This window comes from Sinohyriopsis cumingii, chromosome 14, assembly GCF_028554795.1.
Source record: "Sinohyriopsis cumingii isolate HCF-2022 chromosome 14, ASM2855479v2, whole genome shotgun sequence".
NCBI classification, from domain to species: Eukaryota; Metazoa; Mollusca; class Bivalvia; order Unionida; family Unionidae; genus Sinohyriopsis; species Sinohyriopsis cumingii.
Window position 1 is genome coordinate 44,030,693 of NC_142974.1, and position 72,089 is coordinate 44,102,781.

The 72,089-nt window shown below is 35.1% G+C and overlaps 3 protein-coding genes across 8 annotated transcripts; all 3 read right to left on the reverse strand.

Moving 5' to 3' along the window:
* Positions 1-3,558: 3,558 nt before the first annotated feature.
* On the reverse strand, positions 3,559-13,364 carry LOC149783664 (perforin-like protein 1). 2 transcript variants are annotated; one of them, XM_089931904.1, is made up of 6 exons: positions 13,161-13,364; positions 9,520-9,597; positions 8,059-8,264; positions 7,303-7,418; positions 6,713-6,801; positions 3,559-5,550 (listed from the first exon to the last, which is right to left on the reverse strand). In XM_089931904.1, exons 3-6 carry the CDS (start codon positions 8,203-8,205, stop codon positions 3,932-3,934), a joined length of 1,971 nt encoding a protein of 656 aa, XP_089788030.1. In that variant the 5' UTR covers positions 8,206-8,264; positions 9,520-9,597; positions 13,161-13,364; the 3' UTR covers positions 3,559-3,931. The 2 variants fall into 2 exon arrangements, with proteins under 2 accessions (XP_089788030.1, XP_089788031.1); XM_089931905.1 differs by lacking the exon at positions 9,520-9,597.
* A 12,310-nt stretch (positions 13,365-25,674) lies between these two features.
* LOC149783665 (perforin-like protein 1) lies at positions 25,675-35,367 on the reverse strand. Of its 3 annotated transcripts, XM_089931906.1 has the most exons (6): positions 35,163-35,367; positions 31,621-31,698; positions 30,168-30,373; positions 29,346-29,461; positions 28,756-28,844; positions 25,675-27,593 (listed from the first exon to the last, which is right to left on the reverse strand). In XM_089931906.1, the coding sequence occupies exons 3-6, from the start codon at positions 30,312-30,314 to the stop codon at positions 25,975-25,977; spliced, it is 1,971 nt and encodes a 656-aa protein (XP_089788032.1). In that variant the 5' UTR covers positions 30,315-30,373; positions 31,621-31,698; positions 35,163-35,367; the 3' UTR covers positions 25,675-25,974. The 3 variants fall into 3 exon arrangements, with proteins under 3 accessions (XP_089788032.1, XP_089788033.1, XP_089788034.1); XM_089931907.1 differs by lacking the exon at positions 31,621-31,698; XM_089931908.1 differs by lacking the exons at positions 31,621-31,698; positions 35,163-35,367 and having other exon boundaries at positions 29,346-29,406; positions 30,168-30,268.
* Positions 35,368-45,546: 10,179 nt separating this feature from the next.
* On the reverse strand, positions 45,547-56,273 carry LOC149783666 (perforin-like protein 1). 3 transcript variants are annotated; one of them, XM_089931910.1, is made up of 6 exons: positions 56,080-56,273; positions 52,888-52,965; positions 51,435-51,640; positions 50,623-50,738; positions 50,033-50,121; positions 45,547-48,874 (listed from the first exon to the last, which is right to left on the reverse strand). In XM_089931910.1, exons 3-6 carry the CDS (start codon positions 51,579-51,581, stop codon positions 47,256-47,258), a joined length of 1,971 nt encoding a protein of 656 aa, XP_089788036.1. In that variant the 5' UTR covers positions 51,582-51,640; positions 52,888-52,965; positions 56,080-56,273; the 3' UTR covers positions 45,547-47,255. The 3 variants fall into 3 exon arrangements, with proteins under 3 accessions (XP_089788036.1, XP_089788035.1, XP_089788037.1); XM_089931909.1 differs by lacking the exon at positions 52,888-52,965; XM_089931911.1 differs by lacking the exons at positions 52,888-52,965; positions 56,080-56,273 and having other exon boundaries at positions 50,623-50,683; positions 51,435-51,529.
* Between the last annotated feature and the right edge of the window lie 15,816 nt (positions 56,274-72,089).

Sequence of the window (72,089 nt, forward strand, 5' to 3'; positions counted from 1 at the left end):
GCGTTGAAAATCCCAAGTTGAAATCTGGATTAGCACCATGAACAACCGGCCACAAAGCAGCATCAGCGGTATTGTCAGCATTTCTTGGTCGTCTTATATTATACTGATCGCTTTCAGGGTGACCAGAATTATCTTTTGCAAAGATCATTGTGGTACCTGCTGATTTTGTATAATCATCAGAATATCTTGCTAGACCAATTATTGTTGTAGCAACGTCGACATTATTCTGAATTGATTCAATATTTTTTCCATTGATCATATATGTGGCGCTATCAAATAATGCCATAATACCATTGTTGACAAAAACAACTTTTACTACATCTGGGTAATTAGTATCGTTTTTCCTTACAATTGTACCTTCTAGCTCAATAAAAGCCTCAGAGGGTAAAAAGTATTTACTTGTGTCAGGAACTTGCAGTTCAATTCTTCCTCCACGTTGATCTGGTGTTCGTGCGTCATAAGAATAAAACTGATAATCACGTACCGATTCATCTTTAATGACAGGTGCTTCCATGTCAAATGCTGTGTCGGATACGCGCTTGAACATTTTATTATAATTATTTCCGTCTAACACGTTGATTACCGCGTTCGGGAAATTCCACCTCGGGAAGTTCCACTTCGGCAAGTTCCACTTCGGCAAGTTCCACTTCGGGAAGTTCCACTTCCTGATATTAAACTTTAAATATTATTTCCCGATTCAACGAGCCCCCGATCTGCTAACGCTGCTAGTTTTTGATTTGCAGCTTGATTTATTATTTTGCTGACATCTGCGGACATAATTTCAGTACTTGGTAATTTTACTGGTTGTTGTTTTCATCTTATTAATCGTGCTAGTCTATCTTTGATCGCCAAGAACGCTTTACCAGCAACATTGATAATTGCACCAGGAGCTTTTTCACGAACAATATCAATAGCTTTCATCGATAATTGTTTTGCAATAGGCACTGCTTTTGGAGCTATCCTTGTAAATAATCCCCGTACAACATCACCAAGTCCATCTCCGTAAATTGCTCCATAGATTGGTAATCGTGAGTTTACCGCTCTGACCTGTACGGATTTACGATGATTATTGTGTACTATCATCTTATTTTATTTACCATTTATCTAATCGCGGTGACTAATCATCAACGAGCTCATCAGTAAGTTCCCGGTAAACGCCAATATCCATGATACCACCTTGAAATAATCGCCGACAAATATCAGCTGCTTCATTGGTTATTTCTGGTGAGTTATTTCCGGCACGTTTTCCCCCTATGAGAACTTCTAACCGTCACACGTCATTGAAAATATTATCAGGACAAACAAAATTATTTTCTCCTGATGTAATCAGAAAACCACTTCCTACAGCGTTGGAGGATCATCATCATCCTCCCCTGCCAACATCCGTTCTCTTTCTTCTGTTGTTTTCTTAAATAGTCTTAAGGTGATTTTTTTTTTTACTTTTTCTAGTAGCTTCTCAGACCTCTCAAGTTCCGACATCAACCTTTGCTGCGGTGAAGAAGATTGTTGTTGTTCTATTTGTTGCAGAGGTGGAGGAAGTTAATATGAAGGTTCCTGCTGGGAGAGTTGCTCTTGTTCTAGTTGTTTTATTCTCTCTCTATAAAGTCTTTTTACTTCTTTATCAAGATTTTTATATTCTGAATCTCTGGCTTGCTTTTTGTTTCTATATACGCGATATATCCATTTAATAAGATTATCATCACTTAATTTTTCATGACGGGGTTTTAAAATATAAGATTTATTAAATATACCAAATAGTATTATTTCGGGTAATTTTTCTCTTGTAGTATTTCTAATATCTTCAACAAAACCTTCCCTAAATCTTGCAATCAATTCTAAGTTTTCTTCTACTGGTTTGGGTTCAGATGCAAGTTCTTTTCTCACGTCGGCGACTTCAGTACGAAGTTTTCCAAAATTTTCAAGTATTTCTTCATCGACAGGTGGAGGTTGAGCTGCAGCTATGTCAGTTGGAAAGTCTCGTAAAATCTTTTTTGTTTTCTTGGTTCTTCTTGCTATTTTTTCAGTCTGAGCTGCAGTTTGTTCTAATACTGGAAAAATACCCTTTTTTCTCTTCTCATCTTCCTCCTCAATATCTCCCCATATAGTTTTTTTTTCAACAGCCGCTGCAGCTTTCTTAGTAGCTGCAGTGACGGGTTTAAATAGTTTTATAGTGTCCTCTTCGTACTCAACTTGTGCATCCTGCTGCGCTTGTAAGTTTTTTTCTGAATGAATCTCTAACAGGAAGAAATTTTTTGATTGCTTCTAATCGTTCTCGAGCTATCCTTGCAGTATGAGATTCCGGATATACCATTGTATTATAACATAATGATTTAATTATAGCAGCAGAGGGGGCAATGACCTCAAGTTGGTTCATTTTTTGCAATATAATCGCCATCGCAAGTTTTCAGTTGGAGAAATAACATGAACTAACCTAGGGACTCTAGGGACTCTTTGAGAGAGGAGCCTCTGTAGTTAGTTATTTTGATTTTTAAGGTTATTAATCCTTTTTTTAAGAAGGCTTATTTCGGTTTTTGGACGCTTCCAAAGTCGGTCTTTTCGCCGCCTCTGCTGCTGCCTGCCATTTACTTGGTAAATTTACTTAAGGCTAATCATCCTGAAACTTTATGAAATTGTATGGAAAAGAGTAACCAGCAATATATACTCTCTATATCCCTGCTCTCTGGGTCATCCAGAAGCTATTTGGTTACGTCCTCTACGTTAGTTTATTTACATTAGTAATACACAAAATAGTGCCGGTTAGTCTATGTTGAAACCTTACATATATTGCACTAAGGTGGGTAAGTGTGTCGTATAAAGCGATTGAGGTCATTCAGTTATGGTAAAAATGGCGTACTGTTTAATGCATACATGTAAAATATGCGAGAATTAAATGTTGTCTTAGGCCAGACGAGTGAGGCCAAACCCAACGGCCATTTTCTCAAGGGTCGCCAAATATATCGGAAAGCAGCTAAATTGTATACCGATGTTACGGACAGGTTTGTCAGCAAACGGATCCTCGATTTTATCAATGGGTGCTATCATACCCACAAATCGTCCATCAGCATCTGCACAGATTTGGGTTTATGATATACCGACAAATCATTCATGAGTCTCAACACAAATTTGGGGGTCTAGACGTGCTAGTTTTAGATAAACTCGGTGTATATAAAAGATATATCAGAATTCAGGTGCACTCTACACTAAACTATATCATGTCTGAGTTAGTATGGCTTATTAATGAGAGAGAGAGAGAGAGAGAGAGAGAGAGAGGGAGAGCATCGTTTATGGATGTGTGTACGTTACAACAACAGAGGAAACATCTTTCTCGCAGCTCGGCCAAAACAGTCTTTACTATTGCCCTTCGTTCCGTCTTTCTCGTGCTAAGATTTAGCCAATGATATTTATAGGACCGGTGGAAAAACATCAGCATGCCAAGATGGTGTGAGTGAGGTCACATTTGGGCATTGGGGTTTAGGAACTGTAACAGATTGCGAACAAGAGGCTGTCATGCATGTTTCTACTTGGGCAGTGACGCGTAGTGAGGGAGAGGAAGGCTAATTATTGGCCATAACAATTTTAATGGCTACAAAATCTCATTTAAGTTATACAGAATTGTTGAATACAAAAATAAGAACTATAACTGCTGATTATGAGGGATAATCAAATGAAGTATCCAAACACAAAATACAAAATAGCAATGCAGAGGCAATCGCTGTATCTTTTGTCACGTCAATAATCTTTGAAGTAAGCATATTACACTGCAGTTTTAGACCTAAACAGTTTCATCATGTCATTTCATTGTATATGCGGTCGCCGTTTTATTTGTGCAAAATCCTATAATACAAAATCACAACTTTGAAAGTGAAATCGATTTGTACGTAATGGTTTATGTATATTGTATATATCTCTTGATATAATTAAAAGTGAATGTCTAGTTTCCCCTTGTGCTTGCTCTTAACTTATCGCTTGATGTAATATTGCCAGCGGATGGGCCGGAAGTTGGCGTTGCTGAGGTAGGGTAGATGTCGTACACTGATTGTGGCATATTTGATATAAAATATGTATCAGTTCCCCTTTCTGTCTCAAGCTGGTTAATCCCTTCCTCACTGTACAGGTCACAATTTCGTGCTTTGTTCGGACATTCGCAGAACGCAAAGGCCACACAGTGTGCATCGTCTAAACATCTTGTCAGACAATCCTGGACGTTCTTTGTTCGCACATTCATTGTTTGATTTGCAATACGTTCTCTTCCAACAATTGCCGTGTCACTGAATTTTAACTGTTTATTTATTTTCGGTATTATGATTGTAGTTTCCATACCCTTTGTCTTCCTTCCAGTGATGTAAATCGTTTCAACATACATTTGGCATGAGTTATAGTTGTAGTCGTTTGTTGTGCATTCTCTACAGAAGCTAATTTCCACACAAGAATGCCGCTCCAAACAGGCCTTGATGCAACGGGAACGATCAAGTTCCTCCACAATTGTTGTTCCACTTAAAGCGGTTTCTGTCAATATTAATCCCTCCGTCAGATCTTGACAAGTGTCAACCAAACCTTTGTTTTGAAGGAAGCTACAGTATTCTTTTTTGTTTCTTTGTATTCTCTTTTTGATATCATCGTATCTGACACCCAAATATTCCATATACTCCGAGCAAAATAGTTCCTCTATGGAAGTCAATGACAATTTGGTAGGAACGGGAGTTTCCTTCACCGTTGATGCCCAAGCCATTGTATCGCCGTTGGCTGGCGGAGGGGCACCAATTGTTATAGTGTTTGTTTGTACCTCACTCTGAAAAACGGATGCTTGTTCTCGTTGGGAAAAACCTAAATTAAATCCACCACCGACGCTGAACAAACCAGAGTAACTGGCCGACACAGCTACATTTATTCCTTTTTCTTGCATTTTAGAGTAGCTGGATGACGACATTTTGTGTTCATACGTAAAAGAAGCACCAAATGTGGCCTCATCGACAAAATGTGTCCCATAATGATCAAAAAATGCCATATATGTATCTTTATCTTCTTCATAGCTATTAGAAATTGTTCTGCTTAGTTTGTGAACCCAATTCAAGAAAGCTGGATGGAAAGGCGGTGGTGTACTCTTCTCAAGTTTACAATAGTAATAATTACATTTTGCACTGGAGTAGATCATGATCCATTGTCCACTGGCCACAGTGGACGACGCTTCCTTGTATCCAGCACTCGCAGAGAAGCTGACTCCCCAGCCACCGCCTCCTACGTGAGCCGAGGCTGAGAGTGATTGATGTAGTTCATACTGGGTTTGGACTACTTTGGAGGTGAATGAAGTAATACAGGAAACATCGGGGATGAGAACTAGACCCTTGGGAACACTGTACTGACAATCGGCAGTCTGATCGTTATTACTATAGTCGGCACGGAATATTGGGTATGTAAATCCGGGATCATGCCCGATCGCTACCGGGTAACCCCTAAGGATGTTGTAGCCCAGTAGTGCATAATCCATATCGGGAAAAGATCGCTTTAAATCGGGTCCATGACATTCCTGGAGGTTGACATCTTCTCGAAGCGCTGTAAAAGGACATATAATTATACATCGTAAACCTTTCTTAAACTTTCCAACAAATATGAAGCAATCGCGCAATCCCTTATTCGTGTAGAGAATTGATAAACAGAAGCAAATAAATAATCTTTGCAATTCAAGTTCGTAAATTTGGGAAATGAACAATTTGAAATATATATATATATATATATATATATATATATATATATATATATATATATATATATATATATATATATATATATATATATATATATATATACCCGTGTGTGTGTGTGTGTGTGTGTGTGCCGGCGGCACCTGTTTATCAAATTTAATTTGTCCATGAAGTATTTCAACCTGAAAGATTTACTTCTTTTATAGTTCTGTTCCTTGTAAATGTGTTGTCGGGAAGTGCAAAATAACCATCGAGACGGGTACAAATTGTAATGCTCTCATATACCAGTTTTCAAAGCTAAACCATCTGTATCATGTGTTTTGTTGCTACGCGTCCAATAAAATTGCAGGAGGACGATAAGGGAGGCAGAAGTCTGTTTGGTTTCCACACAGTACTTTTAAACATATTTCATATTGCCAAAAAGACTGTGCTTTCGCAGTTCATTCGAATCCATTACAAACTCTTTTTAATACAGTTCAGGCTCTGCTGAGCTTCTAGCCCTACTCTACCATCCAAAATCTATTGATTTTAGGATTATTGACATTGAAAATAAATGTATGATTTATCATCCACTTCCCTTTTGGCATCCATTAAAGCTGATTATATTTTGTAAGAGACATGAAGGTCAAAGTCAATGCTTATATGAACAACATAAATAAACAAAATATTACACAGATTATCTTTCGAAACTATTTTTGAAACACCACGTAGCACATTTATCTATTTTCTATGTATGTACATGCTTGCCGATATTGGGTCAGTAAGTTGAAGGTCAACCGATAAGATCACGGTTACAACAGTATTTTTAAGAATGGGTCCTTATGCACAACTAACCCTCGTTTGTCGTAATGTCAATCTTCTACGATACTTCATTTCATAAATAGATAGTTTATTTTATTTCTTATGTAGATAATCTATTATGATGTTTCATCGGATTGCAGTAACGTGCGGATTGAGGTGTGATATTTAAAACGAACGATATGTTTGTCAAAGTTTTTCAAGGATATACTTACATATTGCAAGACGTTTCTTCTGTTGCAAATTGTCGATTGCAGCTTCTAAGGATTCGTGTTTTAGATACGTTTGGAAATCCGTAACTTCCCTGTAAAAAATTAATGCATTTGAATAGATTTCCAAATTACATCTATTATAATAAAATTAGCTTTTTGTCAGTACAACTGCTTTTGTGAACATGTTTTTACCTTTAATATAATTGTGAAACCAAAATGTATGTCGCCAGTAATTGTATGTTTACTCAAATGCCATAGAGGTGTTTCAAATCTCTCGTCAAGCTGTTTTTTCAATCAATTTAACGGATTTATTTAATACTGACACTTACGCAAGACGTTTCCTTAAAAGTTAAAAAGGTGACATAGATGGATACAAAATATCCCCAAAAAAAGCAAATGAAAATGACAAAAATAAATAAGCAAACACACTCCTCCTAACACCCATTACGATTTCATGAAGTACTTTGTACAGTAGGAATGTAACGAATTCCTATTTGAAAGGAATATAATGCATGCAAAGTTAAATGTGTGACAATTGAATCATTTGCCGATAAAATATCGTTTTATTTAATGAACATCGTTTCAATAGATACCCATTGGCGTCTTTCAAATGGGACATAACAACTACGACGGCAATGGCAACAAATATGAACACTAGAAATATGGAGACGAGGAGAGTATTCATCAAGCGACCTTTCCATTTAAGTGACTATGGGAAGAAACAAAGGGTATACATGGACCTAAATATTAATATATTATCTTCGTACCTGGCGCATTTTATCCATAAACTGCACAGAGTAAGTAGAGTGTTGACGTGTTATCAAATATGTATGTATGTATGTATGTATGTATGTATGTATGTATGTATGTATGTATGTATGTATGCATGCATGCATGCATGCATGCATGCATGTATGTATGTATGTATGTATGTATGTATGTATGTATGCAAGGAAAATAATAAGAAAATATTGCAACTGATTGTTAGCTAACTGTAGCAAGGAACAAAATAATAATAATTAAATAATAATAATAATAATAATAATAATAATAATAATAAACTTACAGTTGACTACACGTCTTGTCCAATAAACGCCTCGATTTGACACGAAATGTTAAAAGTAATAAATACTATGCACGTCCTTAAGGTACTTACAATAGTTATACCAGTAAATAGTTAAACAACTTTATCATACAAATGCAAAAAAAAATAAGACAAAGAATATTTGCAAAAACTGAGTTATAACTATTTGTATGAGACTGCATTTACGTTTATAGTTAATGAGATGTACAGAGAGAGAGAGAGAGAAAGAGAGAGAGAGAGAGAGAGATAGGGAGAGAGAGAATACTTTGTTGTGGTATGTTGCTTTCTGAGTATCAAACTGCGGTCCTTTGTCTAACTGAGTCTTCAGTGTTCTATTCTCTTCTCGTAATTGATTGTTCATTTGGTAGATTTCACGAAGGCTTATCTCTGCCTGCCCATCAAAATCTGCCATGGTTTCACGTCTTCGTTCAGTGTAAAATTTAGAATATATTGTGAATTTGTGATCCGATCCTGAAAATTCACAAAACCAAATTAAATGTGATAATTAGAATTCCATTTAATCTGTATGCATTTCCATGTAGAGTTTTATTGTACTCTCCATTCCTTTAGGCTATTTGAAGCCACCCGGTCTAGAAAGGCCACATAAGCTGATTGCGTTTCAGTTTTAGAGGGTTCCTCTAAGGGAAAACAGTGAGTGTCATAACATAAAATGTCTTTCAGTTTTAGAGTGCGGTGGCTTCGACTCAATGGTTTAAAAATTTGCTTCAATCATCGAAAACATTTTCGGGAATAGAGAAATGATGCGTATAGTATCACCAAAAGCATACATTATGCATTCAGATTTGTTTACCTGAATTTGCCATCTGCTGTTGTTTCATCTTTACTACAAGGTTACAATAAATATTTCTAAATTCTGAGGTATTTAGAAAACGACAACTTTACAGCATTTAACACTGGTCTACATCCTTCAATCAAGGACACCAAATCCAGTTCTTGAACTATTTAAAAGTTAGGTTCCTTGTAGCTCGCTCAACTGCTACTACTACCAGTAATAAATAAATAAATAAACAAAAATGATAAACGTCGATGGTTTGAATGATTCTCATGTGTATCAAAAATACATAGTATAGAATGGTATCATTTGAGACCTTAATTTGCGCTCTAAGATCTTCATCCTCCATCAGCTGTGACACAGAGGAATTCCCTGACATAAAAACATCTATTGCTACAGATTTTTCAACAACATTATATGTAAGTGTAATATCTGTATGCCGTTGGCTCAATGATTTCGAATCATGTATTCAGATGAATAATCATCCTAATATTATCCATGATTGCCATAGGAACTGCATAGTACTAGAGGTGGGGGTGGCACTCATGCTCGAAAAGTGGCAGGGGTGTTCCACTGCAGGTTCATGTCCTTAAGCACCTCTAGACATGGTTCAACGACTTTGATTTTAAATACGTCATATAATTATGGTGTGAACTAAGCCGACAAGACAACCTTAAATTAAAGTTCTTTTGGCGATACTTTAGATTTATACATTTAAAACATTTTCAGGATCATGCTGCCATTTTTGGGCCAACGTACAGATAAAACCTAATATACGCTTATCACTTTCCTTACCAAAGTTCAAAATGTGTATTGTCTCTGTCTTCATGAATTAAATCACAATACTTTGTTCCTAATAAAAACCTCGTGTGTGTGGCTGTGTTTGTGTACGTATGTCTGTGTACAAATTCTACAAAAGTTATAAATATTTACCTTTCCACGTAGGCTATGAAACAGACATGTATGATTGCCCTCACTCATTTAGTTTAGAAAAGATATCATTTCGGCAATCTGTTGAAAATACAATAGATTTAAAACAGTTCATAATTGTTGGATTAATTGTTAAGAATGACTAGTACCGAATACTAGATTTGATATACACTTTATTAGTACCGATTACTAGATTCAGTACGCTTTATGTCGTGACTTAACACCAGATTCTAAACATATTAGGACGGAACAATAGATTCTGTATAATTTATTAGGACTGGATACTATATTCTATACAAACTTATTAGACCGAATACCGTATTCTATATAATTTATTAGGACTGAATCCATATATCCTATGCAACATATTAGGGCTGAATACTAGATTATATGGAATTTATTAGGACTGGATACTAGATTCTATACAACTTACTCGGACTCAATACCGTATTCTATATAACTTATGGGACTGAATCCCTAGACCTATACACTATATTATGACTGGATACTAGATTCTACTCAAATTATTATGACTGAATACCGTATTCTATATAACTTATTTCGACTTACTGCTAGGTTCTACACAACCTATTAGGAGTGGATACCGGAGTCTATATAACATTTTAAGACCTAGTATTAGATTCTATGCAACTCCAGGACTGAAAACTAGATTATATGCAATTTATTATGCCTGGATTTAGTGGAATATACAGAACTGAATTCTAGTTTATTGCAATTTATTAGGCCTGAATACCAGATTATATGAAACGTATAGGACTGAATACTGGATTCTATGCAACTCCAGGACTGAAAACTAGATTATATGCAATTTATTAGGCCTGAATACCAGATTCTATGAAAAGTATAGGACTGAATACTGGATTCTATGCAACTCCAGGACTGAAAACTAGATTATATCCAATTTATTAGGCCTGTATTATGTACAATATACAGAACTGAATTCTAGTTTCTGTACATGTTTTTAAGATTGTTACGTATGTTTGATTTAATTTATATTTTATTTAATTTGTGTTTGATTTGATTTGGATGCTTGTGGGTTTTGGAATCTTTTTATTTTCTTTGCATGTCAACTTAATATAATTTTGTTTCGAAGGAATTTGATAGTTTCCATAAAATTCAGTTTGACCTGAATCTTTCCATAAATACCTATTAATAGAAACACTTGTTTCTATTTTTGACTTAGTTTCTGGCCTTGATTGAGGGTCAAGTTAACAACTTTTATTTTCGGAGTAAAAAGATTGGTTCTTATCAAGGACATATAGGGGCTACCTAATTTTTACATGATCACGTGATCCTTTATTTCGCAATTAGGCATTTCCAAAATTGCGAAATACTTAATATTAATAATGATGTTCAGAGAGATCTCAGAGTTTTTAAAACACTTGGTGTCAAGTTGTTTTCTTCTTTCGTGACTAGTTTCGAGTTTTTGAGTTCTATGTTAATTTTTCTTCAGATTATTTGGACTCTAAAAGATTAATTCGTTTCTCTGGAGATATTGTATTCATATAGAATTCTTGAACAAGGACATTTCTTAAAATGTTTATTTTGATTTCCGAAACCGGTGGATTAATTATCGTGTTTCTGCAAGGAAATGAAAACTTCAACACATTACAGGTTACATTATACGTCATCGCCTTCCATCTTTTAGAACTTAAAATCATTACAACATTTTATTATTAGGACTTCTAAAATATTATTCGTGGATAATTCTTGGATTATTTTTAGATTTGATTCTTAAAACCGCAAGTTCATATTTTTTCATTTTTACAGTATTTTTCCAGGGAAATAAATTATTATATTTTTAAAGCTTGCTGTTTTCACTGTTTCTTGTGTTACTGTTTATTCGAGCCTAAACACGTAACATAATAAGAATGATTACTAGATTCTATACAATATATCAGAGCCTTCGCCTCGGATGGGAGGTCGAGGGTTCCTATCCCGGCCAAATCAAAACAAAGTCTTATAAAAATGGTACAAACATCTCACTCGCTTGGCCCTCAGCACTATGAGGTTAGTGTTAAGACTGATCGGCCTGGTATAAGGATATTGACTGGGTGGGACATGATACTATATGGCTGATTCTGACAAGGTTTGTGGAACCGATATACTGCGCATATTGTCTTATTAATTTGGATGTAGCATGCGTTTAAAAATGTCAGGTAAAGGCCATGTCTGTTTTCTAGGCAAATATAAAAAGTTGTCGTTGATTCTTGGAATTATCAGCATACTTTATTTTCATTAAATTTAATTCCATGATATCACGTCATATTTTCACAGGTGTTCTAAACTAGAATGCTGAATAAACATCATACTCATTTGTGATATTCATGTAGGAAGTTACCAGTGTAAATATGAATAGTTTTAACCTTAATTATTGAGAGACCTATGTTTAAGACATTTTCGAAAAACAAACGATCGCGATTAAAATATGAATTAAGACGAAAAGGCAAAGCTACCCAAAACATGAAAGATTCCGACAGTCTGTACACGTAAACTACGGGTCCACCGACCTTTAATTATATTTATTATTAGGGGTTCTCTTTTTTGAGACATCACACAAGTAGCGGCAAACAAAAAATAAATAGAAAATTTGTTCGCCATACACGTTCTTTATTGTTAGCAAGGAATAGGATAACTCATTCTTAGCTATGCGCATCATTATTATTCACCATGGCAAACTGTCGACAAATATGTTCTCTGTAGTTAGGACATGATTTTCATGCTTGCTTATTGTGCTTTGGACCCGTCGGGTGGCCTAGTGGTTAGAGCGTCCGCCTCGGATGCGGGAGGTCGTGGGTTGGATCCCTGGCCGAGTCATACCAAAGACTTACAAAAATGGTACTAACAGCTATCTCGCTTGGCGCTCAGCATTAAGAGGTTAGTGCTAGGACTGGTCGGCCTGGTGTCAGGATAATGTGACTGGGTGAGATATCATGCTACTTGTCTGTGGCATGATACCCCAGTACTAGATATCACTATAATCTGTCACACTGCAGACATCGTAGCGATATGAGTAATGTTTTTTACAGCTACGTTAAAGATCCATATCACACACACACACACACACACACACACACACACACACACATTGTGCTTTGTTGACAGCATATTATGACACACGATGCATCTTTAGCATAATACAAAGGAAACGCTTGAACATTGGATATAAAAAATACTTTCCTTAAAGGGACGTTCAACATACCACTGGTAGAATGTTGTTAATAGTGTATCCCAACATTTATACTCTTTGATTAGAAGCGTATCATCTGAGACGAACCTGAGTATTACTATATTTAATGTGGTATAATTTAACCTTCAATAAACTCTTAATTATGCAGCCAAATGTAAATGTGGCTCAACATGAATATAAATATTCCTACAGCATATTAGGATCTGAGAACTCATCAATTGTGTTCTGTTCTATAATTAGGTGTTTACCATAAAACTCTTCCATGCACTAAAAAAGTAAAATGAAGACTAATCAGTCGTACAATGAGGCCTGTTATGGTAATTTTTTTTTCATAGTTTAATAATTAATCTAAGTCCGAAAACAAATTTTCCCCACAAGCTCCTATACATCCCCTGTACACAAATATACACATGCAGTTATTTCAGATACTTACATCAGACAAATGGAACAATATGAACTTCAATGATGGTCTCTGTTATTCCGAAGCTTTTTTTAACTGCAGTACTTTTTAAATGTGATGGACGTCTGCTTCGGACATACCGGCATCCTATCGAAATTCAATATGACTTTATAAAGCTGTTGTTTAAATACCTATCGCTCTATGTAAGTGTCAGTTTCTCGAGTGTATTTAAGTGTTACATCTGTAATTCTTAGATAAACAATAAACCCAGGTTGAAAGTGCAGAGGAGGATATATACACAGCTAAAGTTAAACAACGTAAGAATTAGAGGTTAATTCATGTATGGATGGGATGTCTTGCTAACTCTGACGCATATATAACACACTACAAGTGTCTTATATTAAGTTATCAACAGTAACAGAGATATTCCTTTAGTCATGTATATACCAAGTATACCAGCAAGCGCAACAACTTATTGACATGCACGTTATGTATTTGAATATGCCTTTCTTGAATTTGGTTGGAGCACAGTTAAAAATATAACCATTTACGAAGTTTACAACCGTGCGAATTAGACAAAAATCATGTAGACATTTAAAGGTAAGGTTTTTGCGGTATCAAGATTTAACAAAAAATTATATCATATAATTTAGGTATTGCAGATAAAATCTATGCATATAAGTTCCTTTGTCATGCAGGTTGTTAACTGGGGTTAGAAGCTGCTTACTTGTTTTTAAACATTTACTTAGATGCATTACCGTAATGACAAGCCAATATAGTATGAGATGACTGTAACACAATAATCTTATAATACATCTTACAGACAAACCAAGACAACATGAGATAAATGTGGCATAGAACATATTACAGATAAGCAAATATAGTATTAGCTGAGTGTGGCACACGACATCTCGCAGTCAGATTAATACAGATTGAGACGAGTGTAGCACATTAAATCGTACTGACCAGCAAATACAGTATGAGATGATAGTGACACAGGGTATCTTGCAGGCAAACCAGCACAGAACGATATGAATGCGTCACGTTACATTTCACAGTATATATTACAGATAGGTCAATACTTTACTAAATGAATGTGGCGAGGAATATTTTATAGGTAAGCCAATATAGCATTAGTGTGGCATAGTAGCATTTTACGGATAAGCCAATAAAACAAGATATGAGTGCTGCACAGGACATCTTAAAGACAAGCCAATGCAGCATGAAATGAATGTGGGGCAGTACAACATACAGGTTAACCAATACAGTATTAGCGTTTAAAGCCAAGTTCATCTTAAAAAAACAAGCCAGCGCAACAAAAGATTAGTGATGGACAGAAGATCCTACTGACAAGCTGATAAATGTTTAGATATGTGTGACACAGGGCAGCCTAGAGATACGCCAATACGGTATGAGATATGCGTGTCACAGCAAAACATTTAAATAAGCCACTTATGAGAGTGACCCAGTACACTCTGCAGACAAACCCATACAATATCACTCAGGAAATTCTGTATACATGTTAATACAGTATGAGATGATTGTAATACACGAATTCTTGCGGAAAAGCCATTACATTATGAGATGAGTGTGGCACAGTAAATGTTACAGATAGGCCATCTTGGTAGGAGATTAGTGTAGCAAGGTACTTTTATGAAGATAGGCCAATACAGTATGGGATGAATGTGGTAAAGGATATCTGGCAGGAAAGTCAATATATTAGGAAATAAGTGGGAGACAGTACATCTTATTTATAAGCCAATGCAGTATGAGATGAGGTTGGGAGAGTACATTGCAGCGGTGTGAATTTTGGAAGACGATTATTGTGCTATACATGAAGTGAATCTTGTTGTGATCAGCGTGACACGTAACAACAAACATTGACGTATCGGCTAGGCTGGCAATAAATCGCTGCCTGCAAAGGACGTGACACTCTTATTTATGGGTATGATTGATTTTTTATTAGGAACTGCTCAGATAACGGTTAGAGATAAAGATTAGACGATGTTAATACTGAGTTAAGTAGCGGGAAATGTCAAACCTTTATATAATTCTGAGCCAATGTTCGTGCCAGATTGAAATGAGTGCCGTAAAATTAGTTTTTCAATAATAGGTCTTAACAAAGGTGGAGTAGAGAAAATTATTTTAGCTTCGACTGGCGTGTTAAATTTTTGGCGGTTAAATGAAGTTACTCCTGATTGGCTAAGTTACAATAGTAGTTGTACTTCCCAGATGAAATTCAATGTTTAAAGTATTCTATCCCGAACGTTTTGGCAGTCCAAGTTCTCTGTGGAAGGGGAAGAAGGACTCTGAGGAAAAATAGCAAGTATTTTTTCTCCTTAAAATTTTGTCCAAGGAAGGGGTGTATGGAAGTGAGAGATACGGAAAGATATATTGGACTTCATAGAAAAGAGAGCGAGTATCAGAAAGCACAAGTTTTGTCTTAATCACCATGATATGTTCATTAATATAAGTGTGTTATTATTTGCTGTATTTATTGTTTTAAATTCATACTACATTTTTTATTGCCTTCAGAAGTTAATTGCGACATTTATTTGTTTTGAATGTTTTATGACTCATGCATTCTAAGAATGTCATCCTGTATTTCAATGATATGAATTTGTTTAAATTTCCTTGTTTAGATGTAAAAGGAATCTTGTATCCTGAGAATTCCATGCGTTACTTCTGATGCAAATTGTGTGAATATGTGAATATATATGTCTTAAATAATCTGTATCATATATGCTTATAATTTATGTTACTATGTCTATGTCAATGAATTGGTACTTAGCAAATAATGTGGTTAAGACAAGACTCCATCAATTCAGTTGTGAATTCCTTTAATCGGGAAATCGGCAAATGCCGATTGGCATTGTTCAGTTAGTAATTTATAGCCCAGAGTAGGACGTAATATTTCATTAAAGAGGTCTAGTTACGTCATATTTGAACTAGGAATGTTGAGTAGTCGCTAGGAAAAAGATCTTAATTTTATGGTTAACAGAGTTGAGTGTTTCATCTGTCAGTTGCGAACTGATCAATATTAGCCTTAGTTCTGTTGAGTTACGATAAGACGATATCATACGTAAAAAGAGTGGAGGATATTGTTTAACCTCAGAAAGAAAAACATAACAAATATTTAGGTTGTGTTTTATTTATTTGAAGGAAACAATAGCTCCATAGGTACACCAACACAATAGTGAAAGAGAGTGAACAGCCAGGTTACGGTTGATGACTCGGAAGAGGCTTGATAGATAGAGAGAAAAGGAACAGTAATATGGTTACTCTGACCTGTCACCAGCATTAAATTTGGCAGGACCGTAAGCAACCGGGTTGTGCCGGCACGCCGAGCAATGAGTTCGATCATTTTCACGATTCTATGATGAAATTTGGTTTATCGGTATTACAGAAAGTCTAACTGAATTTCTTTTAAATTTGGTAATTTTATTTAGAAGAGAAAGTAGATCATTGAAATGTCATATTCAATTTCATTTTATGTAATTTATTGCATTGTTATATTTTACATACAGGGCTCAAATTGCTCTACTCAATATCTCTGCTTAGATATATGCTATTCCATCCATTAATTTCATACTTATGGATTTTGTTTACTCGATCCGGACAATAACACCGTGGTCTATCATCTCATAGTCTAGATAACGATAACCAAACAAATCTACCATCTAACAAGTGGTTCTTCCCTAACATAAATCTTACTGATAAGCCAATACAGTATGAGATGAGTTTGGTAGAGAAAATCTTCCAAAGTAAGTTGTACAGTATCAACTGTGCTTTGAGCAGGAGAACATGCAATATGTTGCAGAGAATGGGGTGTGTGTAGTAAACTACATCTTACGGTAAATCATATAGATAGGTAAATAAAGTATGAGATGTGTTATGACTATGGTTTTAAATTAAGTAAAAGAAAAGAGGGAAAACCAACAAGTTTTGTAAAATTCAACAAATAATGTAATTCACTAGAATAAAAAGTAAAACTTTAAAATAAACTTACCGTATTGTGAATAACATTTAAAGTAATCCTAAACGTTCTATCACAATTCATACTGTATCAAGTTATAATTGAATTCCAGTGGTGTTCCAAGTAAATTCCAATATTGAATGTGCTGATGTGCTTGTAGTCTCGAATGTGCTAATGTTCAAATGGCCTGGAATGTGGCAATGTATTAACAGTCTTTCATGTATCATAACAATATAGTCCAAAAGGTAACCTAGACCGAATTCGCTATAATTCCAAATCAAAGATTTAGTCCAAGAAGTATTAATGTGCACTTTATAATTCCATTGAATGATTTAAATAAATAAATTCACCCAAATTAAAAACTATACTCAATAATAAGACTGATTCCGAAATCATGGTAACGTTGGAATGAGTAATTTGTTTCAAATAAACAACATTGACATAAACAGAAAAGTCACAAAAGTAGGACCAGAATGGTAGGTCAGTTTCCACTCTAAAAGATTCATAGATGTCAGCAGATTTAGGAATTTCCAAGTGGAAAACTAATAACATAGACTCAGATTCTAAAAATGATGCTAACATTCATCACTAGTATCTGAATATTTAATCTGCAGTCATAGGTGATATTAGCTATGTATAACGTTGTTTACCAAAAACATGTACCTAGTCATGTAGGCCATTAACTTGATCCTGGACAAAGGGCAATTACAACACGATATGGCTGGAGAAGAAAAGGCACTTAAAAATTCGTACAACTACTAAAATAGTATCCTCAGTATCATATTGTATAATGAGACGTTTATTTGTTTTTGTAATCAGCAATTAAATAATTATTTGAAATGATAGGAATATTGATAGTGGGAAATTAGCAATATCTTGTACAACAAATTCATGTCACCATATTTTTCTGAATAAAATGTTGAGATTCCCATCATGTTAAATGTTGCTTCCCATATGTATCTTTGGCGCGTGAGTGTGTGCCTGTGTGTGTAAATTAAATATGTATAGACGTGTCAGTAGTTATCCCTCATACCATTACGTAAAATATAATTTTGTTTCGTAATCACTTATCCTAAAGCAAATTCGAATTCTATCTATTCATCAAAAGAAGTCCTTCATGAAAGTGTCATTCAATTCTTTATAACTCTTATTATCATTTCTGTTTAAGCTGAGCAACATTAGATACACTTAGGCTTCTTTTCTTAACGATTTTCCCAATCAAAATAACGGACTTCAAATTCTTTGAATGAATAGTTAAGTTGGTAAATATTTCATAATGAACCCATTTTCAGTCACCTGCTACCCTGAAACTATTACCTTACTACTTCCCTTTTCCAGTGAAGCATAAACTGAACCACTCTAGCATGCTCTATTTAATTCCCACCCAAACAGAATTATCTCCGAGAAGCCTTTCAGCAAATTTATGTATGCAAACCAAACCAACCATTACTGCCAGAAAAGAGCAACATTATCAGAGGAAATTCGTGTTTCTCGTATACAAGGTCAATAAGAGGTGGATTTGTAGCATATTCTATAGATCGGTAAGCTGAGGCAACTGACAACAGTCTTGTAAAAATGATCAAATATATATTGTCTCTCGTGGGTTAGGCCAAAACCAACTTAAATAGTCTTCATTCCATGCTTTGTGCAACTTTGAACTGGCCCTCACTAGAAAGGCTAGTATTCAGGGCTAAAACACTGGTACATGGAAGTAAAGCTTATTAAGCACTTATCAGAAGTCTTTACCACAGTCCAAAATTCAGCGGGCTTCATCTATACTGTTGAATACTTTTGTCAGATATCCTGTTGCTTTGATTATCATTCTCATTCCTAATGTTTATTGCTGTCTCGGCTGTAATGGATGTTGCAAATGATGCGTGTAATTTAAGTTGATGACAAAATAACAGTAAGTAAAATCACTACCAAACATAAAGACTTGGTTTCCGGATACCTTACAACATTTTCCTGGTAAGAAATCGTAAGTTACTTCTTTATCATAGCCATGATACAAGATAGGGTCATATACCTTCTGATAAAGTGCCTTTAGTTCTTTAATAAATGATCCAAATCATTCCCTGATGCTGGCTTTGGCAGCCTAACTATAATGTATCGATGAACAGTAAAGGTAAGAGAAAGGATGTGGTGTTAAGACCCTGTGGTCTTCAACTATGTAACAGAAAAGGGTGAAAACCAACAAGTTTTGTAAAATTCAACTAATAATTTTTTCCTTGAAAAAAAGTGAATTTGTTTAATATAAAACTTATAATATTTTGAATAAAATCCCAAACAGTCCTAGAAGTTCTATTACAAGTAAAAAAAATATTGAGTATTCCTAATGAATTCCATTGGTGTTTTGAATGAATCCCAATATTGAATGTGCTGATACACCAGTAGTCGCGAATGTGCGCATATGCATACAGCCTTGATGTATCACGATGATATAATCAAAGATGTCCTTGAATTAATTCGCAATGATTGCAAAATAGTGCAAGAAGTATTAATAAGCACTTTGTAATTCCAGTGAAAAATTTATACAAATAAGTGCTCTCAAAAAAATATGAACACAACAATACAAATTAGTCCACTTCAGCTGTTATGGCAGAAATGAGTCATTCCCATATAATCAGCCTTAAATTATAAAAACCTAAGATACAATTTGAAAACTACAGTGAGAGTCAAAAGTTCATTCCCAGAACATTCTATGTTATAAAGAATCTTAAATAGTTCCCTACTGCTCTGTTATCTTAATGGAAATTTCCATCAAACTGTAAACAAAATTTGCTTATAGAAGCTTTTACGGTCATAATCAAGGTTGTATCCAGAACTCAAACCTAGCAAACAACTTTATCCTACGTGACATTAGATATGTAGGAGCAACTGCAACCCTTAATTATGATTAAAGATCAATCGCACACTATATATATATATATATATATATATATATATATATATATATATATATATATATATATATATATATATATATATATATATATATATATATATATATATATATATTCTTATGTTACATGTTAAAGCTCTAAAAAACAGTAACAAAGAATGAGTGAGAGGAACAAGCTTTGAAAAAGTTAATAAATAATTCTTTCCCTGAAAAAAAAATGTAAAAATGAAAAATTAAGATCCTACAGTTTTTACGGTCTTAAGAATCAAATCCAAAGGTAATCCAAGAATAATCCACGAATTAAATTTTAGAAGTCCTAATAATGAAATAATCTAATGAATTCAAGTTCGAGTCCCAATGAAAAATCCAAAATGGAAGGCGATGACGTACACTGTAGTCAGTATAGATCTGATGTGTTTACAGTTCTTTGTGAACTATAGAAAATAATATTCCGGTGTTTGAATTCAGTATTAAATTTAAAGAAATGTCTTTGTCCAAGAATTCTGTATGAGCACTTAAATATTTCCAGGAAAACGAATTAATCTTTTGGAATCCAAATAATTTGAATAAAAATAAAAATGTAACTCCAAACTGGTCACAAGAAAAAGAACACCTTGAAATCAAGTGTTTTTAAGCCGAAAATGCGAAATATCTCTCTAAACATCACTATTAAATGTATCTACTGCGCAATTTCGGAAAAACCAGAATTGCGAAATAGAGGCTGTTTAAATAAATTGTTTACTTTTCTCAGTGATTTCTGAATCAAGATAAGGAACTAACTCAAAAATAGAAAGAGTGTTTCTATTATTAGGTGTTTATGAAAAGAGTCAGGTCAAACTGAATTTTCTGAAAAAAAATGCTAATCAAGTAAACAAGATTACATTACTTTGACATTTAATGAAATTATAATAAAAATATTTTAAAACTAATAAACAATTTAATTAAATCAAATGTAAAATAAATTAAATATACATAACAATATATATATATATATATATATATATATATATATATATATATATATATATATATATATATATATATATATATATATATATATATATATATATATATATATATATATATATATATATATAACATACAGTCGTGAGTAAAAGTTAACGTACAATACAAATTAAATATATACAACAATTGATATCTAACTTCTTATGTTCCTCATGTACTGTAGTTTTATCTCATGAGATGAAAGTCATTTACCTATCAGTATCTAGCTAAAGATTAGGTTACTAAATTAGCTTTGACAGTTACTAGGTTGAATATTTCGCACTATATGATATTAATAACAATTATTCATTATTATTATTATCATCATCATCATCATCATCATCGTCACCAACCTCGTTATTGGCAGCAACAAATAATGTATCATAGGTACTCAGGAACGTTATTAGCAAAGTTACATTTTTTTATTTGATATGTGTGAATCTATTGATATTGACCCTCTAACAACTGGGATTAGTTTTGATGTGTTTGTGTGAGTACTGATTTTGACCCTGCAACAACATGGATCTGTTTCTTGATGTGTGTCAGAGTAGTAATATTGACCCTCTAACAACATGGATAGGTGTCGCGATGTGTGTGAGAGTACTAATATTGACCCTAATAACGACTGGGATATGTGTCTTGTTGTGTCTGAGGGTACTGTTATGGGCCCTCTAACAAATAGGATGAGTCGATGTGTGTGACTATAACGAGACTTTCAGTTGAGACATGTTTTGCACAACTTATGTTGATAGAAGATGAATGATAAGCATATGAAATTTAATTTCTTTGGTGCCCTTGTTTACGAGCGGAACGTAAAACCCAACGTAATGACCAATTTTGTCATTATTCCAAGAATTAAACTTAATATGGAGTGTCCGTGGAAAAAGGTGGGGTTTCCTAAATATAAAAGTATCATAAGATTGAGGGTCAAATTGTTGTCACGATCGTATGATGAACCCAAGTGGTTTGTGTGTATTTTTTGACATGTTGCTCAGAGAGGAAAGCTGTAAATGGCCTAGCTCGGGCTTAAACAATGAAACTCATTAAAGGACTTCCTTTTCAAACCTAAGTTGTTTTTTTCTTCTGCGTAACGACAACACTATGTCCCCAAAATATCGCCACGAGTATATGCCTAATCGGCAAAATTTTACAGTAAATCTACCATGTCAATCATTCCAACCAGTTTGCTGGATTCTACCATTCGGTACTCCTTGACAGGGTCTTGAGTCCTCAACGAGTACCTTGATGCACTCTAAATATACTATTAAAATGGAGATTAAATTGATTGCCCCATTATTGATGACGGAATTTACATAGCAATATCTAATTAAAAATTAATTTTATCATGCAAAATCCTTAGATAGAAATCGAAATTTTATATTTTAAAATTTTTTCGATGATATTTTAGAAATTGTTAAAGCATGCAAAGCATGATACATTCCCTTTGAGGCTAGAGTGGCCCAGGTTTTTTTTATCCATGTTCAATTCCCCTTGAGGCTAGAGTAGCCCAAGACTATTTCCCATGTTAAATTCCCCTTGAGGCTAGAGTGGCCCAGGATTTTTCTCCATGTTAATTTTCCATTGAGGCTAGAGTGGCCCAGGGGTCTCTGTAATGATAATTCCCATTGAGGCTAGGGAGGCCCCATTCACTACTCCCGCTATCTGTCAGACAATAATTTTACCTGATACTACCTGCATCCGAATGATTAGAAAATTATAACACGACTTTGTAGTTTTAGTAAAATCGTAATAATTAAACTTTATGAGCCCCACTCTCTCTGCATTTAGTTGTGAAATGTTTTCCCCTGGATTCTGAATCACTCGATTTTTTTTTAATGTAATCATTATGCCTCGATCAGTTAAATACATTATCTTCCAGGCGTCGAGTTTAAAATGCGATGAGTATTTTATAAGTAAGTCTATTATATGTCAATCACGAATCATTACCTGAAACCGAAGGAGAAATCGGTAATGGGTGTGTCAGTTTTAAACTCAAAGTTAGATACCATCTAAATTTGGGTACAGAATCTGTTCCTCAACTAGACGAATTTTATTTAAGGCCACAAAATTCGCGTTTAAATGCAGAAACATACCCCAAAAATTAAGGAAAAATCTAATGTCAATACACAATTATTAAAGTCGTTTGGTTAAAAATCTAACCCTCCGTAGGTCGACTGAACCAACCACCATACTACCCGAACCCTAATACTATATAAATTCGCACAAGAAATGTGTTGCCTAAAATAAACAATTGTTTCATTGTATAAAAATAATCATTAATAAGACAAAAGTCACAAAAATAAAAAAGAAAATAAATCGATACAAAACTTACTATTCTAACATATAAAATTTTCAAGATTTCTTTTTAATCATTGCAGCAATACAATTTATTAGTTTATAGTGTCACGTGAACTGGTACAGAGTGAAAGAAATCCGCGTGTGCAGTCTCAGTTACATAATACACTTCAAATCTTCATTTGTTTTTCCTAGTAGATATACATTTTTCATGCGAGGACTCATAGTGTAAAATAATGAAGACATTTGCACTTGGCAGACGGATTGTGTGTGTCTAGAACATACTTTATACATTAGCCGTTTAAATTTCAGGAATAATGTTATGAAAATATAAGTATCTCGGCACACAAAAGGACATACCCCTGAATTGGCAGATAGAGAAATCAATATCTTGCTACATGTTTATTCTTTGTAATAAACCATCAAAATGTTGATATATAATGTATTTCTCCTAACAGTTTTCTTTCTTATGAATCAGTTTGTGTCTGTAATTAATGTTGACCCAAATGAATATGTACTGCATATGATATATTCAACAAAGAGATGGATTAAGACGTGCATCTTACGTATTTACAATCAGTGCAGCCATGAACGCAAACATTTACTGTGGTGATCAAACTTAAAACTGGAAATCTGTTGGATGGAGACTAATTAAACTAGACAGGTATCAACTGACAACGGGTGCCGTCATATTTAATTAAAATTGAAAGGAAAACGATGAACATTGATAAAAAAGATGGGGTGGGGTGGGGTGGAGATGACAAAAGATTTAATTAAAAGAGAAGAATAGACAATTGCGCGGTTTATTTATATTAACTTTGCTAGAGCTACGTGTGTATTATTATTATCATTATTATTATTATTATTATCTGCATTTCAGGAATGGTATTGCGTAACATTAGGTATATCACCTGAAAAGGAGTGCAGAGACAAAAAAAAAAACAAAACAAAACAAACAAATATATTTAGATATTCATATTATTCGTAATAAACCATGGAGATGTTGGCATTTAATTTGTTGCTGTTGAAATTTCTCCTTCCTATGAATAAACTGTCGTTTGTACAAGGGGATAGAAGGGATATATTGTTGAGAATTAAGTCATGGGGAACCAGTGTGCAAGAAAGCTATCTGCCAGAAAATATTCTGGATACGAGGCAATTTATTGTTGTGGCAATAGTTTCAAATAAAATTCTTAAGGATATAGACAACTTTAACTTGGAAACTGGATACCCGAACAAGTCAGTTCAAATTCAAACGTATCAGTGCAGAACAAGTGCGGTCATATTAAATGAAAATTTAACGGAAAATGATCCACGTTTAGCAAAATCAAGAAATGCAGAGGACTTAAAATAAATGAAGACTAAAGGATCTAATACAAACGGAAAATTCGGCCGGCACGGAGAGATAATTCTTATCCATGGTGGAGTTTTGGAAACATTAATATCAAATTTTTGGCACGACGTAGGTGGTGATGAAACGGTACTTTGTAATCTTTATTTATATTCCTGTAACATTCATTGTGCGTTGATTATGAATACTCCATATTCATGTTCAGAAGAAATCATGTTATATAGCCAAAAGACAGACAGACAACAACAGACAGTGCAGAACAACAGAACTATTCTTCATATTCAACGACAGATGAGAAGCAAGCACATAAATGGTTTGGAGATGGCTCAGTGCAGTTATTTTCTTACTAATACTAAAAAAGGATTCATGGTTAAATACGTGCCTAAGAATAAACCGAAAAGGGCAGGACAAAAAAGAAAGCAGAGACCGGCATCGTGTGATTTAAGCCTGAACACTGATAATATCATTTTCCAGGATTTGGTATATGAATGTTTGAACAACACTCCTCTACAGTTTTGTTGCGTTTCTGACCCAAAAAATAGTGTGCTTCAACATAATATTATCTCGTTCTTCCTGAATTCAGTGACCTATTCTTGTACCCACAATTCTACAGAGATTATTCTGAATTTTAAATTAAGTCATATTGCATGAAAAATTCCAATAAATAAAGGAAGTTATCAAAAAATGAATTTCTCGCTTGTGCGCACTGCAGGCCTCTCAATCGCTCCTTACTGAACTATATGGCGTCAACTGACTTATTAGTGCAACTTTATAATTATTACTGAGCAAGTTTATAATATGAGTTTCCTGAAAATATAATCGTTTTTGAAAAATGTGTAAATTGAAGGTTCCAGGAACTGTAACAAGATTGCGAACAAGAGGCTGTCATGCATGTTTTCACTGGGGCAGTGACGCGTAGTGAAGAAGAGGAGGGCTAGTTATTGGCCATAAAAATGTTAATGGCTACAAAATCTCATAGAACTTTTATAGAAGGGTTGAATACAAAAATAAGAACGCATAACCATAAATGCTGATATTGAGGGATAATCAAATGAAGTTTCCAAACACAACATACAAAATAGCAATGCAGCGGCAATCGCTGTATCTTTTGTGACGTCAATAAAATGTGAAAAAATCATATAACATTGCAGTTTTAGACCTCGACAGTTTCATCATGTGATTTCATTGTATATGCGGTCGCCGTTTTATTTCTGCAAAATCCTATAATACAAAATGATAGCTTTGAAAGTGAAATCGATTTGTACGTAACGATTTATGCATATTGTATATACATCTTGATATAACTAAAAGTGAATGTCTAGTTTCCCCTTGTGCTTGCTCTTAACTTATCGCTTGATGTAATATTGCTAGAGGATGGTCTGGAAGTTGATGTTGCTGAGGTAGGGTAGATGTCGTACACTGATTGCAACATATTTGATATAAAATATGTATCAGTTCCCCTTTCTGTCTCAAGCTGGTTAATCCCTTCCTCACTGTACAGGTCACAATTTCGTGCTTTCTTCAAACATTCGCAGAACGTAAAGGCCACACAGTGTGCATCATCTAAACATCTTTTCAGACAATCCGGGACATTCTTTGTTCGGACATTCATTGTTTGATTTGCAATACGTTCTCTGCCAACAATTGCCGTGTCACTGAATTTTAACTGTTTGTTTATTTTCGGTATTATGATTGTTGTTTCCATACCCTTTGTCTTCGTTCCAGTGATGTGAATCGTTTCACCATACATTTGACATGAGTTATAGTTATAGTCGTTTGTTGTGCATTCTCTGCAGAAGCTAATTGCCACACAAGAATGCCGCTCCAAACAGGCCTTGATGCAACGGGAACGATCAAGTTCCTCCACAATTGTTTTTCCACTTAAAGCGGTTTCTTTTAATATTAACCCCTCCGTCAGATCTTGGCAAGTGTCAACCAAACCTTTGTTTTGAAGGAAGCTACAGTATTCGTTTTTGTTTCTTTGTATTCTCTTTTTGATATCATCGTATCTGACACCCAAATGTTCCATATACTCAGCGCAAAATAGTTCCTCTATGGAAATCAATGAATATTGGGTTGGAACTGGAGTTTCCTTCACCGTTGATGCCCAAGTCATTGTATCACCGTTTGCTGGCGGAGGGGCACCAATAGTTATAGTGCTTGTTTGCACCTCACTCTGAAATACGGATGCTTGTTCTCGTTGAGAAGAATCTAAATTAAATCCTCCACCGACGCTGAACAAGCCAGAGTAACTGGCCGACACAGCTACATTTATTCCTTTTTCTTGCATTTTAGAGTAGCTGGATGACGACATTTTGTGTTCATACGTAAAAGAAGCACCAAATGTGGCCTCATCGACAAAATGTGTCCCATAATGATCAAAAAATGCCATATATGTATCTTTATCTTCTTCATAGCTATTAGAAATTGTTCTGTTCAGTTTGTGAACCCAATTCAAGAAAACTGGATGGAAAGGCGGTGGTGTACTCTTCTCAAGTTTACAGTAGTAATAATTACATTTTGCACTGGAGTAGATCATGATCCATTGTCCACTGGCCACAGTGGACGACGCTTCCTTGTATCCAGCACTCGCAGAGAAGCTGACTCCCCAGCCACCGCCTCCTACGTGAGCCGAGGCTGAGAGTGATTGATGTAGTTCATACTGGGTTTGGACTACTTTGGAGGTGAATGAAGTAATACAGGAAACATCGGGGATGAGAACTAGACCCTTGGGAACACTGTACTGACAATCGGCAGTCTGATCGTTATTACTATAGTCGGCACGGAATATTGGGTATGTAAATCCGGGATCATGCCCGATCGCTACCGGGTAACCCCTAAGGATGTTGTAGCCCAGTAGTGCATAATCCATATCGGGAAAAGATCGCTTTAAATCGGGTCCATGACATTCCTGGAGGTTGACATCTTCTCGAAGCGCTGTAAAAGGACATATAATTATACATCGTAAACCTTTCTTGAACTTTCCAAAAAATATGATGCAATCGCGCAATCCCTTATTCGTGTAGAGAATTGATAAACAGAAGCAAATAAATAATCTTTGCAATTCAAGTTCGTAAATTTGGGAAATGAACAACAATTTGAAAGTTAGTATATATATATATATATATATATATATATATATATATATATATATATATATATATATATATATATATATATATATATATATATCCGTGTGTGTGTGTGTGTGTGTGTGTGCCGGCGGCACCTGTTTATCAAATTTAATTTGTCCATGAAGTGTTTCAACCTGAAAGATTTACTTCTTTTATAGTTCTGTTCCTTGTAAATGTGTTGTCGGGAAGTGCAAAATAACCATCGAGACGGGTACAAATTGTAATGCTCTCATATACCAGTTTTCAAAGCTTAACCATCTGTATCATGTGTTTTGTTGCTACGCGTCCAATAAAATTGCAGGAGGACGATAAGGGAGGCAGAAGTCTGTTTGGTTTCCACACAGTACTTTTAAACATATTTCATATTGCCAAAAAGACTGTGCTTTCGCAGTTCATTCGAATCCATTACAAATTCTTTTTAATACAGTTCAGGCTCTGCTGAGCTTCTAGCCCTACTCTACCATCCAAAATCTATTGATTTTAGGATTATTGACTTTGAAAATAAATGTACGATTTATCATCCACTTCCCTTTTGGCATCCATTAAAGCTGATTATATTTTGTAAGAGATATGAAGGTCAAAGTCAATGCTTATATGAACAACATAAATAAACAAAATATTACACAGATTATCTTTCGGAACTATTTTTGAAACACCACGTAGCACATTTATCTATTTTTTATGTATGTACATGCTTGCCGATATTGGGTCAGTAAGTTGAAGGTCAACCGGTAAGATCATGGTTTCAACAGTATTTTTAAGAATGGGTCCTTATGCACAACTAACCCTCGTTTGTCGTAATGTCAATCTTCTACGATACTTCATTTCATAAATAGATAGTTTATTTTATTTCTTATGTAGATAATCTATTATGATGTTTCATCGGATTGCAGTAACGTGCGGATTGAGGTGTGATATTTAAAACGATCGATATGTTTGTCAATGTTTTTCAAGGATATCCTTACATATTGCAAGACGTTTCTTCTGTTGCAAATTGTCGATTGCAGCTTCTAAGGATTCGTGTTTTAGATACGTTTGGAAATCCGTAACTTCCCTGTAAAAAATTAATGCATTTGAATGGATTTCCAAATTACATCTATTATAATAAAATTAGCTTTTTGTCAGTACAACTGCTTTTGTGAACATGTTTTTACCTTTAATATAATTGTGAAACCAAAATGTATGTCGCCAGTAATTGTATGTTTACTCAAATGCCATAGAGGTGTTTCAAATCTCTCGTCAAGCTGTTTTTTCAATCAATTCAACGGATTTATTTAATACTGACACTTACGCAAGACGTTTCCTTAAAAGTTAAAAAGGTGACATAGATGGATACAAAATATCCCCCAAAAAAGCAAATGAAAATAACAAAAATAAATAAGCAAACACACTCCTCCTAACACCCATTACGATTTCATGAAGTACTTTGTACAGTAGGAATGTAACGAAATCCTATTTGAAAGGAATATAATGCATGCAAAGTTAAATGTGTGACAATTTAATCATTTGCCGATAAAATATCGTTTTTTTTAATAAACATCGTTTCAATACATACCCATTGGCGTCTTTCAAATGGGACATAACAACTACGACAGCAATGGCAACAAATATGACCACTAGAAATATGGAGACGAGGAGAGTATTCATCAAGCGACCTTTCCATTTAAGTGACTATGGGAAGAAACAAAGGGTATACATGGACCTAAATATTAATATATTATCTTCGTACCTGGCGCATTTTATCCATAAACTGCACAGAGTAAGTAGAGTGTTGACGTGTTATCAAATATGTATGTATGTATGTATGTATGTATGTATGTATGTATGTATGTATGTATGCATGCATGCATGCATGCATGCATGCATGTATGTATGTATGTATGTATGTATGTATGTATGTATGTATGTATGTATGTATGCAAGGACAATAATAAGAAAATATTGCAACTGATTGTTAGCTAAGAACAATGTAGATAACTGTAGCAAGGAACAAAATAATAATAGTTAAATAATAATAATAATAATAATAATAATAATAATAATAATAAACTTACAGTTGACTACACGTCTTGTCCAATAAACGCCTCGATTTGACACGAAATGTTAAAAGTAATAAATACTATGCACGTCCTTAAGGTACTTACAATAGTTATACCAGTAAATAGTTAAACAACTTTATCATACAAATGCAAAAAAAAATAAGACAAAGAATATTTGCAAAAACTGAGTTATAACTATTTGTATGAGACTGCATTTACGTTTATAGTTAATGAGATGTACAGAGAGAGAGAGAGAGAGAGAGAGAGAGAGAGAGAGAGAGAGAGAGAGAGAAAGAGAGAGAGAGAGAGACTGAGAGAGATAGGGAGAGAGAGAATACTTTGTTGTGGTATGTTGCTTTCTGAGTATCAAACTGCGGTCCTTTGTCTAACTGAGTCTTCAGTGTTCTATTCTCTTCTCGTAATTGATTGTTCATTTGGTAGATTTCACGAAGGCTTATCTCTGCCTGCCCATCAAAATCTGCCATGGTTTCACGTCTTCATTCAGTGTAAAATTTAGAATATATTGTGAATTTGTGATCCGATCCTGAAAATTCACAAAACCAAATTAAATGTGATAATTAGAATTCCATTTAATCTGTATGCATTTCTATGTAGAGTTTTATTGTACTCTCCATTCCTTTAGGCTATTTGAAGCCACCCGGTCTAGAAAGGCCACATAAGCTGATTGCGTTTCAGTTTTAGAGGGTTCCTCTAAGGGAAAACAGTGAGAGTGATAACATAAAATGTCTTTCAGTTTTAGAGTGCGGTGGCTTCGACTCAATGGTTTAAAAATTTGCTTCAATCATCGAAAACATTTTCGGGAATAGAGAAATGATGCGTATAGTATCACCAAAAGCATACATTATGCATTCAAATTTGTTTACCTGAATTTGCCATCTGCTGTTGTTTCATCTTTACTACAAGGTTACAATAAATATTTCTAAATTCTGAGGTATTTAGAAAACGACAACTTTACAACATTTAACACTGGTCTACATCCTTCAATCAAGGACACCAAATCCAGTTCTTGAACTATTTAAAAGTTAGGTTCCTTGTAGCTCGCTCAACTGCTACTACTACCAGTAATAAATAAATAAATAAACAAAAATGATAAACGTCGATGGTTTGAATGATTCTCATGTGTATCAAAAATACATAGTATAGAATGGTATCATTTGAGACCTTAATTTGTGCTCTAAGATCTTCATCCTCCATCAGGTGTGACACAGAGGAATTCCCTGACATAAAAACATCTATTGCTACAGATTTTTCAACAACATTATATGTAAGTGTAATATCTGTATGCCGTTGGCTCAATGATTTCGAATCATGTATTCAGATGAATAATCATCCTAATATTATCCATGATTGCCATAGGAACTGCATAGTACTAGGGGTGGGGGTGGCACTCAAGTGGCAGGGGTGTTCCACTGCAGGTTCATGTCCTTAAGCACCTCTAGACATGGTTCAACGACTTTGATTTTAAATACGTCATATAATTATGGTGTGAACTAAGCCGACAAGACAACCTTAAATTAAAGTTCTTTTGGCGATACTTTAGATTTATACATTTAAAACATTTTCAGGATCATGCTGCCATTTTTGGGCCAACGTACAGATAAAACCTAATATACGCTTATCACTTTCCTTACCAAAGTTCAAAATGTGTATTGTCTCTGTCTTCATGAATTAAATCACAATACTTTGTTCCTAATAAAAACCTCGTGTGTGTGGCTGTGTTTGTGTACGTATGTCTGTGTACAAATTCTACAAAAAGTTATAAATATTTACCTTTCCACGTAGGCTATGAAACAGACATGTATGATTGCCTTCACTCATTTAGTTTAGAAAAGATATCATTTCGGCAATCTGTTGAAAATACAATAGATTTAAAACAGTTCATAATTGTTGGATTAATTGTTAAGAATGACTAGTACCGAATACTAGATTTGATATACACTTTATTAGTACCGATTACTAGATTCAGTACGCTTTATGTCGTGACTTAACACCAGATTCTAAACATATTAGGACGGAACAATAGATTCTGTATAATTTATTAGGACTGGATACTATATTCTATACAAACTTATTAGAAAGAATACTGTATTCTATATAATTTATTAGGACTGAATCCATATATCCTATGCAACATATTAGGGCTGAATACTAGATTATATGGAATTTATTAGGACTGGATACTAGATTCTATACAACTTACTCGGACTCAATACCGTATTCTATATAACTTATGGGACTGAATCCCTAGACCTATACACTATATTATGACTGGATACTAGATTCTACTCAAATTATTATGACTGAATACCGTATTCTATATAACTTATTTCGACTTACTGCTAGGTTCTACACAACCTATTAGGAGTGGATACCGGAGTCTATATAACATTTTAAGACCTAGTATTAGATTTTATGCAACTCCAGGACTGAAAACTAGATTATATGCAATTTATTATGCCTGGATTTAGTGGAATATACAGAACTGAATTCTAGTTTATTGGAATTTATTAGGCCTGAATACCAGATTATATGAAACGTATAGGACTGAATACTGGATTCTATGCAACTCCAGGACTGAAAACTAGATTATATCCAATTTATTAGGCCTGTATTATGTGCAATATACAGAACTGAATTCTAGTTTCTGTACATGTTTTTAAGATTGTTACGTATGTTTGATTTAATTTATATTTTATTTAATTTGTGTTTGATTTGATTTGGATGCTTGTGAGTTTTGGAATCTTTTTATTTTCTTTGCATGTCAACTTAATATAATTTTGTTTCGAAGGAATTTGATAGTTTCCATAAAATTCAGTTTGACCTGAATCTTTCCATAAATACCTATTAATAGAAACACTTGTTTCTATTTTTGACTTAGTTTCTGGCCTTGATTGAGGGTCAAGTTAACAACTTTTATTTTCGGAGTAAAAAGATTGGTTCTTATCAAGGACATATAGGGGCTACCTAATTTTTACATGATCACGTGATCCTTTATTTCGCAATTAGGCATTTCCAAAATTGCGAAATACTTAATATTAATAATGATGTTCAGAGAGATCTCAGAGTTTTTAAAACACTTGGTGTCAAGTTGTTTTCTTCTTTCGTGACTAGTTTCGAGTTTTTGAGTTCTATGTTAATTTTTCTTCAGATTATTTGGACTCTAAAAGATTAATTCGTTTCTCTGGAGATATTGTATTCATATAGAATTCTTGAACAAGGACATTTCTTAAAATGTTTATTTTGATTTCCGAAACCGGTGGATTAATTATCGTGTTTCTGCAAGGAAATGAAAACTTCAACACATTACAGGTTACATTATACGTCATCGCCTTCCATCTTTTAGAACTTAAAATCATTACAACATTTTATTATTAGGACTTCTAAAATATTATTCGTGGATAATTCTTGGATTATTTTTAGATTTGATTCTTAAAACCGCAAGTTCATATTTTTTCATTTTTACAGTATTTTTCCAGGGAAATAAATTATTATATTTTTAAAGCTTGCTGTTTTCACTGTTTCTTGTGTTACTGTTTATTCGAGCCTAAACACGTAACATAATAAGAATGATTACTAGATTCTATACAATATATCAGAGCCTTCGCCTCGGATGGGAGGTCGAGGGTTCCTATCCCGGCCAAATCAAAACAAAGTCTTATAAAAATGGTACAAACATCTCACTCGCTTGGCCCTCAGCACTATGAGGTTAGTGTTAAGACTGATCGGCCTGGTATAAGGATATTGACTGGGTGGGACATGATACTATATGGCTGATTCTGACAAGGTTTGTGGAACCGATATACTGCGCATATTGTCTTATTAATTTGGATGTAGCATGCGTTTAAAAATGTCAGGTAAAGGCCATGTCTGTTTTCTAGGCAAATATAAAAAGTTGTCGCTGATTCTTGGAATTATCAGCATACTTTATTTTCATTAAATTTAATTCCATGATATCACGTCATATTTTCACAGGTGTTCTAAACTAGAATGCTGAATAAACATCATACTCCTTTGTGATATTCATGTAGGAAGTTACCAGTGTAAATATGAATAGTTTTAACCTTAATTATTGAGAGACCTATGTTTAAGACATTTTCGAAAAACAAACGATCGCGATTAAAATATGAATTAAGACGAAAAGGCAAAGCTACCCAAAACATGAAAGATTCCGACAGTCTGTACACGTAAACTACGGGTCCACCGACCTTTAATTATATTTATTATTAGGGGTTCTCTTTTTTGAGACATCACACAAGTAGCGGCAAACAAAAAATAAATAGAAAATTTGTTCGCCATACACGTTCTTTATTGTTAGCAAGGAATAGGATAACTCATTCTTAGCTATGCGCATCATTATTATTCACCATGGCAAACTGTCGACAAATATGTTCTCTGTAGTTAGGACATGATTTTCATGCTTGCTTATTGTGCTTTGGACCCGTCGGGTGGCCTAGTGGTTAGAGCGTCCGCCTCGGATGCGGGAGGTCGTGGGTTGGATCCCTGGCCGAGTCATACCAAAGACTTACAAAAATGGTACTAACAGCTATCTCGCTTGGCGCTCAGCATTAAGAGGTTAGTGCTAGGACTGGTCGGCCTGGTGTCAGGATAATGTGACTGGGTGAGATATCATGCTTCTTGTCTGTGGCATGATACCCCAGTACTAGATATCACTATAATCTGTCACACTGCAGACATCGTAGCGATATGAGTAATGTTTTTTACAGCTACGTTAAAGATCCATATCACACACACACACACACACACACACACACACACATTGTGCTTTGTTGACAGCATATTATGACACACGATGCATCTTTAGCATAATACAAAGGAAACGCTTGAACATTGGATATAAAAAATACTTTCCTTAAAGGGACGTTCAACATACCACTGGTAGAATGTTGTTAATAGTGTATCCCAACATTTATACTCTTTGATTAGAAGCGTATCATCTGAGACGAACCTGAGTATTACTATATTTAATGTGGTATAATTTAACCTTCAATAAACTCTTAATTATGCAACCAAATGTAAATGTGGCTCAACATGAATATAAATATTCCTACAGCATATTAGGATCTGAGAACTCATCAATTGTGTTCTGTTCTATAATTAGGTGTTTACCATAAAACTCTTCCATGCACTAAAAAAGTAAAATGAAGACTAATCAGTCGTACAATGAGTCCTGTTATGGTAATTTTTTTTTCATAGTTTAATAATTAATCTAAGTCCGAAAACAAATTTTCCCCACAAGCTCCCATACATCCCCTGTACACAAATATACACATGCAGTTATTTCAGATACTTACATCAGACAAATGGAACAATATGAACTTCAATGATGGTCTCTGTTATTCCGAAGCTTTTTTTAACTGCAGTACTTTTTAAATGTGATGGACGTCTGCTTCGGACATACCGGCATCCTATCGAAATTCAATATGACTTTATAAAGCTGTTGTTTAAATACCTATCGCTCTATGTAAGTGTCAGTTTCTCGAGTGTATTTAAGTGTTACATCTGTAATTCTTAGATAAACAATAAACCCAGGTTGAAAGTGCAGAGGAGGATATATACACAGCTAAAGTTCAACAACGTAAGAATTAGAGGTTAATTCATGTATGGATGGGACGTCTTGCTAACTCTGACGCATATATAACACACTACAAGTGTCTTATATTAAGTTATCAACAGTAACAGAGATATTCCTTTAGTCATGTATATACCAAGTATACCAGCAAGCGCAACAACTTATTGACATGCACGTTATGTATTTGAATATGCCTTTCTTGAATTTGGTTGCAGCACAGTTAAAAATATAACCATTTACGAAGTGCTGCACAGGACATCTTAAAGACAAGCCAATGCAGCATGAAATGAATGTGGGGCAGTACAACATACAGGTTAACCAATACAGTATTAGCGTTTAAAGCCAAGTTCATCTTAAAAAAACAAGCCAGCGCAACAAAAGATTAGTGATGGACAGAAGATCCTACTGACAAGCTGATAAATGTTTAGATATGTGTGCCACAGGGCAGCCTAGAGATACGCCAATACGGTATGAGATATGCGTGTCACAGCAAAACATTTAAATAAGCCACTTATGAGAGTGACCCAGTACACTCTGCAGACAAACCCATACAATATCACTCAGGAAATTCTGTATACATGTTAATACAGTATGAGATGATTGTAATACACGAATTCTTGCGGAAAAGCCATTACATTATGAGATGAGTGTGGCACAGTAAATGTTACAGATAGGCCATCTTGGTAGGAGATTAGTGTAGCAAGGTACTTTTATGAAGATAGGCCAATACAGTATGGGATGAATGTGGTAAAGGATATCTGGCAGGAAAGTCAATATATTAGGAAATAAGTGGGAGACAGTACATCTTATTTAAAAGCCAATGCAGTATGAGATGAGGTTGGGAGAGTACATTGCAGCGGTGTGAATTTTGGAAGACGATTATTGTGCTATACATGAAGTGAATCTTGTTGTGATCAGCGTGACACGTAACAACAAACATTGACGTATCGGCTAGGCTGGCAATAAATCGCTGCCTGCAAAGGACGTGACACTCTTATTTATGGGTATGATTGATTTTTTATTAGGAACTGCTCAGATAACGGTTAGAGATAAAGATTAGACGATGTTAATACTGAGTTAAGTAGCGGGAAATGTCAAACCTTTATATAATTCTGAGCCAATGTTCGTGCCAGATTGAAATGAGTGCCGTAAAATTAGTTTTTCAATAATAGGTCTTAACAAAGGTGGAGTAGAGAAAATTATTTTAGCTTCGACTGGCGTGTTAAATTTTTGGCGGTTAAATGAAGTTACTCCTGATTGGCTAAGTTACAATAGTAGTTGTACTTCCCAGATGAAATTCAATGTTTAAAGTATTCTATCCCGAACGTTTTGGCAGTCCAAGTTCTCTGTGGAAGGGGAAGAAGGACTCTGAGGAAAAATAGCAAGTATTTTTTCTCCTTAAAATTTTGTCCAAGGAAGGGGTGTATGGAAGTGAGAGATACGGAAAGATATATTGGACTTCATAGAAAAGAGAGCGAGTATCAGAAAGCACAAGTTTTGTCTTAATCACCATGATATGTTCATTAATATAAGTGTGTTATTATTTGCTGTATTTATTGTTTTAAATTCATACTACATTTTTTATTGCCTTCAGAAGTTAATTGCGACATTTATTTGTTTTGAATGTTTTATGACTCATGCATTCTAAGAATGTCATCCTGTATTTCAATGATATGAATTTGTTTAAATTTCCTTGTTTAGATGTAAAAGGAATCTTGTATCCTGAGAATTCCATGCGTTACTTCTGATGCAAATTGTGTGAATATGTGAATATATATGTCTTAAATAATCTGTATCATATATGCTTATAATTTATGTTACTATGTCTATGTCAATGAATTGGTACTTAGCAAATAATGTGGTTAAGACAAGACTCCATCAATTCAGTTGTGAATTCCTTTAATCGGGAAATCGGCAAATGCCGATTGGCATTGTTCAGTTAGTAATTTATAGCCCAGAGTAGGACGTAATATTTCATTAAAGAGGTCTAGTTACGTCATATTTGAACTAGGAATGTTGAGTAGTCGCTAGGAAAAAGATCTTAATTTTATGGTTAACAGAGTTGAGTGTTTCATCTGTCAGTTGCGAACTGATCAATATTAGCCTTAGTTCTGTTGAGTTACGATAAGACGATATCATACGTAAAAAGAGTGGAGGATATTGTTTAACCTCAGAAAGAAAAACATAACAAATATTTAGGTTGTGTTTTATTTATTTGAAGGAAACAATAGCTCCATAGGTACACCAACACAATAGTGAAAGAGAGTGAACAGCCAGGTTACGGTTGATGACTCGGAAGAGGCTTGATAGATAGAGAGAAAAGGAACAGTAATATGGTTACTCTGACCTGTCACCAGCATTAAATTTGGCAGGACCGTAAGCAACCGGGTTGTGCCGGCACGCCGAGCAATGAGTTCGATCATTTTCACGATTCTATGATGAAATTTGGTTTATCGGTATTACAGAAAGTCTAACTGAATTTCTTTTAAATTTGGTAATTTTATTTAGAAGAGAAAGTAGATCATTGAAATGTCATATTCAATTTCATTTTATGTAATTTATTGCATTGTTATATTTTACATACAGGGCTCAAATTGCTCTACTCAATATCTCTGCTTAGATATATGCTATTCCATCCATTAATTTCATACTTATGGATTTTGTTTACTCGATCCGGACAATAACACCGTGGTCTATCATCTCATAGTCTAGATAACGATAACCAAACAAACCTACCATCTAACAAGTGGTTCTTCCCTAACATAAATCTTACTGATAAGCCAATACAGTATGAGATGAGTTTGGTAGAGAAAATCTTCCAAAGTAAGTTGTACAGTATCAACTGTGCTTTGAGCAGGAGAACATGCAATATGTTGCAGAGAATGGGGTGTGTGTAGTAAACTACATCTTACGGTAAATCATATAGATAGGTAAATAAAGTATGAGATGTGTTATGACTATGGTTTTAAATTAAGTAAAAGAAAAGAGGGAAAACCAACAAGTTTTGTAAAATTCAACAAATAATGTAATTCACTAGAATAAAAAGTAAAACTTTAAAATAAACTTACCGTATTGTGAATAACATTTAAAGTAATCCTAAACGTTCTATCACAATTCATACTGTATCAAGTTATAATTGAATTCCAGTGGTGTTCCAAGTAAATTCCAATATTGAATGTGCTGATGTGCTTGTAGTCTCGAATGTGCTAATGTTCAAATGGCCTGGAATGTGGCAATGTATTAACAGTCTTTCATGTATCATAACAATATAGTCCAAAAGGTAACCTAGACCGAATTCGCTATAATTCCAAATCAAAGATTTAGTCCAAGAAGTATTAATGTGCACTTTATAATTCCATTGAATGATTTAAATAAATAAATTCACCCAAATTAAAAACTATACTCAATAATAAGACTGATTCCGAAATCATGGTAACGTTGGAATGAGTAATTTGTTTCAAATAAACAACATTGACATAAACAGAAAAGTCACAAAAGTAGGACCAGAATGGTAGGTCAGTTTCCACTCTAAAAGATTCATAGATGTCAGCAGATTTAGGAATTTCCAAGTGGAAAACTAATAACATAGACTCAGATTCTAAAAATGATGCTAACATTCATCACTAGTATCTGAATATTTAATCTGCAGTCATAGGTGATATTAGCTATGTATAACGTTGTTTACCAAAAACATGTACCTAGTCATGTAGGCCATTAACTTGATCCTGGACAAAGGGCAATTACAACACGATATGGCTGGAGAAGAAAAGGCACTTAAAAATTCGTACAACTACTAAAATAGTATCCTCAGTATCATATTGTATAATGAGACGTTTATTTGTTTTTGTAATCAGCAATTAAATAATTATTTGAAATGATAGGAATATTGATAGTGGGAAATTAGCAATATCTTGTACAACAAATTCATGTCACCATATTTTTCTGAATAAAATGTTGAGATTCCCATCATGTTAAATGTTGCTTCCCATATGTATCTTTGGCGCGTGAGTGTGTGCCTGTGTGTGTAAATTAAATATGTATAGACGTGTCAGTAGTTATCCCTCATACCATTACGTAAAATATAATTTTGTTTCGTAATCACTTATCCTAAAGCAAATTCGAATTCTATCTATTCATCAAAAGAAGTCCTTCATGAAAGTGTCATTCAATTCTTTATAACTCTTATTATCATTTCTGTTTAAGCTGAGCAACATTAGATACACTTAGGCTTCTTTTCTTAACGATTTTCCCAATCAAAATAACGGACTTCAAATTCTTTGAATGAATAGTTAAGTTGGTAAATATTTCATAATGAACCCATTTTCAGTCACCTGCTACCCTGAAACTATTACCTTACTACTTCCCTTTTCCAGTGAAGCATAAACTGAACCACTCTAGCATGCTCTATTTAATTCCCACCCAAACAGAATTATCTCCGAGAAGCCTTTCAGCAAATTTATGTATGCAAACCAAACCAACCATTACTGCCAGAAAAGAGCAACATTATCAGAGGAAATTCGTGTTTCTCGTATACAAGGTCAATAAGAGGTGGATTTGTAGCATATTCTATAGATCGGTAAGCTGAGGCAACTGACAACAGTCTTGTAAAAATGATCAAATATATATTGTCTCTCGTGGGTTAGGCCAAAACCAACTTAAATAGTCTTCATTCCATGCTTTGTGCAACTTTGAACTGGCCCTCACTAGAAAGGCTAGTATTCAGGGCTAAAACACTGGTACATGGAAGTAAAGCTTATTAAGCACTTATCAGAAGTCTTTACCACAGTCCAAAATTCAGCGGGCTTCATCTATACTGTTGAATACTTTTGTCAGATATCCTGTTGCTTTGATTATCATTCTCATTCCTAATGTTTATTGCTGTCTCGGCTGTAATGGATGTTGCAAATGATGCGTGTAATTTAAGTTGATGACAAAATAACAGTAAGTAAAATCACTACCAAACATAAAGACTTGGTTTCCGGATACCTTACAACATTTTCCTGGTAAGAAATCGTAAGTTACTTCTTTATCATAGCCATGATACAAGATAGGGTCATATACCTTCTGATAAAGTGCCTTTAGTTCTTTAATAAATGATCCAAATCATTCCCTGATGCTGGCTTTGGCAGCCTAACTATAATGTATCGATGAACAGTAAAGGTAAGAGAAAGGATGTGGTGTTAAGACCCTGTGGTCTTCAACTATGTAACAGAAAAGGGTGAAAACCAACAAGTTTTGTAAAATTCAACTAATAATTTTTTCCTTGAAAAAAAGTGAATTTGTTTAATATAAAACTTATAATATTTTGAATAAAATCCCAAACAGTCCTAGAAGTTCTATTACAAGTAAAAAAAATATTGAGTATTCCTAATGAATTCCATTGGTGTTTTGAATGAATCCCAATATTGAATGTGCTGATACACCAGTAGTCGCGAATGTGCGCATATGCATACAGCCTTGATGTATCACGATGATATAATCAAAGATGTCCTTGAATTAATTCGCAATGATTGCAAAATAGTGCAAGAAGTATTAATAAGCACTTTGTAATTCCAGTGAAAAATTTATACAAATAAGTGCTCTCAAAAAAATATGAACACAACAATACAAATTAGTCCACTTCAGCTGTTATGGCAGAAATGAGTCATTCCCATATAATCAGCCTTAAATTATAAAAACCTAAGATACAATTTGAAAACTACAGTGAGAGTCAAAAGTTCATTCCCAGAACATTCTATGTTATAAAGAATCTTAAATAGTTCCCTACTGCTCTGTTATCTTAATGGAAATTTCCATCAAACTGTAAACAAAATTTGCTTATAGAAGCTTTTACGGTCATAATCAAGGTTGTATCCAGAACTCAAACCTAGCAAACAACTTTATCCTACGTGACATTAGATATGTAGGAGCAACTGCAACCCTTAATTATGATTAAAGATCAATCGCACACTATATATATATATATATATATATATATATATATATATATTCTTATGTTACATGTTAAAGCTCTAAAAAACAGTAACAAAGAATGAGTGAGAGGAACAAGCTTTGAAAAAGTTAATAAATAATTCTTTCCCTGAAAAAAAAATGTAAAAATGAAAAATTAAGATCCTACAGTTTTTACGGTCTTAAGAATCAAATCCAAAGGTAATCCAAGAATAATCCACGAATTAAATTTTAGAAGTCCTAATAATGAAATAATCTAATGAATTCAAGTTCGAGTCCCAATGAAAAATCCAAAATGGAAGGCGATGACGTACACTGTAGTCAGTATAGATCTGATGTGTTTACAGTTCTTTGTGAACTATAGAAAATAATATTCCGGTGTTTGAATTCAGTATTAAATTTAAAGAAATGTCTTTGTCCAAGAATTCTGTATGAGCACTTAAATATTTCCAGGAAAACGAATTAATCTTTTGGAATCCAAATAATTTGAATAAAAATAAAAATGTAACTCCAAACTGGTCACAAGAAAAAGAACACCTTGAAATCAAGTGTTTTTAAGCCGAAAATGCGAAATATCTCTCTAAACATCACTATTAAATGTATCTACTGCGCAATTTCGGAAAAACCAGAATTGCGAAATAGAGGCTGTTTAAATAAATTGTTTACTTTTCTCAGTGATTTCTGAATCAAGATAAGGAACTAACTCAAAAATAGAAAGAGTGTTTCTATTATTAGGTGTTTATGAAAAGAGTCAGGTCAAACTGAATTTTCTGAAAAAAAATGCTAATCAAGTAAACAAGATTACATTACTTTGACATTTAATGAAATTATAATAAAAATATTTTAAAACTAATAAACAATTTAATTAAATCAAATGTAAAATAAATTAAATATACATAACAATATATATATATATATATATATATATATATATATATATATATATATATATATATATATATATATATATATATATATATATATATATATATAACATACAGTCGTGAGTAAAAGTTAACGTACAATACAAATTAAATATATACAACAATTGATATCTAACTTCTTATGTTCCTCATGTACTGTAGTTTTATCTCATGAGATGAAAGTCATTTACCTATCAGTATCTAGCTAAAGATTAGGTTACTAAATTAGCTTTGACAGTTACTAGGTTGAATATTTCGCACTATATGATATTAATAACAATTATTCATTATTATTATTATCATCATCATCATCATCATCATCGTCACCAACCTCGTTATTGGCAGCAACAAATAATGTATCATAGGTACTCAGGAACGTTATTAGCAAAGTTACATTTTTTTATTTGATATGTGTGAATCTATTGATATTGACCCTCTAACAACTGGGATTAGTTTTGATGTGTTTGTGTGAGTACTGATTTTGACCCTGCAACAACATGGATCTGTTTCTTGATGTGTGTCAGAGTAGTAATATTGACCCTCTAACAACATGGATAGGTGTCGCGATGTGTGTGAGAGTACTAATATTGACCCTAATAACGACTGGGATATGTGTCTTGTTGTGTCTGAGGGTACTGTTATGGGCCCTCTAACAAATAGGATGAGTCGATGTGTGTGACTATAACGAGACTTTCAGTTGAGACATGTTTTGCACAACTTATGTTGATAGAAGATGAATGATAAGCATATGAAATTTAATTTCTTTGGTGCCCTTGTTTACGAGCGGAACGTAAAACCCAACGTAATGACCAATTTTGTCATTATTCCAAGAATTAAACTTAATATGGAGTGTCCGTGGAAAAAGGTGGGGTTTCCTAAATATAAAAGTATCATAAGATTGAGGGTCAAATTGTTGTCACGATCGTATGATGAACCCAAGTGGTTTGTGTGTATTTTTTGACATGTTGCTCAGAGAGGAAAGCTGTAAATGGCCTAGCTCGGGCTTAAACAATGAAACTCATTAAAGGACTTCCTTTTCAAACCTAAGTTGTTTTTTTCTTCTGCGTAACGACAACACTATGTCCCCAAAATATCGCCACGAGTATATGCCTAATCGGCAAAATTTTACAGTAAATCTACCATGTCAATCATTCCAACCAGTTTGCTGGATTCTACCATTCGGTACTCCTTGACAGGGTCTTGAGTCCTCAACGAGTACCTTGATGCACTCTAAATATACTATTAAAATGGAGATTAAATTGATTGCCCCATTATTGATGACGGAATTTACATAGCAATATCTAATTAAAAATTAATTTTATCATGCAAAATCCTTAGATAGAAATCGAAATTTTATATTTTAAAATTTTTTCGATGATATTTTAGAAATTGTTAAAGCATGCAAAGCATGATACATTCCCTTTGAGGCTAGAGTGGCCCAGGTTTTTTTTATCCATGTTCAATTCCCCTTGAGGCTAGAGTAGCCCAAGACTATTTCCCATGTTAAATTCCCCTTGAGGCTAGAGTGGCCCAGGATTTTTCTCCATGTTAATTTTCCATTGAGGCTAGAGTGGCCCAGGGGTCTCTGTAATGATAATTCCCATTGAGGCTAGGGAGGCCCCATTCACTACTCCCGCTATCTGTCAGACAATAATTTTACCTGATACTACCTGCATCCGAATGATTAGAAAATTATAACACGACTTTGTAGTTTTAGTAAAATCGTAATAATTAAACTTTATGAGCCCCACTCTCTCTGCATTTAGTTGTGAAATGTTTTCCCCTGGATTCTGAATCACTCGATTTTTTTTTAATGTAATCATTATGCCTCGATCAGTTAAATACATTATCTTCCAGGCGTCGAGTTTAAAATGCGATGAGTATTTTATAAGTAAGTCTATTATATGTCAATCACGAATCATTACCTGAAACCGAAGGAGAAATCGGTAATGGGTGTGTCAGTTTTAAACTCAAAGTTAGATACCATCTAAATTTGGGTACAGAATCTGTTCCTCAACTAGACGAATTTTATTTAAGGCCACAAAATTCGCGTTTAAATGCAGAAACATACCCCAAAAATTAAGGAAAAATCTAATGTCAATACACAATTATTAAAGTCGTTTGGTTAAAAATCTAACCCTCCGTAGGTCGACTGAACCAACCACCATACTACCCGAACCCTAATACTATATAAATTCGCACAAGAAATGTGTTGCCTAAAATAAACAATTGTTTCATTGTATAAAAATAATCATTAATAAGACAAAAGTCACAAAAATAAAAAAGAAAATAAATCGATACAAAACTTACTATTCTAACATATAAAATTTTCAAGATTTCTTTTTAATCATTGCAGCAATACAATTTATTAGTTTATAGTGTCACGTGAACTGGTACAGAGTGAAAGAAATCCGCGTGTGCAGTCTCAGTTACATAATACACTTCAAATCTTCATTTGTTTTTCCTAGTAGATATACATTTTTCATGCGAGGACTCATAGTGTAAAATAATGAAGACATTTGCACTTGGCAGACGGATTGTGTGTGTCTAGAACATACTTTATACATTAGCCGTTTAAATTTCAGGAATAATGTTATGAAAATATAAGTATCTCGGCACACAAAAGGACATACCCCTGAATTGGCAGATAGAGAAATCAATATCTTGCTACATGTTTATTCTTTGTAATAAACCATCAAAATGTTGATATATAATGTATTTCTCCTAACAGTTTTCTTTCTTATGAATCAGTTTGTGTCTGTAATTAATGTTGACCCAAATGAATATGTACTGCATATGATATATTCAACAAAGAGATGGATTAAGACGTGCATCTTACGTATTTACAATCAGTGCAGCCATGAACGCAAACATTTACTGTGGTGATCAAACTTAAAACTGGAAATCTGTTGGATGGAGACTAATTAAACTAGACAGGTATCAACTGACAACGGGTGCCGTCATATTTAATTAAAATTGAAAGGAAAACGATGAACATTGATAAAAAAGATGGGGTGGGGTGGGGTGGAGATGACAAAAGATTTAATTAAAAGAGAAGAATAGACAATTGCGCGGTTTATTTATATTAACTTTGCTAGAGCTACGTGTGTATTATTATTATCATTATTATTATTATTATTATCTGCATTTCAGGAATGGTATTGCGTAACATTAGGTATATCACCTGAAAAGGAGTGCAGAGACAAAAAAAAAAAACAAAACAAAACAAACAAATATATTTAGATATTCATATTATTCGTAATAAACCATGGAGATGTTGGCATTTAATTTGTTGCTGTTGAAATTTCTCCTTCCTATGAATAAACTGTCGTTTGTACAAGGGGATAGAAGGGATATATTGTTGAGAATTAAGTCATGGGGAACCAGTGTGCAAGAAAGCTATCTGCCAGAAAATATTCTGGATACGAGGCAATTTATTGTTGTGGCAATAGTTTCAAATAAAATTCTTAAGGATATAGACAACTTTAACTTGGAAACTGGATACCCGAACAAGTCAGTTCAAATTCAAACGTATCAGTGCAGAACAAGTGCTGTCATATTAAATGAAAATTTAACGGAAAATGATCCACGTTTAGCAAAATCAAGAAATGCAGAGGACTTAAAATAAATGAAGACTAAAGGATCTAATACAAACGGAAAATTCGGCCGGCACGGAGAGATAATTCTTATCCATGGTGGAGTTTTGGAAACATTAATATCAAATTTTTGGCACGACGTAGGTGGTGATGAAACGGTACTTTGTAATCTTTATTTATATTCCTGTAACATTCATTGTGCGTTGATTATGAATACTCCATATTCATGTTCAGAAGAAATCATGTTATATAGCCAAAAGACAGACAGACAACAACAGACAGTGCAGAACAACAGAACTATTCTTCATATTCAACGACAGATGAGAAGCAAGCACATAAATGGTTTGGAGATGGCTCAGTGCAGTTATTTTCTTACTAATACTAAAAAAGGATTCATGGTTAAATACGTGCCTAAGAATAAACCGAAAAGGGCAGGACAAAAAAGAAAGCAGAGACCGGCATCGTGTGATCTAAGCCTGAACACCGATAATATCATTTTCCAGGATTTGGTATATGAATGTTTGAACAACACTCCTCTACAGTTTTGTTGCGTTTCTGACCCAAAAAATAGTGTGCTTCAACATAATATTATCTCGTTCTTCCTGAATTCAGTGACCTATTCTTGTACCCACAATTCTACAGAGATTATTCTGAATTTTAAATTAAGTCATATTGCATGAAAAATTCCAATAAATAAAGGAAGTTATCAAAAAATGAATTTCTCGCTTGTGCGCACTGCAGGCCTCTCAATCGCTCCTTACTGAACTATATGGCGTCAACTGACTTATTAGTGCAACTTTATAATTATTACTGAGCAAGTTTATAATATGAGTTTCCTGAAAATATAATCGTTTTTGAAAAATGTGTAAATTGAAGGTTCCAGGAACTGTAACAAGATTGCGAACAAGAGGCTGTCATGCATGTTTTCACTGGGGCAGTGACGCGTAGTGAAGAAGAGGAGGGCTAGTTATTGGCCATAAAAATGTTAATGGCTACAAAATCTCATAGAACTTTTATAGAAGGGTTGAATACAAAAATAAGAACGCATAACCATAAATGCTGATATTGAGGGATAATCAAATGAAGTTTCCAAACACAACATACAAAATAGCAATGCAGCGGCAATCGCTGTATCTTTTGTGACGTCAATAAAATGTGAAAAAATCATATAACATTGCAGTTTTAGACCTCGACAGTTTCATCATGTGATTTCATTGTATATGCGGTCGCCGTTTTATTTCTGCAAAATCCTATAATACAAAATGATAGCTTTGAAAGTGAAATCGATTTGTACGTAACGATTTATGCATATTGTATATACATCTTGATATAACTAAAAGTGAATGTCTAGTTTCCCCTTGTGCTTGCTCTTAACTTATCGCTTGATGTAATATTGCTAGAGGATGGTCTGGAAGTTGATGTTGCTGAGGTAGGGTAGATGTCGTACACTGATTGCAACATATTTGATATAAAATATGTATCAGTTCCCCTTTCTGTCTCAAGCTGGTTAATCCCTTCCTCACTGTACAGGTCACAATTTCGTGCTTTCTTCAAACATTCGCAGAACGTAAAGGCCACACAGTGTGCATCATCTAAACATCTTTTCAGACAATCCGGGACATTCTTTGTTCGGACATTCATTGTTTGATTTGCAATACGTTCTCTGCCAACAATTGCCGTGTCACTGAATTTTAACTGTTTGTTTATTTTCGGTATTATGATTGTTGTTTCCATACCCTTTGTCTTCGTTCCAGTGATGTGAATCGTTTCACCATACATTTGACATGAGTTATAGTTATAGTCGTTTGTTGTGCATTCTCTGCAGAAGCTAATTGCCACACAAGAATGCCGCTCCAAACAGGCCTTGATGCAACGGGAACGATCAAGTTCCTCCACAATTGTTTTTCCACTTAAAGCGGTTTCTTTTAATATTAACCCCTCCGTCAGATCTTGGCAAGTGTCAACCAAACCTTTGTTTTGAAGGAAGCTACAGTATTCGTTTTTGTTTCTTTGTATTCTCTTTTTGATATCATCGTATCTGACACCCAAATGTTCCATATACTCAGCGCAAAATAGTTCCTCTATGGAAATCAATGAATATTGGGTTGGAACTGGAGTTTCCTTCACCGTTGATGCCCAAGTCATTGTATCACCGTTTGCTGGCGGAGGGGCACCAATAGTTATAGTGCTTGTTTGCACCTCACTCTGAAATACGGATGCTTGTTCTCGTTGAGAAGAATCTAAATTAAATCCTCCACCGACGCTGAACAAGCCAGAGTAACTGGCCGACACAGCTACATTTATTCCTTTTTCTTGCATTTTAGAGTAGCTGGATGACGACATTTTGTGTTCATACGTAAAAGAAGCACCAAATGTGGCCTCATCGACAAAATGTGTCCCATAATGATCAAAAAATGCCATATATGTATCTTTATCTTCTTCATAGCTATTAGAAATTGTTCTGTTCAGTTTGTGAACCCAATTCAAGAAAACTGGATGGAAAGGCGGTGGTGTACTCTTCTCAAGTTTACAGTAGTAATAATTACATTTTGCACTGGAGTAGATCATGATCCATTGTCCACTGGCCACAGTGGACGACGCTTCCTTGTATCCAGCACTCGCAGAGAAGCTGACTCCCCAGCCACCGCCTCCTACGTGAGCCGAGGCTGAGAGTGATTGATGTAGTTCATACTGGGTTTGGACTACTTTGGAGGTGAATGAAGTAATACAGGAAACATCGGGGATGAGAACTAGACCCTTGGGAACACTGTACTGACAATCGGCAGTCTGATCGTTATTACTATAGTCGGCACGGAATATTGGGTATGTAAATCCGGGATCATGCCCGATCGCTACCGGGTAACCCCTAAGGATGTTGTAGCCCAGTAGTGCATAATCCATATCGGGAAAAGATCGCTTTAAATCGGGTCCATGACATTCCTGGAGGTTGACATCTTCTCGAAGCGCTGTAAAAGGACATATAATTATACATCGTAAACCTTTCTTGAACTTTCCAAAAAATATGATGCAATCGCGCAATCCCTTATTCGTGTAGAGAATTGATAAACAGAAGCAAATAAATAATCTTTGCAATTCAAGTTCGTAAATTTGGGAAATGAACAACAATTTGAAAGTTAGTATATATATATATATATATATATATATATATATATATATATATATATATATATATATATATATATATATATATATATATCCGTGTGTGTGTGTGTGTGTGTGTGTGCCGGCGGCACCTGTTTATCAAATTTAATTTGTCCATGAAGTGTTTCAACCTGAAAGATTTACTTCTTTTATAGTTCTGTTCCTTGTAAATGTGTTGTCGGGAAGTGCAAAATAACCATCGAGACGGGTACAAATTGTAATGCTCTCATATACCAGTTTTCAAAGCTTAACCATCTGTATCATGTGTTTTGTTGCTACGCGTCCAATAAAATTGCAGGAGGACGATAAGGGAGGCAGAAGTCTGTTTGGTTTCCACACAGTACTTTTAAACATATTTCATATTGCCAAAAAGACTGTGCTTTCGCAGTTCATTCGAATCCATTACAAATTCTTTTTAATACAGTTCAGGCTCTGCTGAGCTTCTAGCCCTACTCTACCATCCAAAATCTATTGATTTTAGGATTATTGACTTTGAAAATAAATGTACGATTTATCATCCACTTCCCTTTTGGCATCCATTAAAGCTGATTATATTTTGTAAGAGATATGAAGGTCAAAGTCAATGCTTATATGAACAACATAAATAAACAAAATATTACACAGATTATCTTTCGAAACTATTTTTGAAACACCACGTAGCACATTTATCTATTTTTTATGTATGTACATGCTTGCCGATATTGGGTCAGTAAGTTGAAGGTCAACCGGTAAGATCATGGTTTCAACAGTATTTTTAAGAATGGGTCCTTATGCACAACTAACCCTCGTTTGTCGTAATGTCAATCTTCTACGACACTTCATTTCATAAATAGATAGTTTATTTTATTTCTTATGTAGATAATCTATTATGATGTTTCATCGGATTGCAGTAACGTGCGGATTGAGGTGTGATATTTAAAACGATCGATATGTTTGTCAATGTTTTTCAAGGATATCCTTACATATTGCAAGACGTTTCTTCTGTTGCAAATTGTCGATTGCAGCTTCTAAGGATTCGTGTTTTAGATACGTTTGGAAATCCGTAACTTCCCTGTAAAAAATTAATGCATTTGAATGGATTTCCAAATTACATCTATTATAATAAAATTAGCTTTTTGTCAGTACAACTGCTTTTGTGAACATGTTTTTACCTTTAATATAATTGTGAAACCAAAATGTATGTCGCCAGTAATTGTATGTTTACTCAAATGCCATAGAGGTGTTTCAAATCTCTCGTCAAGCTGTTTTTTCAATCAATTCAACGGATTTATTTAATACTGACACTTACGCAAGACGTTTCCTTAAAAGTTAAAAAGGTGACATAGATGGATACAAAATATCCCCCAAAAAAGCAAATGAAAATAACAAAAATAAATAAGCAAACACACTCCTCCTAACACCCATTACGATTTCATGAAGTACTTTGTACAGTAGGAATGTAACGAATTCCTATTTGAAAGGAATATAATGCATGCAAAGTTAAATGTGTGACAATTTAATCATTTGCCGATAAAATATCGTTTTTTTTAATAAACATCGTTTCAATACATACCCATTGGCGTCTTTCAAATGGGACATAACAACTACGACAGCAATGGCAACAAATATGACCACTAGAAATATGGAGACGAGGAGAGTATTCATCAAGCGACCTTTCCATTTAAGTGACTATGGGAAGAAACAAAGGGTATACATGGACCTAAATATTAATATATTATCTTCGTACCTGGCGCATTTTATCCATAAACTGCACAGAGTAAGTAGAGTGTTGACGTGTTATCAAATATGTATGTATGTATGTATGTATGTATGTATGTATGTATGTATGTATGTATGTATGCATGCATGCATGCATGCATGCATGCATGTATGTATGTATGTATGTATGTATGTATGTATGTATGTATGTATGTATGCAAGGACAATAATAAGAAAATATTGCAACTGATTGTTAGCTAAGAACAATGTAGATAACTGTAGCAAGGAACAAAATAATAATAGTTAAATAATAATAATAATAATAATAATAATAAACTTACAGTTGACTACACGTCTTGTCCAATAAACGCCTCGATTTGACACGAAATGTTAAAAGTAATAAATACTATGCACGTCCTTAAGGTACTTACAATAGTTATACCAGTAAATAGTTAAACAACTTTATCATACAAATGCAAAAAAAAATAAGACAAAGAATATTTGCAAAAACTGAGTTATAACTATTTGTATGAGACTGCATTTACGTTTATAGTTAATGAGATGTACAGAGAGAGAGAGAGAGAGAGAGAGAGAGAGAGAGAGAGAGAGAGAGAGAGAGAAAGAGAGAGAGAGAGAGACTGAGAGAGATAGGGAGAGAGAGAATACTTTGTTGTGGTATGTTGCTTTCTGAGTATCAAACTGCGGTCCTTTGTCTAACTGAGTCTTCAGTGTTCTATTCTCTTCTCGTAATTGATTGTTCATTTGGTAGATTTCACGAAGGCTTATCTCTGCCTGCCCATCAAAATCTGCCATGGTTTCACGTCTTCATTCAGTGTAAAATTTAGAATATATTGTGAATTTGTGATCCGATCCTGAAAATTCACAAAACCAAATTAAATGTGATAATTAGAATTCCATTTAATCTGTATGCATTTCTATGTAGAGTTTTATTGTACTCTCCATTCCTTTAGGCTATTTGAAGCCACCCGGTCTAGAAAGGCCACATAAGCTGATTGCGTTTCAGTTTTAGAGGGTTCCTCTAAGGGAAAACAGTGAGAGTCATAACATAAAATGTCTTTCAGTTTTAGAGTGCGGTGGCTTCGACTCAATGGTTTAAAAATTTGCTTCAATCATCGAAAACATTTTCGGGAATAGAGAAATGATGCGTATAGTATCACCAAAAGCATACATTATGCATTCAAATTTGTTTACCTGAATTTGCCATCTGCTGTTGTTTCATCTTTACTACAAGGTTACAATAAATATTTCTAAATTCTGAGGTATTTAGAAAACGACAACTTTACAACATTTAACACTGGTCTACATCCTTCAATCAAGGACACCAAATCCAGTTCTTGAACTATTTAAAAGTTAGGTTCCTTGTAGCTCGCTCAACTGCTACTACTACCAGTAATAAATAAATAAATAAACAAAAATGATAAACGTCGATGGTTTGAATGATTCTCATGTGTATCAAAAATACATAGTATAGAATGGTATCATTTGAGACCTTAATTTGTGCTCTAAGATCTTCATCCTCCATCAGGTGTGACACAGAGGAATTCCCTGACATAAAAACATCTATTGCTACAGATTTTTCAACAACATTATATGTAAGTGTAATATCTGTATGCCGTTGGCTCAATGATTTCGAATCATGTATTCAGATGAATAATCATCTTAATATTATGCATGATTGCCATAGGAACTGCATAGTACTAGGGGTGGGGGTGGCACTCAAGTGGCAGGGGTGTTCCACTGCAGGTTCATGTCCTTAAGCACCTCTAGACATGGTTCAACGACTTTGATTTTAAATACGTCATATAATTATGGTGTGAACTAAGCCGACAAGACAACCTTAAATTAAAGTTCTTTTGGCGATACTTTAGATTTATACATTTAAAACATTTTCAGGATCATGCTGCCATTTTTGGGCCAACGTACAGATAAAACCTAATATACGCTTATCACTTTCCTTACCAAAGTTCAAAATGTGTATTGTCTCTGTCTTCATGAATTAAATCACAATACTTTGTTCCTAATAAAAACCTCGTGTGTGTGGCTGTGTTTGTGTACGTATGTCTGTGTACAAATTCTACAAAAAGTTATAAATATTTACCTTTCCACGTAGGCTATGAAACAGACATGTATGATTGCCCTCACTCATTTAGTTTAGAAAAGATATCATTTCGGCAATCTGTTGAAAATACAATAGATTTAAAACAGTTCATAATTGTTGGATTAATTGTTAAGAATGACTAGTACCGAATACTAGATTTGATATACACTTTATTAGTACCGATTACTAGATTCAGTACGCTTTATGTCGTGACTTAACACCAGATTCTAAACATATTAGGACGGAACAATAGATTCTGTATAATTTATTAGGACTGGATACTATATTCTATACAAACTTATTAGAAAGAATACCGTATTCTATATAATTTATTAGGACTGAATCCATATATCCTATGCAACATATTAGGGCTGAATACTAGATTATATGGAATTTATTAGGACTGGATACTAGATTCTATACAACTTACTCGGACTCAATACCGTATTCTATATAACTTATGGGACTGAATCCCTAGACCTATACACTATATTATGACTGGATACTAGATTCTACTCAAATTATTATGACTGAATACCGTATTCTATATAACTTATTTCGACTTACTGCTAGGTTCTACACAACCTATTAGGAGTGGATACCGGAGTCTATATAACATTTTAAGACCTAGTATTAGATTTTATGCAACTCCAGGACTGAAAACTAGATTATATGCAATTTATTATGCCTGGATTTAGTGGAATATACAGAACTGAATTCTAGTTTATTGGAATTTATTAGGCCTGAATACCAGATTATATGAAACGTATAGGACTGAATACTGGATTCTATGCAACTCCAGGACTGAAAACTAGATTATATCCAATTTATTAGGCCTGTATTATGTGCAATATACAGAACTGAATTCTAGTTTCTGTACATGTTTTTAAGATTGTTACGTATGTTTGATTTAATTTATATTTTATTTAATTTGTGTTTGATTTGATTTGGATGCTTGTGGGTTTTGGAATCTTTTTATTTTCTTTGCATGTCAACTTAATATAATTTTGTTTCGAAGGAATTTGATAGTTTCCATAAAATTCAGTTTGACCTGAATCTTTCCATAAATACCTATTAATAGAAACACTTGTTTCTATTTTTGACTTAGTTTCTGGCCTTGATTGAGGGTCAAGTTAACAACTTTTATTTTCGGAGTAAAAAGATTGGTTCTTATCAAGGACATATAGGGGCTACCTAATTTTTACATGATCACGTGATCCTTTATTTCGCAATTAGGCATTTCCAAAATTGCGAAATACTTAATATTAATAATGATGTTCAGAGAGATCTCAGAGTTTTTAAAACACTTGGTGTCAAGTTGTTTTCTTCTTTCGTGACTAGTTTCGAGTTTTTGAGTTCTATGTTAATTTTTCTTCAGATTATTTGGACTCTAAAAGATTAATTCGTTTCTCTGGATATATTGTATTCATATAGAATTCTTGAACAAGGACATTTCTTAAAATGTTTATTTTGATTTCCGAAACCGGTGGATTAATTATCGTGTTTCTGCAAGGAAATGAAAACTTCAGCACATTACAGGTTACATTATACGTCATCGCCTTCCATCTTTTAGAACTTAAAATCATTACAACATTTTATTATTAGGACTTCTAAAATATTATTCGTGGATAATTCTTGGATTATTTTTAGATTTGATTCTTAAAACCGCAAGTTCATATTTTTTCATTTTTACAGTATTTTTCCAGGGAAATAAATTATTATATTTTTAAAGCTTGCTGTTTTCACTGTTTCTTGTGTTACTGTTTATTCGAGCCTAAACACGTAACATAATAAGAATGATTACTAGATTCTATACAATATATCAGAGCCTTCGCCTCGGATGGGAGGTCGAGGGTTCCTATCCCGGCCAAATCAAAACAAAGTCTTATAAAAATGGTACAAACATCTCACTCGCTTGCCCTCAGCACTATGAGGTTAGTGTTAAGACTGATCGGCCTGGTATAAGGATATTGACTGGGTGGGACATGATACTATATGGCTGATTCTGACAAGGTTTGTGGAACCGATATACTGCGCATATTGTCTTATTAATTTGGATGTAGCATGCGTTTAAAAATGTCAGGTAAAGGCCATGTCTGTTTTCTAGGCAAATATAAAAAGTTGTCGTTGATTCTTGGAATTATCAACATACTTTATTTTCATTAAATTTAATTCCATGATATCACGTTATATTTTCACAGGTGTTCTAAACTAGAATGCTGAATAAGCATCATACTCCTTTGTGATATTCATGTAGGAAGTTACCAGTGTAAATATGAATAGTTTTAACCTTAATTATTGAGAGACCTATGTTTAAGACATTTTCGAAAAACAAACGATCGCGATTAAAATATGAATTAAGACGAAAAGGCAAAGCTACCCAAAACATGAAAGATTCCGACAGTCTGTACACGTAAACTACGGGTCCACCGACCTTTAATTATATTTATTATTAGGGGTTCTCTTTTTTGAGACATCACACAAGTAGCGGCAAACAAAAATAAATAGAAAATTTGTTCGCCATACACGTTCTTTATTGTTAGCAAGGAATAGGATAACTCATTCTTAGCTATGCGCATCATTATTATTCACCATGGCAAACTGTCGACAAATATGTTCTCTGTAGTTAGGACATGATTTTCATGCTTGCTTATTGTGCTTTGTTGACAGCATATTATGACACACGATGCATCTTTAGCATAATACAAAGGAAACGCTTGAACATTGGATATAAAAAATACTTTCCTTAAAGGCACGTTCAACATACCACTGGTAAGGTAGATTGTTGCTAATAGTGTATCCCAACATTTATACTGTTTGATTAGAAGCGTATCATCTGAGGCGAACCTGAGTATTACTATATTTAATGTGGTATAATTTAACCTTCAATAAACTCTTAATTATGCAACCAAATGTAAATGTGGCTCAACATGAATATAAATATTCCTACAGCATATTAGGATCTGAGAACTCATCAATTGTGTTCTGTTCTATAATTAGGTGTTTACCATAAAACTCTTCCATGCACTAAAAAAGTAAAATGAAGACTAATCAGTCGTACAATGAGGCCTGTTTTGGTAATTTTTTTTTATAGTTTAATAATTAATCTAAGTCCGAAAACAAATTTTCCCCACAAGCTCCCATACATCCCCTGCACACAAATATACACATGCAGTTATTTCAGATACTTACATCAGACAAATGGAACAATATGAACTTCAATGATGGTCTCTGTTATTCCGAAGCTTTATTTAACTGCAGTACTCTTTAAATGTGATGGACGTCTGCTTCGGACATACCGGCATCCTATCGAAATTCAATATGACTTTATAAAGCTGTTGTTTAAATACCTATCGCTCTATGTAAGTGTCAGTTTCTCAAGTGTATTTAAGTGTTACAGCTGTAATTCTTAGATAAACAATAAACCCAGGTTGAAAGTGCAGAGGAGGATATATACACAGCTAAAGTTCAACAACGTAAGAATTAGAGGTTAATTCATGTATGGATGGGATGTCTTGCTAACTCTGACGCATATATAACACACTACAAGTGTCTTATATTAAGTTATCAACAGTAACAGAGATATTCCTTTAGTCATGTATATACCAAGTATACCAGCAAGCGCAACAACTTATTGACATGCACGTTATGTCTTTGAATATGCCTTTCTTGAATTTGGTTGCAGCACAGTTAAAAATATAACCATTTACGAAGTTTACAACCGTGCGAATTAGACAAAAATCATGTAGACATTTAAATTAAGGTTTTTGCGTTATCAAGATTTAACAAAAAATTATATCATATAATTTAGGTATTGCAGATAAAATCTATGCATATAAGTTCCTTTGTCATGCAGGTTGTTAACTGGGGTTAGAAGCTGCTTACTTGTTTTTAAACATTTACTTAGATGCATTACCGTAATGACAAGCCAATATAGTATGAGATGACTGTAACACAATAATCTTATAATACATCTTACAGACAAACCAAGACAACATGAGATAAATGTGGCATAGAACATATTACAGATAAGCAAATATAGTATTAGCTGAGTGTGGCACACGACATCTCGCAGTCAGATTAATACAGATTGAGACGAGTGTAGCACATTAAATCGTACTGACCAGCAAATACAGTATGAGATGATAGTGACACAGGGTATCTTGCAGGCAAACCAGCACAGAACGATATGAATGCGTCACGTTACATTTCACAGTATATATTACAGATAGGTCAATACTTTACTAAATGAATGTGGCGAGGAATATTTTATAGGTAAGCCAATATAGCATTAGTATGGCATAGTAGCATTTTACGGAGAAGCCAATAAAACAAGATATGAGTGCTGCACAGGACATCTTAAAGACAAGCCAATGCAGCATGAAATGAGTGTGGGGCAGTACAACATACAGGTTAACCAATACAGTATTAGCGTTTAAAGCCAAGTTCATCTTAAAAAACAAGCCAGCGCAACCAAAGATTAGTGATGGACAGAAGATCCTACTGACAAGCTGATAAATGTTTAGATATGTGTGCCACAGGGCAGCCTAGAGATACGCCAATACGGTATGAGATATGCGTGTCACAGCAAAACATTTAAATAAGCCACTTATGAGAGTGACCCAGTACACTTTGCAGACAAACCCATACAATATCACTCAGGAAATTCTGTATACATGTTAATACAGTATGAGATGATTGTAATACACGAATTCTTGCGGAAAAGCCATTACATTATGAGATGAGTGTGGCACAGTAAATGTTACAGATAGGCCATCTTGGTAGGAGATTAGTGTAGCAAGGTACTTTTATGAAGATAGGCCAATACAGTATGGGATGAATGTGGTAAAGGATATCTGGCAGGAAAGTCAATATATTAGGAAATAAGTGGGAGACAGTACATCTTATTTTTAAGCCAATGCAGTATGAGATGAGGTTGGGAGAGTACATTGCAGCGGTGTGAATTTTGGAAGACGATTATTGTGCTATACATGAAGTGAATCTTGTTGTGATCAGCGTGACACGTAACAACAAACATTGACGTATCGGCTAGGCTGGCAATAAATCGCTGCCTGCAAAGGACGTGACACTCTTATTTATGGGTATGATTGATTTTTTATTAGGAACTGCTCAGATAACGGTTAGAGATAAAGATTAGACGATGTTAATACTGAGTTAAGTAGCGGGAAATGTCAAACCTTTAAATAATTCTGAGCCAATGTTCGTGCCAGTTTGAAATGAGTGCCGTAAAATTAGTTTTTCAATAATAGGTCTTAACAAAGGTGGAGTAGAGAAAATTATTTTAGCTTCGACTGGCGTGTTAAATTTTTGGCGGTTAAATGAAGTTACTCCTGATTGGCTAAGTTACAATAGTAGTTGTACTTCCCAGATGAAATTCAATGTTTAAAGTATTCTATCCCGAACGTTTTGGCAGTCCAAGTTCTCTGTGGAAGGGGAAGAAGGACTCTGAGGAAAAATAGCAAGTATTTTTTCTCCTTAAAATTTTGTCCAAGGAAGGGGTGTATGGAAGTGAGAGATACGGAAAGATATATTGGACTTCATAGAAAAGAGAGCGAGTATCAGAAAGCACAAGTTTTGTCTTAATCACCGTGATATGTTCATTAATATAAGTGTGTTATTATTTGCTGTATTTATTGTTTTAAATTCATACTACATTTTTTATTGCCTTCAGAAGTTAATTGCGACATTTATTTGTTTTGAATGTTTTATGACTCATGCATTCTAAGAATGTCATCCTGTATTTCAATGATATGAATTTGTTTAAATTTCCTTGTTTAGATGTAAAAGGAATCTTGTATCCTGAGAATTCCATGCGTTACTTCTGATGCAAATTGTGTGAATATGTGAATATATATGTCTTAAATAATCTGTATCATATATGCTAATAATTTATGTTACTATGTCTATGTCAATGAATTGGTACTTAGCAAATAATGTGGTTAAGACAAGACTCCATCAATTCAGTTGTGAATTCCTTTAATCGGGAAATCGGCAAATGCCGATGGGCATTGTTCAGTTAGTAATTTATAGCCCAGAGTAGGACGTAATATTTCATTAAAGAGGTCTAGTTACGTCATATTTGAACTAGGAATGTTGAGTAGTCGCTAGGAAAAAGATCTTAATTTTATGGTTAACAGAGTTGAGTGTTTCATCTGTCAGTTGCGAACTGATCAATATTAGCCTTAGTTCTGTTGAGTTACGATAAGACGATATCATACGTAAAAAGAGTGGAGGATATTGTTTAACCTCAGAAAGAAAAACATAACAAATATTTAGGTTGTGTTTTATTTATTTGAAGGAAACAATAGCTCCATAGGTACACCAACACAATAGTGAAAGAGAGTGAACAGCCAGGTTACGGTTGATGACTCGGAAGAGGCTTGATAGATAGAGAGAAAAGGAACAGTAATATGGTTACTCTGACCTGTCACCAACATTAAATTTGGCAGGACCGTAAGCAACCGGGTTGTGCCGGCACGCCGAGCAATGAGTTCGATCATTTTCACGATTCTATGATGAAATTTGGTTTATCGGTATTACAGAAAGTCTAACTGAATTTCTTTTAAATTTGGTAATTTTATTTAGAAGAGAAAGTAGAACATTGAAATGTCATATTCAATTTCATTTTATGTAATTTATTGCATTGTTATATTTTACATACAGGGCTCAAATTGCTCTACTCAATATCTCTGCTTAGATATATGCTATTCCATCCATTAATTTCATACTTATGGATTTTGTTTACTCGATCCGGACAATAACACCGTGGTCTATCATCTCATAGTCTAGATAACGATAACCAAACAAACCTACCATCTAACAAGTGGTTCTTCCCTAACATAAATCTTACTGATAAGCCAATACAGTATGAGATGAGTTTGGTAGAGAAAATCTTCCAAAGTAAGTTGTACAGTATCAACTGTGCTTTGAGCAGGAGAACATGCAATATGTTGCAGAGAATGGGGTGTGTGTAGTAAACTACATCTTACGGTAAATCATATAGATAGGTAAATAAAGTATGAGATGTGTTATGACTATGGTTTTAAATTAAGTAAAAGAAAAGAGGGAAAACCAACAAGTTTTGTAAAATTCAACAAATAATGTAATTCACTAGAATAAAAAGTAAAACTTTAAAATAAACTTACCGTATTGTGAATAACATTTAAAGTAATCCTAAACGTTCTATCACAATTCATACTGTATCAAGTTATAATTGAATTCCAGTGGTGTTCCAAGTAAATTCCAATATTGAATGTGCTGATGTGCTTGTAGTCTCGAATGTGCTAATGTTCAAATGGCCTGGAATGTGGCAATGTATTAACAGTCTTTCATGTATCATAACAATATAGTCCAAAAGGTCGCTATAATTCCAAATCAAAGATTTAGTCCAAGAAGTATTAATGTGCACTTTATAATTCCATTGAATGATTTAAATAAATAAATTCACCCAAATTAAAAACTATACTCAATAATAAGACTGATTCCGAAATCATGGTAACGTTGGAATGAGTAATTCGTTTCAAATAAACAACATTGACATAAACAGAAAAGTCACAAAAGTAGGACCAGAATGGTAGGTCAGTTTCCACTCTAAAAGATTCATAGATGTCAGATTTAGGAATTTCCAAGTGGAAAACTAATAACATAGACTCAGATTCTAAAAATGATGCTAACATTCATTACTAGTATCTGAATATTTAATCTGCAGTCATAGGTGATATTAGCTATGTATAACGTTGTTTACCAAAAACATGCACCTAGTCATGTAGGCCATTAACTTGATCCTGGACAAAGGGCAATTACAACACGATATGGCTGGAGAAGAAAAGGCACTTAAAAATACGTACAACTACTAAAATAGTATCCTCAGTATCATATTGTATAATGAGACGTTTATTTGTTTTTGTAATCAGCAATTAAATAATTATTTGAAATGATAGGAATATTGATAGTGGGAAATTAGCAATATCTTGTACAACAAATTCATGTCACCATATTTTTCTGAATAAAATGTTGAGATTCCCATCATGTTAAATGTTGCCTCCCATATGTATCTTTGGCGCGTGAGTGTGTGCCTGTGTGTGTAAATTAAATATGTATAGACGTGTCAGTAGTTATCCCTCATACCATTACGTAAAATATAATTTTGTTTCGTAATCACTTATCCTAAAGCAAATTCGAATTCTATCTATTCATCAAAAGAAGTCCTTCATGAAAGTGTCATTCAATTCTTTATAACTCTTATTATCATTTCTGTTTAAGCTGAGCAACATTAGATACACTTAGGCTTCTTTTCTTAACGATTTTCCCAATCAAAATAACGGACTTCAAATTCTTTGAATGAATAGTTAAGTTGGTAAATATTTCATAATGAACCCATTTTCAGTCACCTGCTACCCTGAAACTATTACCTTACTACTTCCCTTTTCCAGTGAAGCATAAACTGAACCACTCTAGCATGCTCTATTTAATTCCCACCCAAACAGAATTTATCTCCGAGAAGCCTTTCAGCAAATTTATGTATGCAAACCAAACCAACCATTACTGCCAGAAAAGAGCAACATTATCAGAGGAAATTCGTGTTTCTCGTATACAAGGTCAATAAGAGGTGGTTTTGTAGCATATTCTATAGATCGGTAAGCTGAGGCAACTGACAACAGTCTTGTAAAAATGATCAAATATATATTGTCTCTCGTGGGTTAGGCCAAAACCAACTTAAATAGTCTTCATTCCATGCTTTGTGCAACTTTGAACTGGCCCTCACTAGAAAGGCTAGTATTCAGGGCTAAAACACTGGTACATGGAAGTAAAGCTTATTAAGCACTTATCAGAAGTCTTTACCACAGTCCAAAATTCAGCGGGCTTCATCTATACTGTTGAATACTTTTGTCAGTTCATGGAAAAATGGGGTCAGAAGCATTTTTCCGTCTTGTTGTTGATGTTAAGTTAATGATGGGTGTAAACAAAGGAGTATTGTCCAGATATCCTGTTGCTTTGATTGTCATTCTCATTCCTAATGTTTATTGCTGTCTCGGCTGTAATGGATGTTGCAAATGATGCGTGTAATTTAAGTTGATGACAAAATAACAGTAAGTAAAATCACTACCAAACATAAAGACTTGGTTTCCGGATACCTTACAACATTTTCCTGGTAAGAAATCGTAAGTTACTTCTTTATCATAGCCATGATACAAGATAGGGTCATATACCTTCTGATAAAGTGCCTTTAGTTCTTTAATAAATGATCCAAATCATTCCCTGATGCTGGCTTTGGCAGCCTAACTATAATGTATCGATGAAAAGTAAAGGTAAGAGAAAGGATGTGGTGTTAAGACCCTGTGGTCTTCAACTATGTAACAGAAAAGGGTGAAAACCAAAAATTTTGTAAAATTCAACTAATAATTTTTTCCTTGAAAAAAAGTGAATTTGTTTAATATAAAACTTACAATATTTTGAATAAAATCCCAAACAGTCCTAGAAGTTCTATTATAAGTAAAAAAAATATTGAGTATTCCTAATGAATTCCAGTGGTGTTTTGAATGAATCCCAATATTGAATGTGCTGATACACCAGTAGTCGCGAATGTGCGCATATGCATACAGCCTTGATGTATCACGATGATATAATCAAAGATGTCCTTGAATTAATTCGCAATGATTGCAAAATAGTGCAAGAAGTATTAATAAGCACTTTGTAATTCCAGTGAAAAATTTATACAAATAAGTGCTCTCAAAAAAATATGAACACAACAATACAAATGATTCCACTTCAGCTGTTATGGCAGAAATGAGTCATTCCCATATAATCAACCTTAAATTATAAAAACCTAAGATACAATTTGAAAACTACAGTGAGAGTCAAAAGTTCATTCCCAGAACATTCTATGTTATAAAGAATCTTAAATAGTTCCCTACTGCCCTGTTATCTTAATGGAAATTTCCATCAAACTGTAAACAAAATTTGCTTATAGAAGCTTTTACGGTCATAATCAAGGTTGTATCCAGAACTCAAACCTAGTAAACAACTTTATCCTACGTGACATTAGATATGTAGGAGCAACTGCAACCCTTAATTATGATTAAAGATCAATCGCACACTATATATATATATATTCTTATGTTACATGTTAAAGCTCTAAAAAACAGTAACAAAGAATGAGTGAGAGGAACAAGCTTTGAAAAAGTTAATAAATAATTCTTTCCCTGAAAAAAAACTGTAAAAATGAAAAATTAAGATCCTACAGTTTTTACGGTCTTAAGAATCAAATCCAAAGGTAATCCAAGAATAATCCACGAATTAAATTTTAGAAGTCCTAATAATGAAATAATCTAATGAATTCAAGTTCGAGTCCCAATGAAAAATCCAAAATGGAAGGCGATGACGTACACTGTAGTCAGTATAGATCTGATGTGTTTACAGTTCTTTGTGAACTATAGAAAATAATATTCCGGTGTTTGAATTCCGAATAAAATTTAAAGAAATGTCTTTGTCCAAGAATTCTGTATGAGCACTTAAATATTTCCAGGAAAACGAATTAATCTTTTGGAATCCAAATAATTTGAATAAAAATAAAAATGTAACTCCAAACTGGTCACAAGAAAAAGAACACCTTGAAATCAAGTGTTTTTAAGCCGAAAATGAGAAATATCTCTCTAAGCATCACTATTAAATGTATCTACTGCGCATTTTCGGAAAAACCAGAATTGCGAAATAGAGGCTGTTTAAATAAATTGTTTACTTTTCTCAGTGATTTCTGAATCAAGATAAGGAACTAGCTCAAAAATAGAAAGAGTGTTTCTATTATTAGGTGTTTATGAAAAGAGTCAGGTCAAACTGAATTTTCTGAAAAAAAATGCTAATCAAGTAAACAAGATTACATTACTTTGACATTTAATGAAATTATAATAAAAATATTTTAAAACTAATAAACAATTTAATTAAATCAAATGTAAAATAAATTAAATATACATAACAATATATATATATATATATATATATATATATATATATATATATATATATATATATATATATATATATATATATATATATATATAACATACAGTCGTGTGTAAAAGTTAACGTACAATACAAATTAAATATATACAACAATTGATATCTAACTTCTTATGTTCCTCATGTACTGTAGTTTTATCTCATGAGATGAAAGTCATTTACCTATCAGTATCTAGCTAAAGATTAGGTTACTAAATTAGCTTTGACAGTCACTAGGTTGAATATTTCGCACTATATGATATTAATAACAATTATTCATTATTTTTATTATCATCATCATCATCATCATCATCGTCACCAACCTCGTTATTGGCAGCAACAAATAATGTATCATAGGTACTGAGGAACGTTATTAGCAAAGTTACATTTTTTTATTTGATATGTGTGAACCTATTGATATTGACCCTCTAACAACTGGGATTAGTTTTGATGTGTTTGTGTGAGTACTGATTTTGACCCTGCAACAACATGGATCTGTTTCTTGATGTGTGTCAGAGTAGTAATATTGACCCTCTAACAACATGGATAGGTGTCGCGATGTGTGAGTAGTTAAGTGGGATACATTAGCGTCAATGGGAATTAGCATTACAGAGACCCCTGGGACAGATTAGCGTCAAGGGAAATTTAACATGGAGAAAAATCGTGGGTCAGATTAGCGTCAAGGGAAATTAACATGGAGAAAAATCGTGGGTCAGATTAGCGTCAAGGGAAATTAACATGGAGAAAAATCGTGGGACGGTTTAGCGTCAAAGGAATTTAAACAGGGTGGGACTTTATAGCGTCAAGGGAAATTGAACATGGGATTTTTTTTTTTTAAATTTTTTTTTTTAAAAAAAGGGGTAGGCAATGGAAAGGCTATCTCTTTTCGAGAAATATGGCTGGCCCTGAAAAGGGCCTTTGGGTTTATGTTAATGTATTCATTAACATAAAGGGCACCGCATTGGTCTTCTTCTTGTCCTTAGACTACGTCTCACTGTTGGTCCGTAAATCAGCACTCTTTTCAGGCATCCTTGTCTTTCTACGTAGATCCTACGTATCCACAGACTGGTGTTTGTCCTGTGGACAACGGTCCACTTGGATCGGACATACATGGGTATGTCCGTCCGGAACATCATGGAAGACATAAGCGTAGAAGATTGCACATCGGTCCACATCTTGAAGCGACGAGAACAAGTGAATCAATGCACTGAACTGCGCTTATTTATAGGTAGAGGCAGGATTGAAACGGATTGAGTTCATTCACCAATCCAAACACGCGTTACAAAATTCAGTCAGCCCGCATCCAATCCGAAGAGAGTAGTCTGTGACGTCAGTTGGTCTATATAGATTCGCTAGCGCTTGTGTGCAGTCAATCTATGTGACAGTGATTCAACATGACGGAAACTCAGAAAACGATCCATTGGGGTGCACCAGCAGGGGAGACTGCCCAAGGGAACCCGGACTTACTTTCAGAAGAGGTACATTGGGATTTTGTAGATTTTCTTACCTCGCAAGAATTTGTTCCGGAACCTTCGTTACCTTCTTCATTACCGCAAGTGGAGAATTTTAGACAGAGACAGAAAGAAGAATTGGAGAAATTTATGCAACGACAAAAGGAAGCGGAACAAGCTTTTCTCCTACAGCAACAGCAACAGCAACAAGAAGAGGTAAGAAAAAAACAACAGCAACAACAGCAAGAAGAAGTAGCAGCAAAGAAACAAGAGGGTGAAAATCAAACGGCTACGGTACTGTTGGACATTTTAGCGGAGTTAAGAAGTCTGAAACAAATGTATCAAACTTCTTTATCACGACCGAAGAGAATACGACCTTCCCGAGCTAAACACGCCACCCCTGTGACTAAGCCTGTCGTACCACCCTTAGTGATTTCAACCCAATCATCAGAAGTAGGCCTTGGCCGTGGCAAAGGCTTAAGGCAGTTAAAGTTGATTGGTTAAACTCACCCCTACACCAAAATAAAAAGGCCCTTTTCAGGGCCACCCACATTTCTCGAAAAGAAATACAATTTCAATTTGCCAATAACTCAAAAATAAACCCCACCCATTTTACCCTTATAGTACGTGTCTGTGTATGAGTGCTTGAGTTTAGCTTCTTATTTTAAAATCAAAACTCAAAGACACTTACCTTATATCATTCATGTATTCTTTTATCCATTTTTTACAATCCAATTCACAATTCACCACAGAACACTTTAATTAAAAGTTCATTGACTTCTTCTTTCTCCTTGTTTAGTCTCTCTGTTTTTTGAATTTCTTCACCGTTTTTTCCTCATTTTCTTCCCTTCTTCTTTTCTTCTCCTGTTTCTTTGCCTCTTTTAAATGGAATTGTCTTCTTTCTTCCTCTTCTTCCTCTGAAGAATCCCTCTCTTCTTCCGAAGAATCCCTCTCTTCTTCTGAAGAATCCTTCTTTTCTTCTGACTCCTCTTGTTTCTTTTTTGGGTAATCTGGAGACCAATGTCCTTTTTCTTTACAATAATAACAGGTATCTTGACTTTTGTCTTTTTTAGCCCCTGTTTTTTTTCTTTTTTGACGGTCTGGACAATCTGAAGACCAATGCCCTTTCTTCTGACAGATATAACAAGTATCTTGACTTTTATCTCGAAAGGAAGGAGAGTAGTCCGTAGGCTGGTCTGAAGAGAATTTTCTAATGACCCCTCGCAAAGCTCTGACGACACGTTCCATCTGGGTAGTCTCTTCCATCGTTGTGCTCGGCTTGAGAGTGAAATGAATAGTGAAAGGAGAAGACACACACCCTTTTATATACGCTGGTCTGCCATGACTATAAATTAGTCTATGGTGTTTAAACTTGAGTCATTTGACGTTTTGCACTCAAGATGAAACGATCCCATTCATTCGAGAAGAAAGAAGAAGAAGAAGAAAGTAAGAGGCAGAAACGTGATCTATCGCCTCGTACCAGGGCTGAAATCTTGGCACAAATTCATGCCAGTGATTTTGAAGAGGACATGAGTGAACCAGAATTTGAAACCTCTAAACCAAGTTCACCACCCTTAGTCAACCCTGAAAAATACTATTCCATTCGAGAGACGGAAAAGCGCTCCTCTAGAAAATTTAGAACCACGGCTTACACCTACACGGTGAAGTTTAAAGATTTCAAGGCCGACGTACCCTTGGAGAAAGCAGAAGGGTTTATCACCGAGATGTGGGATTCTTTGCTCACCGCACTCAAGCGACAATGTCAACCTAAAGAAGACGATCGCTTGACACTATCCATAGATCACGACGGTTTGAAATCCCCTGTTTGGATCGAGTTTAGCAGACCTGCAGAACTAACCCCTTCCAAAATCATGGACAAGATTCAACACGTACAACAATCTAATGACCAGTTTGACATCACCGATGGTAAAGCCACACTGAAAATGGCCCACGTCTCTCTTCCTCAAGGGACAGGACGCAAAAAGATGTTATTGGTGGACGACCTTCGCAACACCAAAAAGAGTCTCGTCCGAATTAACAACCCTCAAGACCAGATGTGTTTAGCCCGTGCCATCGTGGTGGGACGAACCTATGCCAACAAGAACACACGGTAGAATGGAAAAGAACCTGGAAAACTATTCAACAATCCGACCGAGCCAAACAACGAAATGAAGCAGAACTCCTGTTGCAACAAGCAGGACTGTCCAAAGACACACCCTGTGGCATTCCTGAGAATCAAAAATTGCAAGATGCCCTAGCTCCACGCTACACCTTGAAAGTGCACCATCAAGAAATGCGTGGAACTCTGTTGTTTCGAGGCCAAGATTTTAAGGACGGAAAATACATTCATGTCTATCATCACGATGATCATTTCGATACCATTACCAGTATCACTGGATTCCTTGGATACGGTTATTATTGTGAGAAATGTGACTATGGTTATAACAATCGAGAGCAACACAAGCATTGTGGAATGAAATGCCCAGGATGTTTGGCCTCTCCACCCTGTCTGAGCGAAGAACCAGTGCCTTGTTCGACTTGTTTGCGCACGTTTGTCAGTCCTACCTGTTACCAACAACATTTGAAAACACAAGGTTCACAGAAGAAATGTGCTTGTCAACTCCTGAGATTGTGCCCTACGTGTGGACAAGGCATACTTACCAACAATGCCAAGGCACACGTATGTCGAGGAAAGAAAAAATGTCACATTTGTCACCACATCGTGGACTTGGAACACGAATGTTACGTGCAAAAATACCAACCCCCACCAGAGAAAGAGGACGGTCACAAGAAGAAAGGGAATTTCATCTTTTTCGATTTCGAATGCATGCAAGAGACTGGCATTCACATCCCTAATTTCTGCGTGGCTCATCGAGCGTGCGAGAAGTGCATTCAAGAACCTATCTTCAGTCATTGCCCTCACTGCAGCAAGATTCCTGGAGGACGTGAAAAAATCTTTCGGGGACCAAACACGTTAGCCGATTTTGCCCAATGGGTCTTAGACCCCATCGACAAGACGTGGAACCAAGAGGACATCGAACGTTACGGAGATTGTCATCGTCATGCCACGGTGATGGCTCACAATTTCTCCGGATACGATGGACAGTTTCTTCTCAGATACTATACGGAACAAGGCACCGAACGTCCTAAAGTGATTTTGAATGGAGCCAAAATCATTTTCATGCAAGTGGGACAAGTACAGTTTAAAGATTCGATGAGCTATTTGGCCATGCCTTTGAGCCGAATGCCTAAAACGTTTGGAATGACAGAAATGGCTAAAGGGTACTTTCCACACTTTTTCAATGCGGAAGCCAATCAACACGCCTTTCTACCCCATTTGCCTGAGGCTCACTATTACGACCCTGACAACATGCGTACCGAACAACGAGAAGCTTTCTACGCTTGGTACCAGGCTCACGCCTCTGACCCTTTCGACTTTCAGGAAGAAATGTTAAAGTATTGTCGTTCCGACGTGGACATTTTACGACGTTGCTGTGGAAAATTTCGAGAACTGTTCATGGAACACGGAGGGGTCGATCCTTTGAAAGAAGCTTGCACCATTGCCAAAGCGTGTTCCTTAGTGTACCGCCAACGATTCATGCCTGAAAACACTGTGGCTGTCATCAGTCCTCAAACAACCCACTATGTCAAACGTCAATACTCGGTCAAAGCCCTACCTTGGTTACATTACTTGTGCGACAAGGAAGACAAGTGGATTCAGCATGCCCGCAACGGAGGAGGCGAAAAGACCATCGGAACGTATTCGGTCGATGGCTGGGACTTAGAAAACCCCAAGATCGTGTACGAGTTTAACGGTTGCTTATTTCACGGATGTCCCGTCTGCTACCCTGACCGTGACACTAAAAATCAGTTTTTACAACGGACCATGGAAGACCTGTACCAGGACACTTGTCAGCGACGCCTAAAGTTAGAACAGCAAGGATACCAAGTGGTGGAAATGTGGGAACACGAGTACGATCACCGTATGAAAACCGATCCCGAGTTTAAACGCCTCGTGGAAAGTTACCAGTTCATGGACCCGCTGAACCCGAGGGATAGTTTGTACGGAGGAAGGACCAATGCCACCTGTTTGCTGTACCAAGCCGACGAAGAGAAAGGAGAAGAAATCAAATACTTGGACGTGTGTTCGTTGTATCCCTACGTGTGCAAATATTGTCGCTTTCCTGTAGGGCACCCGCAATTGCTGACGGAACACATCGACCTGAAAAACATTCGACAATACGAAGGCTTGATCAAGTGCAAAGTTTTGCCTCCCACGAACCTATACCATCCCGTCTTACCTCACCATTGTCAAGGCAAACTGATGTTTCCCTTGTGCCGTACTTGTGCCGAAACGTGCAACCAGGACCAACCTTGCCATCACAGCCAGGAAGAACGTGCCTTGACGGGAACCTGGGTCAGCGTGGAATTGTTCAAAGCTCTGGACATGGGATACCAACTGTTAGAAGTGTACGAAATTTGCCACTTTCCCAAGACACAACAGTACCACAAGGGTGACCCTACTCAGAAAGGCATTTTCGCCGACTACGTGGATGCCTTTTTGAAACTGAAACAAGAAGCCAGCGGCTATCCTTCCTGGTGTCACACTCACGAAGACCAAATACAATTCAAGGAGAAATACTACGAACAAGAAGACATCTCTTTAGAGCACATCGAAAAAAACGAAGGCAGGCGATCGTTTGCCAAAGTGATGTTAAATTGCTTGTGGGGTAAAATGGCACAACGACCGTGTTTACCCAAGACGGAATATTTGACAGAACCTTCCCGCTACTTCCAGATGATTCACGACAAAACCAAATACATAAAACACGTGGACGTCGTTCGAGAGGATTTGATCTTGGTCAATTACGAAGAAGATCTGGACTTTGTACAAGACGACCCTTTTGGAAATGTCATCATTGCGGCTTACGTGACAGCTCATGCTCGCTTAAAATTGTACGAAGCTTTAGAACTGTTAGAAGAACGCGTCCTGTACTTTGACACGGACAGTTGCATTTACATCCATCACCCGATTCAACAGCACCCTGACATCGAAGGAGACCGTTTAGGAGCCTGGACAGACGAGCATCCCGACGACAATATTCTAAGTTTCGTCAGTGGTGGTCCCAAAAATTACGGCTACGAATACCGGGACAAACAAGGAGAAGTGCACACGACGTGCAAAGTGAAAGGACTGACTCTGAATCATCGTACCAGTCGAGTGGTCAACTTTGGGGTATTGAAAGAAGCCTTGCAATCGGGAGAGGATGGAAACTTTAAAGTGACCACTTATCAACCGAACAAGATTGTACGTTTACCCACTCACCACATCGTCAGTCGGCCCCTGGAAAAAATCTATCAAATCGTGTACCAGAAGCGAGTGAGACTTCCCAATCACTTTACGTTGCCGTACGGTCACATCGATATTGGTCAGCATATAAAAAGGGACAACGTCCAAGACCAATAGTTCATTGTTCATTGAAGTAACTTACCATGTCGTTGACGAAGAAGAAACCAGATTGGTTAGGAGTCAAATGTTGGACATCACCGAGACCAGGGTTTTGAGGCTTGGACACAAGAGGTGGCCCAGTATCCACGAGAGTTATTCAAGGAAAAAAGTTACTTTTCAACCTGTGTTAGTGACGGTGCCAGAAGAACCCGTCACCCAGGACAGGACTGTCGTGGACAGGCCTGAAAGACCCTTTCGGGAGGACACTTGTGTGACCTTACCCCTACTATAGAACTGGTTAGAACTTTACCCAAAACATGTGGTTGTTGTACAGACACTTGTTTTTTATTCCACGTTCATGTGCCTTTTATTCTTGTACTTAAGCCTTTGGCTTTTATGTATTTTTGTCTTTCGTATTCATGTTTGAAAAAAATATTCAATAAACGTGTTCTGAAAAAGTATATAAACTCTTGTCTTGTTTGTTTTTTCGTGTCACAAGTGACATTCCTCACACCATGGCTACCTCTACTGTCTCTGCTCCCTCTTCCTCTACTGTCAAAGTCATCGACGAACACTTAGATCGTGCAAGTTGGGAGGCTTTGTATCTTCGCCATCCCTTTAACATGCTCATTGCTGGACCTAGCGGTTCTGGCAAAACCGAATTCGTCAAACGTTTGATCGAACATAAACATCATTTGATCGATCGGCCCCCTCAACGGATCGTGTGGTGTTACAAAGAGTGGCAATCGGCGTACAGCCTCTTGCGAGAAAGTCAAGGCGATTCCATCGTGTTTGTGGAAGGCATTCCTAAAGAAGACGACGGCATCGTCTCTGACTCCCGTCAAACCCATTTGGTCATTTTCGACGACATGTTAGGAGAAGACGAAGAAGAAATTAAACTGTGGTTCACGCGCAAAGGGCATCACCGTAATGCCAGTGTCGTTTACATCACCCAAAATTTGTTTCAACAAAGTAAAGCCCATCGCACCATCAGTCTCAATGCGCATTACGTAGTCTTGTTTAAAAGCCCTCGAGATAAATCGCAAGTGCAAGTCTTAGCCAAACAGTTAGGAACGCCTTGGCTGACTCAGGCGTACGACGATGCCACTCAAACGCCACACGCCTATTTACTCGTCGATTTGAAACCTACGACTCCCGAGGATTTGCGATTTCGTACCCACTTGTTTCACCACTGGTGCCAAGACGGAGGGCCTGTCCTGTACACGTCTCCGTCCTTGACTTCATTTCACTCCCCATAAAAAAATCTATAAAAACCTCAGACCCTT

Coding starts and splice junctions, on each gene's coding strand:
- LOC149783666 (XM_089931909.1), bottom strand. CDS start 51,581: ATGGCAGATTTTGATGGGCAGGCAGAGATAAGCCTTCGTGAAATCTAC. Junction 50,122..50,622: donor CATTTGAAAGACGCCAATGG/GTATGTATTGAA, acceptor AATTTTTTACAG/GGAAGTTACGGATTTCCAAA. Junction 48,875..50,032: donor GAAGAAACGTCTTGCAATAT/GTAAGGATATCC, acceptor GTCCTTTTACAG/CGCTTCGAGAAGATGTCAAC.
- LOC149783665 (XM_089931907.1), bottom strand. CDS start 30,314: ATGGCAGATTTTGATGGGCAGGCAGAGATAAGCCTTCGTGAAATCTAC. Junction 29,462..30,167: donor AAGCAACATACCACAACAAA/GTATTCTCTCTC, acceptor TTCTTCCCATAG/TCACTTAAATGGAAAGGTCG. Junction 27,594..28,755: donor GAAGAAACGTCTTGCAATAT/GTAAGGATATCC, acceptor GTCCTTTTACAG/CGCTTCGAGAAGATGTCAAC.
- LOC149783664 (XM_089931905.1), bottom strand. CDS start 8,205: ATGGCAGATTTTGATGGGCAGGCAGAGATAAGCCTTCGTGAAATCTAC. Junction 7,419..8,058: donor AAGCAACATACCACAACAAA/GTATTCTCTCTC, acceptor TTCTTCCCATAG/TCACTTAAATGGAAAGGTCG. Junction 6,802..7,302: donor CATTTGAAAGACGCCAATGG/GTATCTATTGAA, acceptor AATTTTTTACAG/GGAAGTTACGGATTTCCAAA.